Source organism: Strongylocentrotus purpuratus, unplaced genomic scaffold, assembly GCF_000002235.5.
Source record: "Strongylocentrotus purpuratus isolate Spur 01 unplaced genomic scaffold, Spur_5.0 spur5_scaffold_15, whole genome shotgun sequence".
NCBI classification, from domain to species: Eukaryota; Metazoa; Echinodermata; class Echinoidea; order Camarodonta; family Strongylocentrotidae; genus Strongylocentrotus; species Strongylocentrotus purpuratus.
Genome location: NW_022145600.1, coordinates 28,390,874 through 28,462,962, shown reverse-complemented (window position 1 = coordinate 28,462,962; position 72,089 = coordinate 28,390,874). Strand labels below are relative to the sequence as shown.

At 38.0% G+C, this 72,089-nt stretch overlaps 1 long non-coding RNA gene across 1 annotated transcript; it reads right to left on the bottom strand.

The window, feature by feature from the left end:
• Nucleotides 1-41,961: 41,961 nt before the first annotated feature.
• Nucleotides 41,962-52,110, bottom strand: LOC105442313. Its single transcript, XR_972351.2, has 4 exons — nucleotides 51,994-52,110; nucleotides 51,466-51,623; nucleotides 43,155-43,293; nucleotides 41,962-42,803 (listed from the first exon to the last, which is right to left on the bottom strand). It is a non-coding gene; the product is annotated as an uncharacterized LOC105442313 (long non-coding RNA).
• Nucleotides 52,111-72,089: the final 19,979 nt, after the last annotated feature.

The following is a 72,089-nucleotide window of genomic DNA, read 5'->3' as shown; positions in this document are numbered from 1 at the left end:
CACTTTATACAATTGAAAAAATACATAATAAACGATACAGTCTTACAGTAACTTGACAGATGTGAGAAGCAAACATACTCAAGCGTTATTTCCGCATTATTGCACTGCATCATTGTAAATGAAAAGTGTGACTCATTTGGCAGATGTGGTTATCACATCCTGTCACATATTTCGCGTTATTTGCGATATAGTGAGTATATAATATTTGTATGACTTTTTTGACAGGTGACAATATTCTGTGTAGCTATATAACGAAGCAAGTTTCTTTTAAATATAATACATGAACGTAATTATGTAACCGGTAACGTCAAACATGCTTATATGCCAATTAAACACGCGGCGTTACTTCAATTGCATTATTATTTACGCTAATCATACCTACGAAAGTACTTCGTTCATGCGCAAGTAGTTCAACGAAATATATCCACTCTTCATTTGTGGATGAACTCGTCGTACGATGACAGATTCTCACATAACGCGTCGAAGTATGCGCTAGTTCCTTAATCAGAGAATTTTAACAGATGTTGTTTTCGAAAAAGTAACGATCTTTCGGTTCGTATTTTGTTTTATTTGATGACTTTATCGTATTAGATTATTTAGTTTAGTTCTGCGATACCCCTTTTTCATCGGCTTACATGGCCTCCTTTGCGGGAGGGGGGTATGGGGAAGGGCTATTAATATTATTTGCTTGACAGACATTTCAAGACCCCGTGCTTTCTCCCCTTTTAAGCACTTAGGCACCACCCCCGCTTGCATCAAAACGCTGAACTGTATAGATCCACCCTATTGCACCATTTCACGCTTTAATGAAAACTTTTTCTCCTGAAATAATGAAATTAGACAGAATTATTAATGTAGGTTAACTAAACAAAGTAGAAACTAATTTCAATCGATTGACGTGTTCTTTGCAAACATTATTGCAGTCTTTTTACGTCACAATGTTGCTCTCGCATGCCATCAATAAGTTACATGTAATTTCCTGGGACTCTTCTCGTAAAACACTGCTTTAAAATTGAATTGTTTACATTGAACATCTACTTGCAAGCGTCTATGGAAACAGTGAAATATCAAAGTTTGCTTTCATTTCGAATAGCTGAAATTTAATCGTCCGTATTTGTATCAGTTTTTTTAGCATGTCTCCACTAGTTTGGCCAGGAGGGATCAGACCTCCTGAGTGGTCACTGATAGGTGGTATCTTATCAAATCAGCTCTCAATTAACATTACAAAAAGGGGATCATGGGGGACCGACAGGTGCCGCTTGAACATTGTTTGCTATATAGAGGGCGCAAGTAGCTACAAGAAGTAAAGTCCCGCTTAAGCAAGGTGTCGTTTTCTTTAATTTAATCATAATTGGGAGTTCCCTTATCATAGTTAAATTTTAGATTTTAATGTGGTAATGGCAGAGTGGTTTTCACAATGGAAGGAACAGTTCACATTTGATTTCTACGACAAAATGATAGTGATACACCGAGCATATAAAGGAAGATATGAAGGCAAAACTGAAATTGCACTTACCCACGTGATCGATTAAATCCAGACTTGCGGTTCTTTGGAAATACTATTTGCACACAATCCAAGCCTAAATCTTTATCATTTCATCAGAAATATATGTTTTCATTTGAAATGACATGTTAGTGTATTAGAATTATGTTTATTTATTATAAATATCTCATTACTAGATCGCTGTGTGTTTATGTTACGTTACCAATGTTTGGTTTAATACACATGATATCTAGACCAAGCTGTCACAGCTCAATAATGAATGCTCTATTTCATATAGGCCTACGGCATAATATGTCCTGTCAAGTTATGGTCATGACACATCAATGTTTAACCATGCAGAAAAACAAAAACATTTGGAAGTGCCGTGGTATGGTGGTTCATTCTCTTTACTCTCAACCCAGGGGGGTGTTTCACAAAGATCCTAAGTTGAACTTATCTCTAAGTTGGACTTAAAATTTATGGGAAGCCATTAGCATCCTTGAAAACATTTTGTAATTTTTTTTTTAGAAGGCATAAAATGTTGATTCAAATCATTCATATTTTCTATTATCATGGGAGATTTCATGTTCTTGATGTGGAATTGATGAAAAGTCTAAAATACTCCAATTTTTGCTTTTGAATATATTTCATTTTAAGGCTCCAATGGCTGTCCATACTTTTTAAGTCCAACTTAGTGTTAAGTTCTACTTAGGATCTTTGTGAAACACTCCCCAGGTGTCAATAGCTACCTGGCAATTGATGGGGTAATAGCAATTGCAGGTTGAAGGGCCCTTATGAGATCAGCATTGATGCTGATGGGGCTTCGCGGGGTAAACAAAATAATTAGAATTATAATGATAATCACAATAATATTAATAACATAATATCAATTACAATAATAATTCACAAAAATCATACTTTTTATTTTTATCTAATAATGACCAGGATATGAATATTATTAAATACTAATAACTATTATTATCGTGATTAATATCATTGCTAATTTTGTTGTTTTTATTATCCTCTTCATTATAATTTTACCTAGTACGGAATGAGAACACATAGTTTATCTGCACTTTCCCAATGAGATACCCTGACGACCAAACCATTCTGATGCGCGGCTTTTGTTTACTTAAAGAATCCCCATCTTTGTGGACATATCTCCCTTGGAATAACTTATCCGAGTAGTAACTGTCTAAATCTATTCATAAGACGTTCACTCCACCATTTAGTTTCATTCAAGTGTTTATGCCGGCTACACAGAAAGTCCATTAGAATGCACTACCAAGTGTTCGGTATCGTGAGCACCGATATTAAGTTGCCGAAACCCATCTGAGATATTGCCTATGAAAATAATGTCTTCATGAAAAAGTGGAGACTGCGTTCTTTTGTCTGTTTAGGGCTGCTCGTACCTCAAATGCATAACTCTATCTCTGTTTTGAAGGATAGATATTGTTTATTATTTTTGAAATATACCCCTTTGTTTAGCCTTGGTCTGTCAAGGAAATTTTTCGGAGAATGAAAGAAGATGCATGATGAGTTTTATGGAAAGATACATGTGCGTATGCATGGCTCAGAAGTTACTCATGAATGCCGATTTTGTTTTTTGTTAATGTACATATGGTGTAGAATAACAAAATATCTGGGCGGAGTACCATAAAGAGATACAGTTGGCTGTATCCACGCCAAAATGAATCTTTTTTTCCTTCTATCAATGGTATCTTTGCAATCGTTAAAATCATGTCTATCAATGGCTATAATACAAAAAAGAAGTAATTAATTGTTGCAGCAAAGGAGAAAGGGTATTTTTTTACAATTGATTGTAATTCTATTTTACGTTAAGTTCCCCCTGATGTTATCCCATTTTCAAAATAAAACGAGGCATGGATGAAGTGATGGAATTTTTGCTGAAACGATTACACGTTGCCAAATACTATAGCACTTTGACATACATTTCATCTGCGTTATCATGATTACCTTCGCAAATCATGAATAACAAAATCCATTCAGCCAATTAGCAAATGTGCCACTAATACAACACTGTATATTCATTTTTCATGTACATTCTGTAATATCAGAAAATACTACCGTCACTTGGCGTGCCAATCCCTGAGCCAATTCCTGACGCACTCTCACGTCGGCTAATCACGTCTCGTGTGCAAAGGGTATTTACTAAAAACAGGCATCAAACTGACGCAAGGAGAGTTAAATCACATGAAGGATGGAATCCGTTTATAGCTTTCGCTTCTATGCAATAGCCATGCGCTAAGAAGAAGCATGCAATAGTGTTCCATCAAGGTCGCGCCAAAGCCTGCGCCAGTCCCTGACACAGCCCTCCGTGAGCAAATGACGCAATATTCCGTCAGAAAATGACGCAGTATGACGTCAATTAATGCTTCATGCAATCAATACTCTCAGGTTTAGAAGAGGCATGCGATTTTGTTGCATAGGTACCTTAATAAGTATTATTATTTACACTTTATATAAAACCAAATAAAGTACATACAAAGGCAAGACGGACGACGGGAAAATGCACGTACTAAACAAATTCTTTATTTCTTGTAATTGAGAAACTGCTTCTTAGGGTGTTATCCAACAAGCTCGGCGAAGTTTTCTCAGCAAGGCCTCTTCAAGTCAGTGGTGTCTTCCTTTGTATGTGAAACATAATCCAATCAGATAGGTACACATGACGTTTGAAGGGCCGAGCGACGGGTCACCCTAGATATAGAGGAAAGACTGGAGATGTGGTCTACTGAGGATCGATTGCATGCCAGATAAGACATCTGAGATTACTGACCGCACCTCTTTTTAATCCTCACGAAACAAAAGCCCAAACAAGACAACGAAAAAGAACAGAGGGAGAGAGAGAGAGAGATGTATTTTCAGTGAGCCACAACGATCTGGTTCATCGTTGTGTTAAATCCCCGCCTCCTTTTGCGGCAGAAATTTATCCAGGACGTTCTGATTCGATCCGATTCCGCTCTTTACAAGTTAAGTTTATGTTGATAATCTTCTTTTTCTTCTTCTTCTTTCTTTGTTGTCTTCTTCTTGTTCTTGGTCTTCTTATAATGTTTCGTCTCCTCCTCCACCTCCTTCTCCTTCTTCTTCTTCTCTTTTTTCTTTATCTTCTTCTTTTTACTTCTTCTTTTCTAATCCATTTTTTCCTCTCATCATTTTCATATTCTTCTCCTTCTTTTGTCTTCTTCTTTTCCTTCTTTGTCTCCTTCTTCTACTTGACTTAAGTGCACAGGACGGAGTGTCCCCTTGCGCTCCTACGGGTGGTCTGCCTCCATTCAGTTCTGTCCTGGGCTAGGTGTTGGGCAGCCTCCAGGCTTAATCCAGAGTCTTGGCGGATTTGGTCTTTCCACCTCAGGGGAGGACGTCCTGGTGGCCGTGGCACAGTAAAGTCATTGGTGTGGACTTGTATTGGTAAGCGTTCCTGTGGCATACGTACCACATGTCCAAACCATTTCAGGCGGCGGTTGGATATTTCCTCATTTATTGTCTTGGAGATTAGCAATGACTTTCTGATGTCTACGCTTCTAATTTTATCTAGAAGATGGACTCCTGCTATTGTCCGCAGACATCTCATCTCAAAGGACTCCAGTGTATCCCGGTCAGTTTTCCTTAGCGTCTACGTCTCAGACCCGTAGGTGGCTATAGGACGAATGAGGGCATTATAAATCCTGACCTTCAGGGCTCTTGAAATATCTTGGTTGGTCCATATATTGTTTCTCAGTCTGCCGAATGCCCAGGAAGCTAGATTTGTACGTCTCTTGACATCTTTGGTAACCGAGGGGACTACACTACACTTCTACTTATCTTTCTTCTTTTTATCTTCAAAGAATCTCGGACACGGTGCAGATCATCTTGATTTACAAATGGACTTATAGATTTATAAGTGTTTGAAACACTTTTTCTTTGCACCTTCGCGAATCAATTAAGACGATTCTAAGATAAAATGTTGCGCTTAAAAAGATTAATTGACCCTGTTTGTTTCTAGGGCCTAATACACAAAAATGGGGCCTTTCTGATTCTTCTTGTCCGGGGTGGATCCAGGGTATTCTTAAAATGGCAGGATCACTAACAAAATTACAATGCTAAGTTTTTTTTTTAAAGCTTAAAAGGGGTAGTGGCCTGTCATGTCTGTCGTGATCTGACACAGCTTCTTTTCAGCGTTGCCCGTCTCACATTTTTTTCTTCCGACCGCTAGAGTTACGTAACATTTGCTTAACTCGATGTATCACTCCAAATGTTCAGTTGTTTTAAATTACCAGAAGCGGTTCTAGGGGGAGGGGGGGGGGGGGGGCTTATAGGGGTCGGAATCCAAATCTGGATTATATTTGAATTAAATAATTGTTGATATCAATTTCACTATTGAAACTTCTGCTTGCATTTCCCTCGGGTATTGTATGATCCTAAGATAATTAGACCCGAGGAAGCGTTCAGTGTTTAAACAAATTATATGCATATGACCTCCAACTAACGTTGTTCACTGAAGCTGGATATTGTAATTATACTCTTCGTGTTTGATTGGATGGCAAAACTGTAATTGCAAGAAGCAAAATGTTGATTTTCTAGTTGGTAAAATAAAAAGTGCAATATGTCCTTTAAAGTCACTTAAAATCAAAGCTTTCTCGGAATGATACGAGTTAAGCTTTTACAGTACATAAATAAGACTGCAGCTAGTTTTAAGTATTCAAATAAAATGTCTGTGTAGAACTTAGTAAAACTTGTGTTTTTCCCTTTTTCGTATACGCAGGGCCTTAAATTACAAAAACGTATATTACGTATTACAAAACATAGCAATTTTTTTTATAGATAAAATACCTAAATCTATATTTTGTTTGTTTTTTGTTTTGTTTGTTGTTGTTGCGAGTGATCATGAAACGTGGTCTGAGATTAGATGACGATTGTAAAGGATTACTCTTAGCTGAAAATGGAAGGTCACTGTAGTCAACGTTTGTTGATACTGATTTGAATGCCTTATGATTGAAAAGATGGTCATTTCTTTATGATCTCATACAAAGTTTCCGAAAAATTTGACATAAATTACAAAGCTACTTACCATGTTTACGTTGAGACATACACGTATACAATAGGCCATTTTCTTAATGTAACCAAATTTAATGCATAATTCTTTGTGAAGTGTCTCAAAACAAATTATTTCATTAAAGGTAGGCTTTACTACTTCAGCCAAAAGGGATTAGACCACACAGCGAGCCATCGATGTCACTGTGACAGGTGGCTATCTCATTAACTCAGCTCTCATTTAACATTAAAAAAGAGGATCATGGGGGACCAACAGGCACCGATTTGGGAAGTTTTCACTATAGAGGGAGCAAGTAGCTACAAGTAGGACAGTGTGCCTTTCAGAATAATAGAATTTCAATAGTCAGAATGCAAACTACATACATTAGGTGTTGCTAGGTAGGTCAAGCCATAATGTTTGTCCTACCTGGCAACATGAATGTATGCAGTTCGGATTCTGTCTATTGCAGTACTATTATTCTTATCAGGTGAATGAAATACTTTGTTTTGAGGCACTTCACAAAGACGTATGCATTAAATTTGGTTACATCATGAAAATGGCCTATTGTAGCGAGGTGACTGCTGTATTTTTCTTACAGTTTGCAGTTTTTCCAAGCTAATGGAAGTTTTCATACGCTTCTGGGCAGGCTACTTCAATCCGCTGGCAATGACTTTATAGCAAAAGAGGAAAACATTTACTCGTACAAAAGACATTACTAAGCCCTGCCACACAGAAGGTGAAGTAAATTAAAAACAAATATGAGACCCTTGTCATGAATTGTCCAGGGGACCTAGAATCAAAAGACTACGGTTTGTCTATACCCAACGGCGCGTAAGCCATATTCGTATCAAAGTGTCCATGAACGCAGTCATATGAATATTGAGATACAATAGTGATATGATATTTTATTCAAAAGAAGGACGAGTTGAGTAAGGTTATATAGACATAAGTAATGGAATATAATGATCCCATCGACGGACTGGCTGCAAGATAGCTGGAAGGTATTTTAAACATCGATGGTGAAGCGTGGACCTCGTCGGTGAGGGTGGCCTTTGCATCACGGCACCAGATCCATCTATACACAGAGTTTGGCCAACTTGGTTTCACAGGGTCACAACATGGCGTATATTATTTTGTTTTGTGCTTTGTGATTGCCCAACGATGCAATGGTCGTCATATTGCGTCCAACTTGAACTGGGTTGGCCAAACTCTGTGTATAGATGGCTCTGTGTATAGATGCTGGGGTGGGGGTGAGGGGAGGTCATTTGATTTTCTTTTTGCACATTCTCTTCACTCATAGTTTACATCTAAGATTAGACCGTTCAATTGTTCTAAACCTTGTCCCGTATTTAGAGCACAAAGAGGGCTCTCAGGTGAAACTTTTACCATTAGGCCTATAAATAAAGGATTTTGTATTGCCCTTTGCGACCGACCCAAAAAATCTTGAAATCTACGGTCGGCTTTAAAAAAAAAAAAATTTTACATGTTGTTTAGGAAAAAATATTTGATGAATAAAAAAAAACATTAAAAACTGAAGAAAAAAATCAGCCCAAAGAGGGAGAGAACGACCGACCGACCCATTTTTGGCACTTAAAGGGCAATACCACATCTTTTTTGAAAGCCTTATAGGGTTTCTCAATAAGTGAATTCACCAATGACTTTCCTCAATGTCAACGCGCAGTATAGAATTATCAGTCGAGAATGTATAAAGTCATACTCCATATGACGATAGAAATGGGTAAGGGAATAGACTGACAAATGATGGAAAATAATGATCCCATTGAGAGGATGTCTACAGTGTCCCTGTAAGGCATTACGTCTATCCGGGGGAGTATCCCTGGTATATCCGTGGGCGTAGCGTGGATCTAGTAGGTGGGGTAGGCCTCGGTGTCATAGGAAGGGAAAGAGGGGGGGGGGGGGGGGGTAGCTCATATGAGGTGAATAAAATGTGAATGAAAGATAATCTTGACTCTGGTAAAGATGAAAATTCCCATTATTTGTATATCAGTTAGGAGGAATATCATTGAAAATGTTTCAAAATGGAATAAATTGTGAGCTTTTGCATTATTTATGTCGGTTAGAATAATTATTATGGCAAAGGAAAAAAATGTCATGAGAAGAGTATTGCTCTTGAAAGGCGCTCACATTTGAAATTCATTTGTTGAACTAATAATGGATTAAAAATACATGTGAAATTAAGCATGATTGAGCCAATTTCCTTTTGTTTTGATCATTCCAAAACACCATAATATACATCAGTCATGGCCAACGATGGCAGGCCGGCCGCGTTATTTTTTTATGCGGCACAGATTGGGGCATGGCGCGTGTTAAACCTATGGGAAGTACGTTCTTTCCCTTCTGAATAGTGTCTGCACGTACGTGAGACTAGTCATGTTCGCTAGCGCATTAGCGCTGCGAAGAAGTTTGTATATCCATCGCGAACTATGTGTTTAGATAACATTCCTCTTCGTTTAAGTTAGTTAAGTTTTATTGACTAATTATTGTGATGTTCTCCTTATTGACGTGCTGCCTCCTCTTCAGATTTCCAATTTGATTTTAATTGTTGATGTAATGATTTTCCATGCGGTAGTGGATTACATGTAACACTATTAAAAACAGACCTCTACTACTTATACTGTCTAGTACGCACACGACCAGTATTAGTCTGTAAATCAAGACCCCTTTTTAAAAAAAGCCCCAATCTGTGCCGCATAAAAAAATAACGCAGGCCGGCCTTATTAGCTTCAAACCCAGCCGTTGCTTCCTGTTTATTTTACAATGATGATTGTACTTGCAAGTTCATCTTCAACAAGGACATACGTGTATATGAGGGGAAAAGGTGCCGAAGGGAAAGTGGTTTCATTTATTCTCACCTTCCATTTTTCTCTTCCCCTTTCATCCTCCCTATCATCCGTCTTCTTCCTTCTTTTGACAATTTTCGTCATTTGATTGTATTTGTTATGTGTGGGTTTACTCTGTTTTTGTTTGTTTTTTCCTTTTGTTTGTTTCTTTCTATTGTTTTTGTATCCGGTTTTAACTGCATCCCGTTTGAGCAGGACGTAAATGTAACTTTTAAGATCAACTTTCGTAAACTGCTTCTGCTTCGAGAGAAAATGAAGGATGTAGTGGAAGTTTCGATTACATTGCTACAGGTATCAACAGGAAATCCAGTTGGAAAACCTTGACATGAGTAAGTTAACGGGGTATTATTCCCTAATTTAAGAGTATGGTTCCGCTCCCCATCCAGGCCTGATCGTGTAAAGCCAAACATAAGAATCACCTCTGAAAATAGCAAAGACTCCTACAGCCATGGCAAGAGTGCTGTAAACATTTGTTTAAAGGAAATTGAAGTGGGTGTACTTAGGAAGAGATATCTTTCTGTGTTTTCGTTTCGGTTATTTGTTAAGTGAAGTTAACTGAACGCAGATGACCACAAGGGTATTTCTCTCCTTCAATAAAAGTCAGGATGGGGGTTTCCCCATGCCTACACAATGCCGGAAAAACAGCTCAGCTGCTGATTTCCGAATTCTCCTCATTACCATCTCAAAACCTCGTCCCATCTTCTGGGCCTGTTTGAAAGAATAGCCACCCGATTAGCTCGATCCATCAACAAAGACCTATTGGACCAATAACATCTGGTTCTCAACTAAAGAGAGAAAATATCAATCACCGGCAATGTATCAATCCTCTGACAAACAAAATGGGAAAGTCCCCGAGATTTCCCTTAGCACAATGAAGATTCATTCTTTTGAACTTGCGATGATTTTACAAGACTGTATTGCCGTGGGTACACGATATCGTGGTCAAAACAAGAGATGGATATTGTCTGGCTTTAGGGCTATTTTTGAAGAAAAGGTTACGGTCTGGGAAAGTAAAAAAACAACGTGTGACTTTTTTTGTTGTTGTTTATGAAAGACTAATTATCGAATTAATAACCCCTCATATTCGATATAATCATGACAAAAAACAGCTAACGTGTTTGGACCAAACATTTATGCCAAATTTTTGGATTATCCCATATACTCATTTTGTTGTGCATTGCATGCGACTTTCAGAAAGCAAAGTTTCTTATCGTTTTTTGTGATTCCAAAACCTCGCAGTATAGTACAATACTTATGTGCTATACAATCAACACTTTTCAAATTGATTCAAGACGGTTCCTTTCAAGATACAATCGCATGACTAGAACGCGTTATTTTTCACTTTTCCCAGACTTTAGCGTTTGCATTAAAAAACGCCCTAAAGCCATAAAATATCAACTTTTGTTTTGATCCCGATATTGCACACCCACGACAACACAGTCTTGTAAAATCGTCGCAAGTTCAAAAGAATGAATCTTCAAACCAGAGCCTAAATCTGCCTCTGAAGGGAACCAATTACCCCTTAATGATACGAGACATCCAAGATGCATAGAAGATGTCATTATAAACAGGCCCTTACGGTCGGAAGTTAGCCCTGATGGGAGTTCGTTCACGTTCGAATACGTCATGTTTAAAAATTATTTAATATTAAAGGTAAAGACCAGTATTGGAAACGTCCCAATTTCAAAAAATGAAATGGAAGCTCTTATTACCAATCATGTGAGAGAATATGTTTTGACTAATACATGATGATACAATTTTTGCCGGGAACTCGCCTACTAATTGTTATATTTGGTAAATTAGTTTATCTATTTGACTGTGAGAGATAAACGTACGTGTCGCGCACGTGTGTGTAGTCCCATATACATCTTTCTGTGTACAGTGCTTGTAACTTTACGAAGACTGGGCCAAATTTCTTATCATTTTGATGATTCCAGAACCTTGCAGTACACACCAATACTTATATGCTAGATGATCAACCTTTTCTGATCGATTCCACAACGTTTCTTTCACAATCCAATCGCATGACCATGGTCTTTATCTTTAACGTAAACTGAAAACTTGTAATTATGCAAGATTTGTTTAAAGAAGTAGCAATAAAATCTGATGTAGGTATAAAATCACATCCGGGTTGCATCCGTTGCATAAAACTTACCATTGATGGTAACTTCTGTGGAAACCTCAATCGGATCGACTGTTAGGTGATGTTGCCACGTTAATTAATAATGGGGGCAAAGTAACCATCAGTGGTAAGTTTTATGGAACGGGGCCGTGGTATAACTGAATAATTCTAAACAGTAGACAAATGTATTTTTGCGAAGTTTCAGCGACGATCAACTTTGAAGACCACGTTCTCACCATGTAAGTGTGTTCACATCTTCCTTAGATAACCGATGTGTGCATGTACCGACATGTCGAAAAGAAAAAAAATGTGAAAGACATAAACTTTAAAAACTGATACCATAATCTATATACATTATTTCTAGCCCATAGTAAATGAATGTTGATGTTGATAGAATCATGGACCTACTACGAATACATCTGGGAAAAAAAGTCTAACGTAGTATACTGAACTTTGATATTTTTTTTGTGTGATTTTTTTTTGTTGTGATTTTTTTTTTGTGATTTTTTTTTTGTCGGTTGATCAAGAAAAAAATAAAAAAAATAAATATATAACCAAAGCAAGCGCCATACGAGAGCCCGAAAGAGGGGTTGTGGATACTACTCGAGAAGAAAGTACCATTACGTCATATACATTATCACCATCCCTATCATCATCAGCGTCATCCGAATCATCATCTCAATCATCATCATCATCATGAACAGGAACATCATCATCATCGTCATCATCATCATCATCTTCATCATCATCAGTAAAATCTACATCACTATTATTATCATCATCACTATCATCATCATCTCCTTCATCATCATCAAAATCAACATTACCATTATCAACATCATAACCATCATCTTCATCATCAAAATCTACATCACTATTATTATCATCATCTCAATCAGCATCCTCAAAATCTAAATTACCATTATCACCATCATCACCATCATCATCTTCATCATCATCATCGTCACCATCACCATCATCATGAGTCATCACCGCCAACACCATCGCCATCACCACCACACATCTAAGTTCTAAATTGCGAAACCTTTTCGATCACGGGACATTACATGGTTGACAAAAGAAACCGCCCTTCAAAACAAACAGATTAAGGGAGACAAACACATTTCGTATCATATTTCAATAAATATAAGAAAATACTCGTTAAGACGGATGATCCCCTAACGCGGGAGGAATTTGTGAGGGTGTTATTTGAGATTAAGAAGAGGATGCTCAAAACGATTCGTAATCTCTCCTTTTCCATGAAGGCGAGTTGTGATGAATTTGAGGATTATGATATTAAATGTCTGTAGCGACTTTGATCACAAATTGCTTTTTAGAGTCATTGTAGATGTATAAGCTGGCGCCGTGCGAATCCTGAATATCAACTATAAATGTTATCCCTACCTTGGTATGAGATTTCTCTTGAATGCGGAGAATGAAAGAAAAGAGAGTCAGGGTGATAGCTGGCGCATCATTTTATACCACCTGGGACTCAAGGCCGATACTTCCGGGAAGGTTCCGGGGGAAAAAGGAGGATACGACAAAGGAAACAAATCTCACAGTTGTCCAGTAAAACAACGGTTTATCCGAAGCAATTTCATGTCCTCTGATATGAACAATATGAATTATGTTACTTGAATCTATTCAATCGGGTTCTTTCAAGGCAAATTGTGACAAAAATATGCGTCCTGGTGTCTTTTTTATTTGAACTCATTTGCATATTCTGCTAACATTAACCATTGTTTTGTGTTCATTTATTATTCAGTCTTCTTTAAAAATACAGGGTAGCCCCATTCAGTGAAGTAATTTACATATCAACTGAACGAACATGTCCTCCTTATTTACTGACCTCGAAAACATTGAATTGAACATTTGATTTGATCAAATTGGTTATTTACAACAAGATAAAATAAGAAATTTCCTATTTTCTATAGCTGATGATTTTTTTTGCGCATTATAAACTTCATAACATCGAATTCGATAAATGTTCATCTTTTTCAACGGCTTTAAAAACATCTGATTGTACACTTGATTTGTTTTAATTGAATACTTAGAGGCAAATTTATGGGGAAAATTCCATTTCTTTATGCAAGACGCTTACTCACTTCCTTATTTTATATTAAAAACATAAAGTTGAGCATTTGCAAGATTTCATTCGTGTACTTAGCTGCATAGTATGAAAAATATTAATATTAATTTCTTAATACCAATGTTAATTTATATATTATGCACACTTTAATTATGATATTAATCTGAAAATATTGACATTGTGTTCATTGACGTTTAATAAACACAACATTTCTAGCTTTAAAATGCTATCGAATAGTCCTTAGACGAAAATGTATAGGGAAAATATGAATTTTCTCATACGATTTTTTTTTTTTAGATGTAATGCAAATATGGCTACTTTTCAACATTTAGAATTTCCCAAACTTTTAGTATATTGTGCAGAAGATTATTCCGAAGACCATTATCCCACTCCCTAAATCTCTCCCCCACCCCATTTCTCTCCCCGCTCTATATGTCTCTATCAATCTGACTTAAATCAATTATCCTCTCCCTGTCATTCCTATGGTCTAAATTCATTATCAGGATTGATATACTATCTCCCTCAAATACCGCACTTCCGTCACACTCACACTGTTGATGCTGAAACTCTCCATCGTTATTTTTCCTTCACTTCGTTTATATGTCTTTTAAAAAAATCACCAGCACGTATTACTACTTTTACTACTACTACTGCTGCTACTACTACTACTACTATTACTACTACTACTACTACTACTACTACTACTACTACTACTTCTACTACAACTACTACTACTTCTACTACTACTACTTCTACTACTACTACTACTACTACTACTACTTCTACTACAACTACTACTACTACTACTTCTACTACTACTACTGCTGCTGCTACTACTACTATTACTACTACTACTACTACTACTACTACTACTACTTCTACTACAACTACTACTACCACTACTACTACTGCTGCTGCTACTACTACTATTACTACTACTACTACTACTACTACTGCTACTACTACTCCTACTTCTACTACTACCACTCCTACCACTAATAACACTACTACAACTACTAGGTTGCTGCTTTGTAGTGGTAGCAGTTGTCTACAGCTACTACTAAAAAACAGCTACCTTCCTACATCACGATCGCAATTACTCCGTAAAATCAAAGAGCAGTTTGATACTCTATATTGATGATCCCACATTTCAAAACGGTGACGGACGAGGAAATTTAATATATGTCATAATTTGATTTTTCGAAAGTTTTTGAGATCGTCTTCTACAAAGATATACAAAGGGCATTGGAATGAGAATAGACACTAGTAAATGATTAGAGCGAGGAATAGATGTAGACACTGTACGGCCGACGTCGATTTAATCGTTAAACCACAATTCCAACCACTCCTCCTATAATTATGTGGGAAGTGCCGATGGACCCTGAAATTGACAGCGGTCAGCCACACAATTTTGGTCAAACCCCAGACATGCCAACTCCACGGGTCATCTACATGAAGCGTATCAGCATTACCCTGGGGTAAGAAATTGAGGACGAGACACATTACACTTCAGCGTGATAGAAAATCGTTCATATTGTAATTTCCTATTGATTAGGTTAATATTAAAGGTAATTTTTATCGTAATGACTCTTTGAAACAGAGGATTACTAGTATATCAATGAAGTGAGTTGATAGAGAACGTGCAACTCTATATAGGAATCGGTTATGAGCTAAAATACACTCTCCATTTGAAGAAAAAAAACCCGGAGCAAAATGGGTCCCGACCTCTGTGCAAATAAAACAAGTTTGTCATGCTTATGCACACATGGAAACACAAGTATTTTAATTTCCCGTTCCCATCTGAAAAAACCTAAACAAAACGGGAAGTGGATTGAAGAATCTAGTTCAAATCTACCGCTCCCTATTTAAGTAAAATTATAGCACAATTGATAGATGTTTGAAACAAGTCTCCTTTAATTTTATTATCTCTTTCTCTCTCTCTTCATTTAGTATCAAACAAGGAAATAAAGAAGATTGTGAGGACATTTTGAGAAAGCATCCAAACGGAATTAAATTCACCCCTCTCTCTCTCTCTCTCTCTCTCTCTCTCTCTCTATATATATATATATATATATGTATCTTCCCCTCTGTATTTAGATCAAATTTACCCTTCCTTGCATACCACAACCATCATCTGAATGAAACATTTCTTCTTTATTTCTTTCTCTCTATATTTACATCAATCTATCTATATATTTATCTTTTCATTCACTGATAAAGCAGAAAATTACTTCTAACGATTGGAGAGGGTGAGGACATTTTTAAGAGATCACCAACGGAATGAAAGCTCCAGTTCCCTGCAAGCCAAACACCAACTTGGTGTGGCACTTTAGATTAAAGGACCCTACGGGAAACCATTAGTTCAAAGGACTCCCAAAGGCTCGGGGCCATCCTGTCGCCCCCATCTGCAACGCTTCCCATCCCTTTAATGAGAACATCAATTAAGGGAGATGGTATGGGCTGGTATGGATCCATTATCCTAAATGCCCCCATCACCATTTTCGACGAGATGACCTTTCCGAAATTGCTTGAACTCTGGATTTGGGAAAAAGTTAGGAGTCAGGAGGTATAATGCGGTGTCGAGACATGAGGAGTGGAGTGGGAGTATAATCGCCCCCGACAACACACAAAATAAAAATGTACCCCATACCTTTGCCCTTGCAGTCATTTAAGTATTTTTTCAAAGCTGCCTAAAAATGTGGTGTCTCTCTTTGTTATTTTCGTTGTTGTTGTTGTTTTTGTTTTTGTGAGAAGTTCCGGAATTGCCCTCCCTCTCAACTGTAGTTCATGATAATAGTTGATGTAAAGGATATGGTTAGAAGATAATCTAGAGTCTGTATTTTTAGACATACATTTAGAAACAGATTAGTACTACTTCTAGAAGATCGAAGGAAAGCTTTAAATACAGACTCCTTGGAGTTCTTTTCTAGCACTTATCCCATTCCAACACAAGAAACTAGCAAAAGGACAAGATCAAATTTTATAAATGGGAACTAAAGAGGGATATCGCGCTAAAAAGAAGAAGAGTAAAACAAATTTGAATAGGCTGCGTCATTAACTGAACTTATCACCTTGAATTCCAGTTGAGCGTTAGAGCAATTCGAATGACTCTTTCAAAACACCACTTCAGCAAGTTATTGAATTGTAATGAGTCCCATTGAGAGGAGAGAGAAGTAACTTACAAAACAATCACTCCTGAAAATATGCTTTCTGAAGGAGGTCGTATATATTCCCACTTCATATGCCTTTGGGAGCCAATACCCTTCTCCACCCTCTTCCCTTTCCTCTTGCTCTATCACCCTGAGTACTCTAATAAATGACCTTTCTTTTAAAATGGGAGCACCCACATATATTCCTGATGAATTTCTGTAATAGAGGTTAGAGGAAGTGATTGCCCATTGGCAATTGCGGAAGAATGCTATTCCGAAATTGAGGTTGTTTACCAAAAAAGAGAAATTGAGCGATGAATTCCACAAGTACCCTGACGAGTGCAACACGTTGTTGATGCCATTCTGCTGAAAGTGATGAAGGCATGAATTGTCATGTTTTGCTGAAATATTGTGAAACATTTTTGTAGGGTAAATCAATCATAGCAGACATAGTGACGGCACTGTTGTTTTGGTTTGATGGTATTGCCTTTGTAATGATTATATTTTCCAGTCATAGATGTTCACAATTTCAGCGATTGGAAAATATCTTCGAAAGGGACATCATAACAATGATTCAAATGTTTTATACATTAGTAACTGTTCACAAAGGATTTCCGCTGCAATCCATTAGGCCTATACAAAAAATGTTGTATTGCCCTTTGCGACCGACCCACAAATCTTGAAATTTAAGGTCGGCTTAAAAAAAAAAGTCTTTTTTTAAACCGTTTTTTAGATTTTTTTTTTAAAGCATTCGAAACGGAGAAATATATCAGCCGAAGGAGGGAGTAAAAAAAAAAAAAAAAAAAAAAGATTTCAATACAACATCTTCTTGTTTTATATTAAGGCCTTACTGAGAAATCATCGAAAATACCATGTAAAAGATTATACTAAAGATTTTTAAAAGATTTCAGGTACTCCGACATAAATGTATAGTTTTAATTTTAGGAAAAATTAATCGACCGCAGATATCAAGCATACCTTAGTGTCGATGAAACAAAGTGTTATTTTTTATAATTCGGCAAAACGAATTTACCACACGAATGATTATTAACTTTTCGCAATTAACGTACGTACGCGGTGATCAAATTGCACTTTAATTCAATTGATACGTTTTCTAACAAATTCAAATAAAGGTAACCATTGCTATTATATTAATGGAAATCATTGTTCATAACACTTTTTTAAGGATTATATTTAAAAACAACTAACAACTTCCCCTTAGCAAAAAAAACATCAAAGTGTGTTAATGTCTAGACATCATGAACTTGCTCAACATGCGAAAATTGCACAAAATCCCCCTTATGGACGTTTTTGTGTGCATATAATGAGTTAGCACGAAAACAGACTGAAACTTTAATCTTCAATTTACAAAATATTTCGACGCAATCTGGATGTGCGAAGATTTTAAGATCAACAGAGCTCTCTCACCCGTTGATTAATTATGCAATCGATAACCAACCCTCGAGCCAATAATCGATATTGCACATAAGAACATTGGTCGGATTAACGTCACGTGATTCGTATTATGTACAGTACACGCCGAAAATCTCCGCAACACGATTTACACGATTCAAAATTTACACGATTCGACTGCTCGCGGGAATCGTGTAACCATTTAGTTTTACACGATTCGTTTTTTGCCAATGAAGCGAAATTTGAATCGTGTAAACGTGTAATCGTGTAAAATTACACGATTCCTCAATTCAGGTCGAATCGTGTAATCGTGTAATCTGCCCGCCGAAAATCTCCGCAACACGATTACACGATTCAAAATTTACACGATTCGATTGCTCGCTGGAATTGTGTTACAATTTATTTTCAGTGGTGATGGTGAGCAGGTTAAGGACGTCTAGTTCAGTAAAAGCAAGAAGTTACGTCTTGGTTGAACGAGGACAACGTGGACGATACGAGGGGATAGCGAAGATTACGCTTTCTTTCTCTTGTATATATTTTTAATTGCAGTGTCTTGTCTCTAGTTTTATTATAGAATGTTTGAAAGTTAAAAAAATCAGTCCACTTCCCGAAAAGCACTCTCGGATTTAATCCTCGGTGAGAAAAAAGAAAAAAGCGATGAACGACGAAGGAAGGGGGCAATTTTGTTATTCCTAAGTTGTAAATAAGTAAAAATGATTACAAAATGTAAAGGAGGGCTAACATAATTAAGTATGTTGTGATACTCTTACATTACAAGGCTGTACCAATTAGAATTACGGTTCACCAGCTCATTCGTTACTATGAATATCGTTATACTTTTTTTTATTCAATCATTATCCATTTTACAAACCTGGTTTGTAAAAACGCGTCACATGACGCACAAAAAACCAAAGTTTGTCGACAAACCTCCTTTGTGAATTCGGGCCTTAGACTTTGATCACTTATTGCTTTTTTAGCGTTCCTCGATCATTTTCGTAAATTACCTTTTACAACATTGCATTATTCAGCTATATGTATAAAGAGCTACGGTCAAGGCTTAAGGGCACACTTCCTGTCACATACAAAAGAAGCTTACTCTGAATGTGGCCTGCCATTGACCCTCGCCGGGGACAAAGGCCGTTGCCCTAGCTACAGAGATCCTTACATAATACCTATTGTTCAGGGGGTTCCCCTTGAACATAGGATCCCCCTGAACAATAGGTATTACATGTACGTAAGTATGTAAGCCACTGGCTACAGAGTGTAGGGAACAGTTGCAAGCCGAGAATGAATAGAATAAGTGAATGGCCAACTGTCTTTGAGTTACGTTTAGCTAGCGGCACAGTGTCCCCCCCACTTTTTCAAGTTCCCCCAAAGTGCCCCTTTGTATGTAGGAAAAGTACCTATTTTACTTTGACAAGTGTCCCTATTAATTTGTAAAAGTGCCCCTTCCCCTTTTCAACTCTGATAAGTGCTCCTTTTCTTTTGACACACACCCCTTTTCCTTCGACGAGTTCCTATTTTCCTTTACAATAAGTGTCCATTTTCCATTCTCATTAGTGTCCTTTTAATCTCTAGTAAGTATCCCTCTTTAAGTACGAGAAGTGCCCCTCTTCACTTTTGATAAATGCCCCCATCAACTCCGATAAATGCCCCTATTAAAATCTGATCGGTGCCCCTTTTCTTTCAACTAAAGCTTTTTTTTATCTCTCTCTCTCTCTCACTCTCTCTCTTTCTTTTAATATCTTTCCATTCCCCCATATCTTTCTCGCCTCTCTTTCCCTCATTATGTTTCCCTCTTACCTTATTAATTTGTCTCTTTTCCTCTCCGTTTCATAGCCTTCTCATTTCTGTTAATTTTACTAGGTTTCGCCCTTCTTTTTTTTATCACTCTATTTCACTCTTTCTTTTCTTCCGGTCAACTTTTTAGTTTTCCCTAATTTTTTCTCTCTTTTTTTCTGTTTATCTTTATCGTGCCTTTCAACCCTCATTTTCCTTTTATATGTTCCCTTCTCCTCGTAGCTATCTTTTTTCCTTTACTATTTCATCTATCATGTCTTCCTGTTTCTGACGTTTTCCTACCTTGTCTCACGGATTAGTATACGATACATGTTAGTGGAAAGTGCTGAGGTTTATACACGAATATAAAGTACAGTAATTAACTGATGTACACTGAAGGTAAGTTGTGTATAAAGCAATTGGTGTAAGCAGGATAAGATTTAACGATTGTTGCAGCTTGTCGCATCGTTCTACCAATGCCCTTATAACCCTAATAACTATTTACACGATTACACGATTCAGAGCGACATTCTTCAATCGTGTAAATTTACACGATTACACAGTTACACGATTGTTACATCTGGTCGAATCATCCGACCAATGCACTTAACTATTTACACGATTACACGATTCAGAGCGACATTCTTCAATCGTGTAAATTTACACGATTACACAGTTACACGATTCAGGTGAATCGTGTAAACCGTGTAATCCTAAAAATAAATCGTGTAATCGTGTTGCGGAGATTTTCGGCGTGTACTGTATGTTTTGCTTTTGGGCGACACATGGAACTTGGAAATTATTGATTTAGCAGTATAAATCATGAATGAGATCATTCGCGCAAACAATTTTGTTCCTACAATTACCGTAGGGTATGATAAAAATCGATGTGGTTGCACAAATGTTTTTTCAACAAGTTCTGGCGCTACGCCTTCCACCATTCATTTTTGAGGTGAACGACATGAGATGCTGATAGGGTAAGGTGATCACATGATATTGAGAACACATCTATATTGGGCATAGAAATGACGCAACTTTTTGTTAAATCCTGGGAGAAATCCTGAGAACTGCGACATTACAATACAGTCCCGAAACGCGTCGTTAAAACGAGACTTCTTATGATTTAACTACACACTTCTAAAATATGTGCACGCACGAACGCACACACACACACACACACACAAACGCGCACACACATGCACATATCCACATGCGCACGTACCATCAGGCACTAATCGTTTAGAAACTGTACGGAACTGAAAAAAAACTTTTGAGGCAGATGGGCGATACCTCATTCAGATCTTGCCCTATTGTAAACCGCGGGCAGTGAGACGCTGATGTCTGTAGAACTTTGAGAAGTATTAGATAACGATTGATTAAAAAGCTTGATGAGATGCAAACGAAGGAGGAGGCGTGAAAACTCAACAAAGTCACGACGAGCGGCAGTGGCGGATCCAGGGGGGGGGGGGCCGGGGGGCCCGGGCTCCCCCCCCCCCCTTGAGAAAAAAATCATGTAAAATCACGCGATTTTTGGGGGGACTCCAAAAAAAAAAAAAAAAAAGTGTCCGCTTATTCCCCCCCCCCCCCCCACTGAGCGACTTTTCGGCCGGCGCGATTTTCAAATTTTCGGGAGCAAAAAAGGTCCCGATCACGTGATCAGAGAGACTTTATCTCGTCCATCACGGCGTCTATGCTCGTGCACAGTTTCAAAATGCATCGGAGAGTACTCTCTGAGATTTTCTATATTTACAAATTACACTCGGCACAGTGTTTTTTTTTCTTCTTCGGGGGGGGGGGGGGGTGTCTGATATAGTATACTGTATTTTCGTGTCTTCTTTCTGAAAGGGGGTCTAACTGCCATTTCCCGATTGATAATTCAGTAAATATTTATATTTTGATGAGTAGGAGTCACAGCTTTGAGAGGGGTAATTTGCCCGATATGGGGGACCTTTCAAATTCCTATCGGCTCTAAACCTCTAGGATGACACATTGTGTGTGGATGACTAAAATGGAGTTGATCTTAACGTTGAAATTTCGAATTTATTGGCTTAATTGAGTAGGTATTTGGGGATAGGCTCCCATATTTGAATGCCTACGTTGGGCTGAAATGTTATACAGATGCGATGTTGGAAACGTTTTTGGATTCCATACAAATTGCGTGCAGAATACTTAAATCCAAAATAATCCATCACATTTTTATTCGAATACAATTTTCATGCTCTAAATAGAAAGCCATGTATCATTGTTTAAGATTATTAAATGCGCATATGAAAGTACTTAAAAGTACTTCATTAAAACTGCGGGTGCCTGTTCAGATGTGCTACTCTGTCAGCTGTTTTAAAACGTCATAAATTTAGCAAACTGTTCTGCTCACCGATTGATTTATTTCGAATGACAAGCAAATGCACGACCATAAATTGTCGCGGTATAATTTCGATACGGCATTTGTTTATCTTCAAAATGGTCGAGTGGCCCTAAACATGATAATAAACAACGAAAGATTTATGATCTTTATGATCTTACGCCCTATTTTGCAACCCATAAAAACAAGCAAAGATGTTCTTTAAGAATAGATGAATGATAACACCAGTCCCTGGACAATTTCCCATTAACCCGCTGGCTACTAAATTATCTAATTCTCATAGGCTTAACACAGGGACCTCCAGGTTCCAGTAAGCAATGGGTTAACAGATGGTGTCCAGTACCTACGTCATATATGCATGTTTAGAATAGAGGACCAAAACAAACCTGATATTACAGTTATGAATTTTCCCAGGTCATCCAATTTTCAGGAAATAGACATGCTCATATTCTTCCAAGGATTCGCCTGAATCTTACCATGCCTACCAATTATCAGTGTAGTCGCACATGAATAATATATGTGTTAAAGACATATTTATTTAATGAAAAGCATTTTTTGTTTAATGTACCGAAACAATCCTATGATTCTTAGTTAAATTGTTGATTTAAATCCACAAATGCATTGAAGATATATGGATTTACTTATTTAAAAGCAACGATTTTTTTATTGGGGGTATTTTTTCGTTTTCGTTTTTCGGATCATACCTATAAAGATAAAAACGTAGGAATAGTGAGTAAGGTATTGATTAAACAGAACTTTTTTTTCTCTCAACGCAATCGATAAATCACTCAAATATGTGGTACACTGTCTCTTCCTTGAAGTTGATGCAAAACCCAAAGTTCGTGTACATGCAGAACGTCTCAGGTCTGAATGAAAGCCATAATTTTGTTTATACATCCTGGAACGAAACATTATGAGGACGTCACCAACTCAAGAAAATTACAATCAACGGTATGTCACGACGGGCGACCTGAGAAAATATCGTTTCCAAGATGTGTTAATAAATGTCAGTGAGTTTGCCTCAACCGACATGTCATCATCTCGCCATTATTATCGCACATAATCGGACGGTGTTACCACCTTCTGCGTGAATCAATTCAATCAAGTTTTCACCCCTTCCTGGGCTGTAGCCTCTTAGAGGTGGATTTACCAAACGAACTTGAGACATTAAAGGGTGTTACGTGAAGGGTAACGAAAATGCGGTCATGGTGTTTATTGTGTTCCGCAGTCCCGTCGGTCAACGGTTGGAGATGCTGTCAGTCCCGCCGTTGCCCACGTCTCTTGAGCCAGAGCACAATAACTGGTTAGGATTTGCGCTAAACTGCATATAGCAATCTCCAGAGCTCAGGGCACAATGCCGTGTATGTTGAGTGTACATGTATGTCAGTTAAGGATTATGACATTCGGTGTGTTTGCACTGCCTAAAAAGAATTCAAAAATATTATTTGTAAGCTACATGCATTATTTGTTTGTATCTATATATTGCGTCTGCAAGTCGAGTTAAAGAAATAGTCATTCTCTTCTTCTCCCTGCCTATTCCCTCTTCTTTCTTTCTCTTTTTTTTGTTTTAGTCCTTCTTTCTCTTTTCCATAATTTACTTTTCATCTCTGAGCAAGTGACCTATATCATTTTTGAATATATATATTTTTCTCAATGTCACTTTTGACACACACATTTGCCATTGAAATGGGCTTTTTTCTTGAGAAAAGTGCCCTTACATCTTCCAAATCCGGGATCTGCCTCTGTTACTAGCATAACTAGGAAACTGTCTTCCACTTCAAAAGCAACATATGACTACTCATCTTTGACGTCATATATCTCTATAGACGCGGGATTGACCTATTTATCTTCCTAACATACAGGCATGGCAGGATAGTGTCTAGTGACCATGTTTATTGGGTTTAACAAAGGATGATCTGGGTTTTAGATGGCTAAGCCGATCAGAGGCTGCCTGTTGTATAGGGGTTTCCGCTGTTTCCCCTAGTAACATACACCCACGAGGTTACTCATACTATTTACCGTATACCGTAACTCTTGAAAGAGACACCTTTTTTTTAATCGGTTCTCTATTAGAAACATTTATTGGGAATTAATAATCATCCAGCAGTGAACATGAAATTCCACTACTAAGTTTTTGTATCAATTATACGCCGATGTGCAACGCAAATCAATTTCCTGTGCTAAATTGCATAACTCGTGACATCAATATTTGTTATATCAAAAGAAAATATACAGTTCTGAAAGTGTTTGACATGTATAAAAAGCATTTTACATGAATAAAAAATAAAGAAAAGGCAGACAAAAGCGCTAGTGCACCTTACCGCCTAAGGCTCAAAAGAACATTACTGTGTAGCCCCACGTGTGCGTTTGTGCGTCGTATTATCTGCACTTATAACTTCAGGGTTCACTTCCCGTTCCTTTGTTGCTGTTGGGGTTTTTGGCGGGCACAAAACAAGCCACAGCCTGCTTGATTTAGAACACTTTAGAATACTCTATTGACGCTAGTTTTCCCTGTAAATGCAACATCAGTAGCCAGAACTCATGATTATATTTAAAGGGATGATTTAACAATGTTAAATCTGAGATGCACGGCCCTACGTGTTATCAGTGTATGTGATATTGTGTAGTATATTGAAGCCCTGAAAAAATTGCGCTTCAAAATGATCAAGAAGTGCCTTTAACAAATTAAAAACCTTTGAGTGACCGGTTTTACCATACTCTTTTCCCCAATAGACTGTTTGGCAAACGCAAAATTTGATTACGATTTTTAATCATAAATATCTTGATAATCAGACAAGCGATCGGCTTGAAAAAATCATGGAGTTCTTGACTATAAATACCCTAAAGGTTTATAAATATCATTGCAGCATGAGCTAAATCAAGGATTTTTTTAAAGGATCTAAGACAAAGTTATCGGATCCCTTTGAGAAGAAGGAAAATCTGTAACGATGCAGTGAGAACGATTCTTCGTGGCGCCGATGTTGCAGATGACGGATTGGGCAGAGTAGGGAAGAAAAGATTTTCCAGATTACACTGCTTATTTTCGTTGCGAATGAGTCTTCTAACGGTAATGTCCGACTTTCATCAGTCGGTCCGTTGAGTGATGCGATGCAAAAGATGGATTCAGAAGTCACATTCGAGGAAAGACGAAACCCAGGCCAGATCGTTTAAACAAACTAAATATACAAATCGCTAGCACTCACTTTTTGATTATGATCAAAAGATCATACCATAAATTGAAAGCGCATTTTGAGATGCCATGCAAAATGATCTAAACAAACGAATACTCCCACGTCGTCAGAATGACCGGCTGAAATGTCACAGTTCTCTTCACGCATTGTGACCAACTAAACTCAAGCTAATGGTTCGTCAATAACTGGGGCAAGAAAGACACTAGTTGATTTACTTAGATTAAATTTTAAAAAGCTAGAAAGTTAAACTGATATTCTACTGAAATTGACAATAGAAGTTAAGCAGAGGTCTGGGTTTTCTAATTGCTTAACTTGACTTTTAGACTCATATCGAATGTAACTCAGTGAGTAGAATACTGAACATGCAGAAGGTGGAAATAGAGGACAATGACGTATGGCACTGACCTAGCTGAAGGTATTGCTACCGGTTCATGAATGCTGCAGAACAGGACATGAACGTTACGTCATCGAAAGAAGTCAGACGAAACGTACTCCATCTTTTCTACAAGTTCCTTGGTCAAGCTCTATTATGTAGATGACATGGAGAAAAGCAAATCGCAACATAATCAGTAGAGAAAGCAACAAGTGAAAGTATAAAGATTTCCTCAAGAATCTTTGGTCCAGAGGATGGGACTCTTTGGTTCCATATTCTACTAATTCAGTTCAACGAGACCCTAGGTCTAAGATCACAAAGGGAAACGTAGATCTCAATCTAACTTCCTTTGGTGAACTCGATTAGAAGTAGAACAACAGCCTTAACCCAGCGCCATGTTTCAATTTAGTATGTTAGTAGAAGACGGACATTTCAGGTCACTGTTCATGCTCACATCATCTCTAAAAAATAAATCATTTGGGTTTCTGTTGTACGCAAAAAACTAAATGTTGTCTTCTTTCATAAAAATTCGACTTTAAATGACACCCTCTTTCACATTATGATACAATTTAAATGAAATGTTGCCATCAGATTGTTGGCGAGTTTGGGGTTCTCAACACTTAAGGGGGCTTTAAGTACATATACAGTAGAAAAGCGTTGTCAGCTCGACAGCCCGACGTTGCATCTCTCATTCATTTACAACCACCACATACTTGAGCCTTCAAATCTCCGGCAGTGGTTAGACCTAATTAGATTGCAAGCGGCCAAATGAAAATGAGGCGGGAAAAACTGAGAGGAAATTTGGCTGAAGCATAAATGAGGCAAATACCCTTCATCAGCGTCTCTCTCTCTCTCTCTCTCTCTCTGTCTGTCTCTCTCTCTCTCCCTCCCCGTCTTCCCTTTATTCACAACTACCTTAGATAACTGAGGTGGATCTACCCCCTTCTCTTCCACTCTCTCACTCTTTCTCTCTCTCTCTCTCTCTCCCTCTCTCACACACACTTTCTATGTCTATTTTGTTCATATCTACCTTAGATAACTAAAGTGAATCTCTTTATTACCCCCTCTCTGTTTCTCTCTCTCTCTCTCTCCCTCTCGCTCTCTTTCTCTTGCTCTTCGTCACCCCAATCTACCTTTCCCTTTTGTTATCTTATATCCTTCTTTTCTCGCCTTCGCGGGGACTACTTTACGTAGTTTAGCAATGGAAATTGGTATTTCGACGGCACCACAGGCGTTGTTGCTTGTTAAGAAGGCCCGAGTCCTCAAGCTCATTAATTCATTTACGCTTCGCCCTCATCTTATTTTGGCACGATGTTTGTCGGTTTTCCCAACCAGATTTGCAATTGGAATGCGCACCATGCCAAAGGGGTATAGGGTAATTTTATAGGAAACCTTCAAAATTGATCTTAGCGCTTGGTTAAGCACCCGGTCACATTAAATTGTTATGGTAATGCGGCGTTCTCATACCACAAACACTTGAGTTATGAAGTGGATTTTGTTTGTGTTTACGTTGATGCGTTTAATTGCAGTTATGAATTGAAGTTTAGGAAAAAGAAATTTACATGTGAGCGATAACTTTGACCTTCAGAATTCTGCAGGAGATATTGATATAATGTATAGATTTGTCTTTTGAGAACCAGTAGCATGTGTACTCATGTAGTTTCGCGTAGGTCAACGCCCTTCCGGCTGTAATCATATTCCTTAGACGGTTGAAATAAGGCTATGAAAAAGTCTGAACCCTTAAAAAAAAATTGCTTGCCACACGAAGTTGAGAAATTGGATATTGTGTAAGAAATATAATTTTGGAAAACAACTAACGCTCTCCCTGACGATAGCCCAGTCAACTTCGAACGTAGCATTACGTTTGGATATATCAGTATCAAGAAACAATTGATAAAGTTATGAAAAACACTTGAAATCGGATGATAATTACGTAAAAAAGTGGACTAACGCTTTCCCTGACGATAGCGTAGTAGTCAACTTCGGACGTAGCATTACGTATGGATCCGTTAGTATGAAGATAACAATATGTTAATGATGTTATGAAAACACTTGAAATCACTTGAAACACTTTGAACGTAGTATTAAGTCTGAATCCATCAGTATCAAGATACAATATAATGATAAAGTTATGACAATCACTTGAAATCGGATGATCATTACGTAACAAAATGGGAAATATATGGAAGGTAAAGCGCGGAACAATTCGTCTCATCCACAGTAAACAAGGCTACGGTTTTCCATCTAAAATATCTGATCTATCTCAACCTACTTAATCTATCATACGAATTAAGTATCATTGAGACGTGCTCATACTACATTTATAGTATACGATTTCTAACTTATTATGTCTGTCTGTATTTTTTGTAAAATGTGGAACAAATAAATTCGAAACTTGAAAGCTTGAAAACACGTTAATTACCGTTGCATTTTTTTCAATTACAGTATGGTAGTGTAGAATAGAAAGAGCGATACAAACAGGGGCGGATACCGGATTTTGTAAAGGGCCACGGGCGCCGGTACAATTTTTAGGAAATATCTGACACGAAGGAAAACGAAGAAATTATGTTTTTCTGCGGCTCTGTTTACTCACGAAATTTTTAACAATAAAATAAGGCATTCTTTCGTGTGCTATTTGGACTAAACAGTTCTAAAGGGGGCACATTCGAGGAGTTTCCTTCATAATGTGTGTCGATTGGATTCGTAAAAAGTCAGGCAATCCAATTCAATCCACTCGGCTGTGCCCCCTGGATCCAATGAAAAAGAGTATTCATTCACTATGCGACCTTGATTTGGAACAAAACCTGAAAACAACTGGAAAACAAACACTGCACCTGCTGCGTGCCGTGTAAATGTCAGCCTTTCGGGGTTCTCTTTTTTAATTTCTTTCCATCCATTCTGACACTTGAAGGTTTTACTTTGTCACAAACACGATGTACCTGATTCAGTCGTTGCGATTCAGTCCTTTCTATCCTGTTCTCGTTTCCATCATTCCATTTCTTCAAATAATGAAGCATAATATAAGTGTTGCTTAAAGCATAGTAGGTCCAAGTTTTAATCGGGGAAACCCCGAAACCACATACTTTAGATTAAAAAGTCCGTATAGTATCGATTTACACAACTTTCAGAGTTCCCTGAAGTATTTGTGTGACCACAGTCCATATGTTATATCCCTGAAGGTACATTTATCTTGTTTATATGGGTCACTTGAATCGAAACAGGAAGTTCTGTCTGGTTTTTATTTTAAATTTTAAATCCCTATAGGAATAAGTAGGGTTGCATGTTTTCAGCAGACGATATAATAATTATTAAGTTCTTTTACATCTTTTTGTCTCACTCTTCCGCATCCCTCACACGGTACCTTTAATATTATCAAATAAAAGAGAGAGAAAAATCCGGAGGGAAGGAACGAATAAAGAAAGGAAAAAAAAGTAGGGTTAAAAGGTAGACACATATCTGTCGTGTCAGCCGAAGAACAAAATGTCAGTATTAAAATCATACTCATGATCTAATGTAGTTTTTAAATAAAGGGTGGAATTTTACTGTCAGTTGACACATATCATATCATAAGCTTAACAGCTTAATAACGTTCTGTCAATGAACTAATGAAAACAAGGAAGTACAACTTCAGTTTATTTCCACCTGACTTTCACTGAATTAATGATAGATAACCTTGCCCTCGCCTGAAACAGCCTTCTGTGTTCTCGTGTATCAATTTCTTAACATCACAGTATTAACAAGTAGTTTTTGTTTTTACCTCACTACCGTTTAAGGGCATATGCATCGAGGGGAAAGCGAGGTGATTAACTAATGTAATCAATCTTCATTTCCACATCGCCTTTTTACATCCAAATTACAAAAGAATAGCGCTTCAAAGTCAGGCTTAAAGTTGACTAATGGTCATGCGAATTAATAATGAAAGAAAGAGTTAAGAATTTATTATGAAATGACGCATGCAAAAAGGTTGTTTATTGTGGGTGTTGGACTTATCAACATAATAAATATGACATTAAAGTAATTCAATCTACAAAACACGTAATGGATCATGCGAATTAATAATGAAAGAAAGAGTTAAGAATTCAATAGGAAATGACGCATGCAATAAGGTTGTGTTGAGTGGGTGTTGGAACTATTAACATAATAAATATGACATTAAAGTAATTCAATCTACAAACATGTAATGGTCATGCGAATTAATAATGAAAGAAAGAGTTAAGAATTTATTAGGAAATGACGCATGGAATAAGGTTGTGTAACGTGGGTGTTGGAACTATTAACATAATAAATATGACATTAAAGTAATTCAATCTACAAAACATGTAATGGTCATGCGAATTAATAATGAAAGAAAGAGTTAAGAGTTTATTACGAAATGGCGCATGAACTATGTGTATCGTGGGTGTTGGGAATATTAACATATAAAATATGACATTAAAATAATTCAATCTACAAACCAATCGTTACGATTAAAATCAACTTAAGGGCAGTTGTATGTCCTTCAGAAATCACGTTCGGATTACGTTAGACAGCATTGTGATGTTCGCACATGGCAATAATGACGCACAAGGCTAATGAGATTGCATGGAATGGATTTTTCGAAAGCAGTTGATATCGTGTTCATCCCCATTCCCCTCCCCACAACCCCCCCCCCCCAAACAACACTATATTCTGAATAATGCATTGAAGAAATCCCTTACAATTGATACTGCTGCTATGAAAGTTTTGTCCAAAAAGCAGTGAAAGGAATAAGAAAGCTTAAAAAAGATATTGTATACTTTTACCATATTTCGGCTAATGAGAGGCGCACGACATTGCTTGCGAAAGTGACGCAGCCGTAAGGATTTTCTTTACATGGTAGTCATGACCATTATATTGTATCAGTGACATTTTTCAAAGGTATGACACCTTGAACTTAACAAATAATTATATTATTGCCTGAATTATTTGTGTTTGTAATTGATTGACTTTCCGAGGCGTATCACAGACATGAAACTTTTGTTCCTGTTGTTTATGTTTTTGTTCTCCGTTTCTTTTATATATTAAACGGTGGGGATGTTTTATGTATTTTGTACTATGATCATTTAATAATATTATTGAACTGGAGACAATTTTACGTCAAATTACAATTAAATTCAAATACAATTCCATCGAATCCTTAGCAAACTGTACAAAGCACTGTATAAAGACAACAAATATTTCGTCAAACATATTGACTATATTGAGGGGTAGTTGCAATAAGGGTTCTGTTAGGTATAGTGATATAAGGTTAGGAGTTGGTCCATGGATGAAGTTCGGAATAAGGTTATTGTAGGGCCTTGAACTCGGAGCGATTGTTGGACACGTGGACGGACTCTTAGTAATGATGAATTCTATTCGACCAGCACGTGACAAAAGATACGTGCGATATTATTACCTGCAGGCGTTAATAGTCTTAAATTGACATATCAATTACGCGACACACGTACCATCCGATACAGATTCTAGTATTACGCCGGGTCACTAAAGGTCAGTGAGTATGTACATCGGAATTGTTTTGACAGGTTAATGGGCCGAGTGTATTCACAAGACACTAATGCACTGTCAAAACACAAATAAATATAGTTGTCTATGCCGGAATATGATGTTAGTTGGATAAATATTTGGTAATGATAAGCTATTAATACTGGCGGCAGCGGCAGGATTGACGCAGGCACATCGTTGGATGCATGGTTTTATAACGTTCGTTGCATTATTACTTGCTGTAATCAAATCCGTGAACGTAATTAGAACAGACTGTTTGCACTGCTCGTTTAGCATTAACTGCTTGTAAAATCAATGTCACCTTCCTTTCATTGACGCATGCGTACGTCAGTAAACTGACGCATCGTATGCATCGGGAATCACATTCACCGGCTTTCATTTTATTTATTCAAAAACATGAATATTACATGATGCTTTCATTACGTCCTTGATAGTGGGATTCGGTGCTATCAGGAAAACGAAATTGTACGCTTTTTTGTAAATTATCTAGGTTAAATGACTACTTATCACGTGTATATGATTATTATGGTCTCAGGGTTGGTGTAGGGAAAATTACATCAAAATTATGGTTTGTCTAATAATAATAAGTAATAACAAACGTTAGATTTATATTGCGCACATATATTCCAGGGGATGCTCAGGGCGCCTACAAAGTATTAGTAATGCACTGGCTCTAGCCTAGCTGCCTCAAGTCGCTAAAAAGCATGCAATGAATAAATCCCAAACAGTACCCATTTAATAGTTTATTTCCACCCGGGTGGAAAGTGGCAAATGTAGATTCATGTTTGGCCATTGGACATTAGTCCCGCGGCAGGACTCGAACCGCAAACCATGTGATCCAGAGTCCAGCGACGTATCTACCAGGCCACGACACCTCTAGAACCCTACCATCATCGCTATGTTATATTTCCTTCAAATCAATAGCTCCCTATCTAGGTGGAATTATCAAAATTATCAGGTGACAGGATTAAGTGTACCGTTGCTCTTGTCCGCATAAAATGATCAAATCGATGGTGACTCGTTCAGAAAGGGGTCACTGACCGGTAAGGTCAGTCCGCAATGATTAGTCTGGGAACTCATGCGCCTCAGGGTGCTTCTTCGTTAGGCATGGCCTGAGGGCGTAACGAGATTTCAATCTCACTCCTTGACATGCATTAATCTTTGACGTGCTGGTGATCACGTTTTCACACGAATGCGTTTTGGTTGACAACATATGGGGTTTCAGTGGCGTAGCTTGATTAAAGGTACTATGTCCCATTTGCAGGCCAAAAAAATGAAAAAGTTAAATTCCAACTGCATTTGATAGATAATACTAATTTAGAACTTCCCTAAAAAAGATGGGACTTGAAAATGTCTTCAAGTGGGAAAATAACGACTATTAGTTGTCAAATTGACTTTAGGGCTATAGAGCCCAAAAGTAATAGTCTTGATTTTCAGACAATTGTACCAAATGGTCATACGTGTTATGCTGCGCAAAGATTCAATTAGTTTAAACTTGGCCATCACAAGAAGTGGGTTATTGATGTAGACAAATGCTCATGTACCCTTTACAACTCTTTTCATGCATGTTATTACCAAAGAAGAAAAAAAAGCCAGTCAGTCACTCAATAGTGTCTGACAGTGAAGTCTAGCAAGTAAACGGGGTTCCTTGCATAATTTGAATATGAGGACACTGCTAACGTTTAAATTTCACAGATAGGACATACATGACATATTCATAATTCCTGCAAAGTTCGACAGAATTTGAGGTTGGTTGCAAAAGGGACATAATACCTTTAAAGGGGGACAGACTTAACACAGGCAGAGTCAGCGCCAGCATCATAAGGGGGTCATCAAAGTCACTGGGTGAATGCCATGTAAATTAACGATGCAAATGAACAAGGCCACTGATTAGGCGGAGGGATATGCGAGAGGTGTGCGAGTGGGTGTGCGAGAGCGTGCTATTATACTCTGCTCACGTTTCGTTCCATCTCTCTATCCTATTCCCTATCTCTCTCTCTCTCTCTCTCTCTGTCCCCCTCTCTTTCTCTCTCTCTCTCTCTTTCTCTCTTTCTTTTTTCCCTCTACCATGCAACATTTTTGTGGGGCCCCACGCCCTCTACAACTACGTTATTGTGCATTCTGAAGGGACCGGTTAAGGTTATTCCAGCTACGATTTTTCCGATTCAATAGAAAAGGTTACTCCTTAAAAAGTATCCTCGATGTTTGCAAAATATTGGCCCTTCATATCAGGTGTGCCCGTTATGCCACGTTTGCCTCATTCATGAAAGTTATAGGCTCCCCTTTTACATATAATGGCACGTTACCCCACCCACAACAAAAATGTACTTATGTACGATATCATTCTCAAATGACGCGTCAAACACGGCGCCATCCGTTAACGCTTTCATACAAATTACGCTCTGTGATTCTTAATGGAATTAGGCTGATGAATATCCATCTATTCACTTGAAGACCGTTCATTATTAATCAAGGATGACTAAAAAAAAATTCTACTTTTAATGGGGACGGTTCATAGAGTATTTCCATTCGTCCCTTATGTGTCTCACCGACTCCTCCCTTCCTTGCGATGCCCCTCAATTCTCATAACCTCTTGCGGCTCATGTATGCATTTAAAGATTTCCTGTCTAGTAATTCAATACTAATGTTGAGCCATTACGCCGATGGAATTGCAGATAGGGACTAAATTGAGCTGTCAGACATGGTGAATATTCATTTGACTCCATCTCCCAATCGTCTCCACCGTTGTCAGTTATTTTTTCAGTATCTCATCGTCTCCCGCTCTGCGCCATATCCGCATTCCAATGAGGATAATGTTGACACCACTTTGCATACGATCAGCCAAAACATACCGCATCAACGAATTTGTGCTGGCATTTTTAGGATAAAAGACCCACTTGTAAATATTTAAGATATTCTTCAGCAAGGACAAGTATAAAAATAGCGTAACAGTGTTACAAAGAAGGTGTCAACTTTGTCGAGTTTTGGTTAACAGAGCAAGATAATCAATAAGTCAGTGAATAGATGAATTCCACTAAAAGTAGAATAATAAATCGTCGTCATGGGGAATGTTAGCAACCAAGGGAATAGTTGGCATCCAACGAACAGATATATCATGGCCCTGGTTGCACAAGCATTTACGATCGATCCTAAGCTAGCATGTTCTACCGTCGGTCGCCGCTTTAGCTCTAGGTCCATTTTCTTTCAGGTTACGACTACAGTCATGGGTGTCGATCCCGGGGGGGGGGGGGGATGGGGGGGATATATCCCCCCAATATTTCAGGGGGATGGCCTGTACAGTCATCCCCCCAATAATTCACCCTAAAAAAAAAAAAAAAATAAGAGAAAAATTAATGATGAGAGCCCGATGAGCGTAGTTAATGGTTATTACTCGCAAGATGACCATCAATATTCACATTTTGCTATCTCATTTTCATTTTCAAAAGTAGCAATCTGCAATGCACATCAGATAATCCTGGACAGTGTAAACGTAGATGAACTCTGTGACGAATTCGTGATGAGATCGGAGACATGGAGAAAGATTTTCGGACATTAGTGTGACTTATAAGATAGTTCACTAGTTGTTATGTTGTTTCCGTTCACCCTTTTTTAAATTCACGTCATTGTATCTTTATTTGTGTTTTTTGCACTCATTTTATTTTCTGATGTTTCCTAAAACATTTTTCATTTTTGGAGAAAGATTATTATGTCACAACTTATTTTCATTTCATTGAAAAGCCGTTGAGGCCTATGTCACTGGTGTACTAGTGGGGAGGGGCTCGTGGCGCTAGCCCCCCCCCCCCCAATAAAATCCAACCATGACTTATTTTCAATTTCATACAAGTGATTTATAAATAGTAATATACAATTCCTTTCCAGAACCTATTGCGACGAGCACTGCCGGGAGATAACGTGCTACCCACCACTCGGGCTGTGCATGCAAAGATTTGCGAACGAACGTTCCATACGTACATCATGTGGGGAAACTGAATTCAGACAAGGATGAATATAGAGAACAGTACAACGAATCGTCTTCTTTCTCTAATAATTTAGTGAAACGGCAAAGCTTCCGCACGGATTGGGGGGCAACCGAATTCAGACAAGGATTAAGAGTTATAATTAATTGAAACGTCAAAGTACACGATACGACAAATCTTCTTCTTTTTCTAAAAATTTAATGAAACGTGAAAGCTTCCGCGCTACGCGCGGGATGGGGGAAACTGAATTCAGATAAGGACACGATACAACGAATCGTCTTCCTTCTCTAATAATTTAATGAAACGGTAAAGCTTCTGCGCTTAGCGCTGGATTGGCGAAAATTAATACATACAAGGATTAAGAGTAATAATTTATTGAAACGTCAAAGCTTCCGCGCTTCGCACGGGAGGGGGAAAACTGAATTTAGAAAGGATTAAGAGTCGAGAATGGTACATCGCATCGTATTCTTTCTTTAATAATCTAACGAAACGTCAGAGCTTCCGCGCTATGCGCGGAGGAGGGGAACTTGATTCAAACATTAAGGATTAAGAGTCGAGAATGCTACATTGAATCGTCTTCTTTCTTTAATAATCTAATGAAACGTCAGAGCTTCCGCGCTACGCGCGGAGAAAGGGGAACTTTATTCAAACAAGGATTAAGAGTCGAGAATGGTCCAACGAATTGCCTTCTTTCTCTAATAATTTAATGAAACGTCTCCCCCCCCCCCTGCACCCAACCCCCTAGGTCTGTAAGTAGCTATGTAAGTAGCTGTTAGTGATTCGCACGCTCTACGTGCTCACTACCGCCCCCTAAAATGAAATCCTGGCTACGCGCTTGGGGAGGGGGTGCAACCTGCCACACGCTTCTACCTCTTGGTTGCTTTGATCCATTGCCGACAATATTTTGGCACCTATCATCCCCCCAACCACGGATACAAATCGACACCCTTGACTACAGTCTCTATTCTCTTTGGAAGGGAAGTCGCCAGATCATTATAAATGCGTGAGTGGGTGCCAACTGTGCGTGTGTGTTGGTATCCGTGTGTATGTGGAGGGGATGTTTGTGACTTACATGTTATCCAAAAACAGAAGTAAAAGAAGAAAAAAATCTCTGTCATTTGTTATTTATCGACAAGTATTACAAAACATTTTGAAGGACAAAAAAAAAGAGAAGCGGCAGATCACGTTCGTAACTCTTGGTGCAATGCCTACTCTAAATATACTTGTAGATCATGTAGTATATAGAAATAAATCACTTGCTAAAATGGCTGGTGGTAAAACAATGCGAATTGTCGGAGCTCACGAACGATCGTAACTCTTGGATATTGTTGGAAGTATACCATGTATACAGTCTGCATGTATATCGATTAACATTGCATAAGTAACTGGACCTGCGACTGCTGGAAGTAGCTTTACAGTCTGATACACAAACAGGTCTATCGTAAGCTGAGCTTTCTCCTCTAGTCTGTAGGCATAGGCTCTAATGTTGCATTTGACGAAAGTGCCCGGCCCCCCCCCCCACTCAGTGTTATTTAGGGTACGCGTATGCTTGTTCCCTCTTTTCAAAAGCACCCCCTATCTGAGGACTGCCAACATTTCCGAACCCCCCTTTCGCGGGCTTTTCGCGGGCTTTTCCTGCCTTGGAGACCCCCTAAATACGGAAAAATGCTCAATGTACCCCCCTAAATTCGGAATAATTTCTCAGGAGTCCAAAAAGATCAGAGAGAAAAGAAAAAAAAACAACCTTTTTTAAAGAAATCTCCGAGTGAAAGTCAAATACACCCCCTGTTTTTTACAATTCTCGGGCCGGACTTTGTCGCACGAAAAGTACCCCTTTACCGGACATTTTAGCAACACGCATGTGGTCATTCCGCCCCCGGAGTGGGGAGGGGGGGGGGGGGGCGGGCGGGCGGGCGAAAATGCCTTTAAAGCTAATCTTGAGCTCTGGTATGGGCATAGTATATGAAGAGAATATGGCTATAATTCATTCTGGATTGTTTATGCTCCAGTAGATTAATTGTTTTAACCAGTAAAATAAAAACAACCTGCTGGAAATTATCTTTAATAAAAACTACAACTCTCATTCGCAAATCAGTAATTACCTGTGTAAAAGCACATGGTGTCGGGCCTACTTTATTTGATCTCCTTATATTTCTACGCTAATTACTCAGCCCCTATATATTTTCTACCAGAATCGTTTAGCACATGACATCTTTTTGTAATCTTGAACATTCAGTGTATCGGTTTTGTTGTATTCTGTGAGAATTGATTTCCTATCATTACCAGAACTCGAGCTTATCTTTAAGTCTTGGGCAGAGCCTGATTCTGTCACAGAGGCAGGCATAATAGTACAGCCTATGGATATAGCATTATGGGGTTACAGTAGACCGTACAGCGTGGATACCTACATGTTTCACAAAGACTAACATCGACTTAAGTTTGACTTGAACTACGGCAGGCTGTTCATGCCAATAATTCCTCTAACCATTCCTCGCATTGGCTTCTCAATGGACGTACAAATCGTGGTTCACAAATCTACACAATCTATCTTTTTTGATAATTCATTATTGAAGAAGAAATGATTCATTATTGATTATTATCTAAAGATCATATTTGCGAGACCAATGGTGAGAGCAACCAGTGGCATGAACAGCCTGTCATAGTTAAAGCCCCCCCCCCCCCCCCAAAAAAAAAAAAAAAAAAATTAAAAAAATCGCGCTTCAAAATGATCAGGAAGTGCCTCAAAAAAGTAAAAGCCTTTGAGTGACCGGTTTTTACCATACTCGTTTTACCCAATAGACTGTAGTGTTATGAAAACCGTTTGGCAAACGGCTTTCAAAATTTGTAATTTCAATCATAAATATCTTGATCAGACAGGCGATCGGCTTGTAAAAGTCAACATGGGGTTCCTGACTGACCTGATTATCATTGCAGCATGAGCTAAATCCAGGATTTTGTTTCAGAATCTAAGACAAAGTTACCGGATCCCTTTAAGTCGAGCTTATTCTTTATGAAACACCCCCCTGGCACTCTGTTACGCTCTATGACTGACAAGTGTTTGTGCTTGCAAACTACTTTCAACTGCATGAAGGAACGATTCAATTTTCTCCTCGAGACAAAGATCAACGCAACTTGGCGCCTTCTGAAAAGAAGAGCGTGACGGGGTAATTGTACATACTTGCAATGAAGCCAGCGAACCTTCATGGTCTTTTGTATACTCATTTTCGTTTAATGTAATTCTTGATGTTTAAAAAACGAACAAATAATAAAAAAAGATGTAAACAAGTTTTCGAATCGAACTCTTGGGAATCAGCTCTTCGAGGTTTCAAACAGTTTCATCTCGACATAACAGAACAGAATTCTCTTTTCTGACTAATACCAGAGAACAATTCCATACATCGACGACGAACTCAAGAGTCAAGACAAGATAATATACCAGTTTTTGTTTTCGGTGGTATTATATATCCCTTGAATCAACGTTTTATTCATATTTCAAAAGGAATATTTAGGAGCTACCAGAGAATTATCAATTCAACAAAAGGGAGTGTCAGTTTCACGATTCTTTTGAAGCCTAGCGTAACATGGTAGATCAAAGTTTTTTCAATGTTGTTTCAACCAACTATTGGTCTCTTTCGAACAAAGATACAAGTATGGAGAAAACGGCGAAAAGGGTTGTGCAGTGACAGTGGTGTAGATTTGGGTCCAACAATTTAGAAAGGGGACATGCGGGGCGGTGGGGGGGGGGGGGGGGGGAATGATTGTTGTATTTGGTAAAGAGAACAAGGTCACGGAATAGTAAAAGAGTCCATGGTCGTGCACGAAGTATGGGGAGTGTGTGGGAGGGGTCGTATCATTGTGTTGCTTTTCCCTCTCCGCATGTTTTCCTCTCTTTCCCTTTTATTTTTTGTTATTGCTTGTTTCGCGCTCTTCGGGGATCAGAGGGAGTGAACATGTAGCCTTTGCCACACCTGGACTCCAAAACTCACACTCTGCCCGAAGCCCTGAATGTTGAATTTTTAATCGCAATGTGCTCCCGAATCTCGGTTATGCCTTTCAGGAAGTACCGAGGCCTTTCCTTTTTCTTCTGCTTTCCATTCCTTTCATTTGTTTTACTAACACGGTTGCGTTGTTATGAAGGGGGTACAAGTGTTGTTCTATGGATGTTAGATGAGGCAGCGAAAGGATATAGAATTTCGACGATAAATCCCTTCCGGTAATGGTATCAAATATGATATGGCGACGGGGCCACACGTGACAAAAGGAGGGCCCGAATCATGAAAGCAGTGATGTATCAATCAAAATAAGTCAGCCCGCCTCACTCTAGATTGGGATTGAGAAATAAGAGCTTTTTCTATTCAGCCGTTGATGGATCTCAAAACAGTGAAATGATTATTATTTGGAGTGGCTAAGATGCATCAACAGTATACCTCTCTGTCTGACTCACTCTTTTTTTCTCTCTCTCTCTTTCCCCGTCTAAACTTTATTCACATCTATCTCAGTTAACTGAGATGGATCTATCCCCTTCTCTTCCACTCTCTCTCACTTTTTTTCTTCTCTCTCTCTCACTTTCTTCGTCTTACATTTATTCATATCTACCTTAAATAGCCAAGGCGAACCTCGTTATCCCCTACCCTCTCTCTCTCTCTCTCCCTCCTTCTCTCTATCTTTCACTTTCTACGTCTTGGATAACCGATGTTAATCTCTCTATTCCCCCCTCTCTCTCTCTCTCTCTCTTTCACTCACACACTTTATACGTCTTTCATTTATTCATATCTACCTTGGATAACCAAGGTGAATCTTTTTAAACCCCCCCCTCTCTCTCTCTCTCTCTCTCTCCCCCTCTTTCTCTCTATCTTTCACTTTCTACGTCTTTCATTTATTCATATCTACCTCAGATAACCAAGGTAAATCTCTTTATACCCCTGCTCTCTATCTCATTCCCTCTCTCTCTCTCTCTCCCTCTTTTCTCTCTCTCTCTCTCTCTCTCCCTCTCTATCTCTCTGTCTTTCACTGTTTACGTCTTAGATGTATTACCTAAGATAGCCAAGGCGAATCTCTTTATCCTCCCCTCTCTCTCTCTCTCCCTCTCTCTCTCTCTCACACACACACACACACACACACACACACTTTGTACGTCTAAGATGTGTTCACATCTAACGAAGATAACCAAAGTGAATCTATATATCCCCCTCTCTCCCACTCTCTCTCTATTTTTCCTTTTTTACTTCTTTCATTTATTCATATGTACCTTAGATAGCCAAGGTAAATCTCTCCACCCATTCCCTCACTCTCTCTATCTTTCTCCTCTCTCCGTATCTTGCTCTCTTCGTTTCTCTCTTCATGTCTCTTTTTTGTTTTTTTCCTCCATCTTTTTGTCTTCTCTTTTTATCTCTCTGTCTTTATTTCATCCACTTCCTCATAGTCCCCTTCTTCCATCTTTAAAATCTACTTCTCCTTGCCATTCTCCGTGTTTCCCCCTCCTTCTCTTCCCTCTCTTTTCCTTATGTTTGATTCAGATTTCGTCATTGATTCATTTTCTCTAATATGTTCCAATTGTCTGCTTTGTCATATGAAAGGAAACTGATACATATAACATCATTGACCATTACAACCACGAGAAAAAAAAGAAGAAAAAAAAAAGAAGCTGAAAATTGATATGTCGCCAAAATATTGGCGATAATCCAGAAGGATTTATATGGGATTAATCCTGGAGACACCAAGGTTCGGCAAGAAGGAGGGTGAGCTATTTTTAGCCTGTTGGATTAATCACTTAACGGTGGGTAATAAAGAAAGTCAAAGAGTGTGAATTGAAAATACCGAGAGGTTGAGGCAGGATAGAGACATTTCTAAAAGAATCACATTTAGATTTTAGAGTTTCCCTCAAAAGATAGGGAGAAAAATCAACAAAAAAAAAACACAAAAAATGACGGGGGACTGCATAAGATTGACGGAATACATAACGATGTACTCTTTTTGAATGCCGATTCATTTTTAGCAGCTATTCAACAAAATTTGAACTACAATTCATGTTACCTAAGATGCCAACTAATTGCAATTTTCGAATGACTTTAGAAAAAAGGGGAAATTAAATTTCCGAGAATCTATCCATTTAAACAGAATATCGTATCCTTCGTATCAGTTTTTTTGTTGAAACCCCCAAGAAGATATTTTGACAGTGTTTTAATGATCAAGAGGATTTCAATGTTGCTTATTATTCAATTTCAACAGAATGACTAAACACTGTATGTATTATGTTTTCATTTACTACAAGTGTAACGTACGTATATAGCTTTGTTAATAATTTTGATAAGTTTGCAACTACTTGAGACATCTTTTTGTAAATTATAATTCAGTGTCCAACTTGATATTGATGCCATCTAGATGCAGCCCCTTTTTCGTCATCTACAGAACCAGAACTAGAATTCTTTGTTTACAACCACAACAATAAATACAATGTGGTATTGGAGAGGAGGCGAATCCCTTTGTTCGAAAGGTGGGTACCCGTGAGACAAGATTTGCATTCTATTATGACGTAGATCATCGCGGGGGGTAACAAATCCCTTTTCCAGCAAATACCGCAAGCGCAGATGACGCAACAAAGGTTGGTATCCAGGTCTTTTCTTTATGATGTGAGAGATTATATTCCTAATTCGTATTTACTCATTGCCTACTGTGAATGGATGGGCCTTGTATCATTTATATGTGAATAACATACTTTAGTAGTCTATGTATTAATCAAATAGGAATTATCAGAAGTTATATATTATTAAAACGCTAGACAATTATCATCCCTTTTTTAAAGAACTCAAATTGCAGGTTTAGACAACAACAAAATGATCATAAAAAGCCTTAAGATATGTTTAAAGTAAAACGCTTAAAACCATAAACAGCTGCATCTACCATGACAACTACAAAACGGGACATCAAGCAATTTTTGTCGGTAGAAGTTATCGTAATTAATGAAGGTATATCAAATTCAACTTCAACAATATACCAAAGCCAAAGGTTTTGCTCTTTCAAACTCGGGTTTATAAGACGCGAGATGGCTTAAATACGCGTTTAGTATCATACGAATCAAAATACGAACACTAGTCGAATCGGATTGGTGTATGATCGGCAAAAAGGAATTCCTGGCCTGATTTTTTGCTGGATCTTCAAACTGGCAGATTGTCGTAACTCGTAGGCAGTATTAAGGGAGCTCGAGGTGGGGGGGGGGGGGGGCAACATGATGCTGGCCGTATAAATCTGCTCACTTTAGATTTTCCCATCTTGCGCTTAGATGCTTCCCTTTCAAGCCCATGAGGTTTGGGCAGAGTATCCCTTGCTTACATCTGGCCCGGCTGCTGTCCATCCGATATTTTGGGCAGCCATGACACTGTTTTACGACGTTGCCCTGGAACCACCTGCGTATCTGAAGGGGTGCAGGAAGGGGGTGTGTATGCCCAGATTTATCTTAAACGATAAAAATAATTGGTAATTGATTTCTTCTTTTTTTCTTCAATATAATGAAGAACTTATTCAAGTTATTCCAAAACAGACGATCAACGCGTGCTCTTTAAAGCTCATAGACCATTGTAGACTCAAGATAATGTGTAATACAAACTCTCAATCGAAACGAAGTGGGGCCATATTTAATGTTGACTTGTTTTGCTCTCTTGCATAAAGCTAGAAGCAATTCATCTATAAAATATTAAAATTAAAAGCAGAGCTTATAAATGATTTAGGGATGAATTAATGTGACATGTATCACCGGTACCCACAAAGGAGGCCCCGGAATGGTGATGTCCTTACTGTAGTGCTTACCTCTAATTTTCGCCCCTGCCGCTTGAACGGAAGGCCTGTGTACGCCACCACGTGGAACACTCGACGATATCATTTCTCTCTTGGCAGCACACTAGATACTGATACATCGGCAGATGATTGAACACATTGCAGGAGAGGCCTGCAAATAAGATTGAGAGACGAAAGGGAAGTTGAGAATGGGATGACGAGCTATCTGGAATGTGGGTAGTCTATCTTGCTCTGGTTTAGGTGCATGCTGGTATAGTGTTGGTATTAATGAAGAAACTGAAGAGGAAAACGAATAAAGAAAGGACATGAAAACAGACGCAAAGAGCTGACCACTGATGGGAAAGTTTGATAGAGATCGAAAATAAGTAAATGGGGGGGGGGGGGGGTGAAGAAAGTTCGATGAAGAAAATCAAGTAAGAAACATGAACAAATTCAAACATTCTTCTTTTAAAAGAATTGTTATGATCAACATGAAACTGATAACTTTGATGATGATGATGATGATGATGATGATGATTGAGATGACAATGGTTCTGAGGGCGGTGATGGTTATAAGAAGGATAATTATAATGATAGTAATAATATCACATTGTACAAATAAAGTATTTATCAAACAAAGCTTACTGTTTAATCATATACTAGATGGCCGAGTTTAAAAATCTCGTTATTAGGTAACACGACCTAAATTTTGGCAAAGACGAGGAGGCTTATATGTGGAAATACAGTACACCCCTATAGTATAGCCATGAAGATGAGATGATATCTCATGTTCTGCGACAAAATAGCCAGACGTAATGGATGTTGTATACGCTTCGCAATGGGATCAACGGCGGGATCAACTCTTAAAAGCTTGTGACAGTTCACTTTCAGTCGATCCATAATCTTAACGTCTTTTAGGGCCTACCCTGACAAAGTGACATGTATAGAATTACCGATAAATCTGTATGGAGGATTTGTTACTTTAATGTGCCTGCAAATCTAGTCATAGTACACCACAAATGTATTTTTAAAGAAGCATGAATACAATCATGATGTGATGATAAAGGTGTTATGTCCGTTCTCCACGGTGCGGTTATTGCCTGCGCCAATTTAACGTTTTGAGGACAACTAGGTCATGGGCCAATAATCGGGTAATTCAACGCAATGTTTGCACTGTTCATTTCACATTCGCATATCCTTCTCACATGGCGAAATAAAGCGCACCAGTCGCTGACGCAGTCCTGCGTCAGGCCATTGGCGTTAAAAGACTCGGTGAACGGGAGGGGGTACATATATGGAGGGGGCACAGATAGGGAGGGGATATGACACGAAAAATCACAGAGTCATATAGTTACACTCCCCCCCCCCCCCTCCCTCCTACACAGACACGAGTTGGGTTTCGAGATACAGATATATTTACTCTATACTTGGATCGAAAGAGTGTGTGAGCGAGAGAGAGAGAGAGAGAGAGAGAGAGGGAAAGATAGAAAGAGAGAGAGAAGAGAGAGAGAGAGAGAGAGAGAGAGAGAGAGAGAGAAAGAATTACAATTCAGCGGCGTACGTAAGACAAGATAATCATACGTGGTGAAATATGGAAGGCAGGCGTCACTTTCGTAATGAAATGACCACTGTAACGGACAAAACCATAAAACCTGATCCGCCAGCATGGCTAGGTTACAATTTACGGGACATGTCTTACGTTTCATTATAATGAATGACTGCTGTGACCAAGCAAGTCATCAAAATGTTCGAAGATGCTGCAATATTCTCAGGTTTCATCAACTCCCAGAGGAGACTCCTTTTCACGAGTCCTCAGAATAGAACGAATTTCCTTTGCACACGCCCTCAATCACTGAAATTAAGTATCTTCATATTGTGATCAATATTTCTTTCCCGCAAGTGTTCAGATAACTTGAGACAGAAGTATGACGCTTTAAAAGATATTTCTTTTATTTAGACTCATCCATTGATGGTGCAACTTATTGTTTTGAAAGCACTCGATGTAACTATCCGCTTGTTGTATAAAGAAATAATTTCCACTTTTGTATCGAGGGAGTTTGAACAAAATAACCTATTCATGCTTGACGTCAGAGGGCAAATGCTACAGTACTCACCCACAGCCCTTCCGACACCCTCTGAAATCTGGTTTCGCCGCTAAAAACTGATAGTCATGTGCGGTTTTTCTTGGTATTTTGTACACCCTTTTTTATAATTCTACCTACCGTCTTACTATGCTAGTCTCTAGTGCCTGGGAATTACTGCCAGATACACGTATATTTAAAGATTTCGAATCGATTTTACTCGAGACCTTCCTGCTAGGTTCCTGAAATGTGGGGAAAGTATTGTCAGTCGGTGAGATGGCGCTATACGACTTTAAATGCATGACATTCACAGACCTCCCTTGTACTGCTGTTAAAATGAAGAAATAAAGCCATGTTGTGATGTTTAAATACTTGAGAAATACGGTTGAATTGTTAAAAATAATACTTTCACTTTTAATTAAATCGAAAGACGCATTAGAAATTCTGAATTTCATCATTGTGCCTACATTGATATATATTGCCACCAAGTTCACAGAAGATCGAATGTTATCTTTTAAAAACCATGCCTTACTCTAATTATCACGTTTTAAAAAAAGGAACTTTAAATGGAAACGTTGGTACCAATATATTGTACTGATATATTTCTATATGGTAGAGCTTTCGTGATGTTTTCTCATCAATGCATCATTTAGTGCTCGTGAGCGGTCGTCCATGCATTATATCCATTTCATTTACTACGCTTTCGTATACACCAGTTTTACTTTGTAAATTGAAAAGAAAATGCCGTAGAAAGAAGGGTAAGGTGTGGAAGGGGATGCACCCTCTCATCTTCATTTTTTACCTTGCCCCTCCCTTCTTTTTCTTCTTTACCCCTCTTTTTGCCTTTCTTAGGGAAGGAATTCCCGTTGCCGCCAATTCCACATAACTACATTACTGCATGAGTATATCAATTTCGAATGGCACACATACATTCCAATTCACCATCCTTGCTATAGATAAACATGATAACATGATGGGCAAATCTGTCCGTGCGCGATGTTGTCGAAATATCCTTCTTGGCTGTCCAAATCAATTAAACTAGAACACCATTAAAAGTTAACCAGATCGGAAAAATCGACAAATTCATTAAATGAGTAGTACATTTCTATTAGGAAAAGTTTTGACTACCGGATAAATGGTTGTCTGTTCCACTTTCTTAACCAATGTTACGAGGAAATCCTTCAGTAAAGTCACTTTGAAGCTCATCGCAAAAATGGCTTTTAATGTAATTTAAAACAAAAGAGAACAAGAACTAGAATCCATCGCCCTAGATAACAAAATATAGGTCAATGAAACGGGATCGGAACCCTTGCAGACTACATTCCCTATTAAATCGTATTGACAGCATCGTTCCTCCTCTTTCCGGATTTCCCTTTTCATTTAAACAATTTGCACGCGCTCGCAGACGATATCATCTGCGCCTGGGATCCTGCGAGATTTATCTGTTGTGATATGTGTATGTCACTCAAAAATTCTCCCGCCAAATTCACTTTGAGGTTCCTAAGTGAATCTATTGTCGTATTGTTGATAAGGGTATCCGGTGTATTCTTACGCTACAAACTGGGTTAGATGCATTTGTACAACAACTAAAAGGGGTTGTAGGTGGTGTTTGGGTGTAATTGTGCACCACTTAACTTGTTGTTTGACGCAACCTAAGATTGGTATTATAACGTTAGAGTTTGTTTTGCAGGGGCGAAAGACAAACATTTTCGTGGGTTATACAAAGCTTTTACGTCAGGTTCTAATGTCAAACATAGAATTCGATGCCTTTAACTGTATTCTATGTAAATGTGTCCTGTTAAGGGTATTTTTAAACCCAAAATCTATCGCAGACAAATATTTTGAAGCTATTCAAATGATGTCAAATATGCGCAAACATGTATTTTTTCTAAATGCGCCAGTCCTCAGTCATAACATATACGTTTTCGCGCCCGTTGGCCTACGAAAATCAAAACATATTTTGTTTTATACTATTTGTTCTATTCATTCTATGTATCCTGTTTGGGGTATTTTTAAACGAATGTATTGCCGACAAATATTTTGATGCTATTAAAATGATGTTAAATATGCGCAAACCTTGTATTCTTTCTAAATGCGCCAGTCCTCAGTCATAACATATACGTTTTTTGCGCCTGTTGGCCTACGAAAATCAAAATCGACTTTGATTTATTCTATTTGTTCTATTTATTGTATGTATCCTGTGAGGGGTATTTCTAAACATATGTATTGCAGACAAATATTTTGATGCTACTCAAATGATGTTAAATATACACAAACATGTATTATTTCTATTATACGCCATTCATCACTTATTACATATACGTTTCCGCGCCTGTTGACCTTCGAAAATCAAAATCAATTTTGATTTATTCATTTTATAATGGATGACCCAGGGGCGGATCCAGCCGGCGACAAGAGGGGGCCCCAAACCTTGAGAACAAAATTTAGCGCCGACTCAGCCGGCCGGTGAATAAGCGGGGGGGGGGGGGGGGGGGGGGGGGGGGGGGGGGGGGGGGGCACATTTTTTTTTTGGGGGGGGACCCAATTCGTGAGAAAATATTTAGCAGCGATACATCCACCCTGTGAATACGCAAGGGGGGAGGGTGATGGAAAAGAGAACCACTAATTTTTAAAAAAAATTTATAGATTTTTTTTGGGGGGCCAGCTTTTGTTTTTTGTTTAAAAAAGGTTAAATTTACGTTATTATCCTATTTTTTTTAAAACAGTTTTTTGGGCTGGGGGGGGGGGGGGGGGGCAGGCCAGAAAAATCGCCACGTAGATCCGCGCCTGGGATGACCTGCCATGACGAGAGATTAATAATTGCACAAATGCTGGTACAGTAGCGCTCGAATATCCATATCATTTTTTTCTTTTTTTTCTTTTGGGATGTCTAAAATCTAAAAACATAACATATTTTGTATTCGATTCATTTTGATTATCACAATGACACCATAGTGCTCATACCTTCAATTCAAGTGTGAAAAAAAAGAAAAACAAAATCACAATGAAAATACAAATTTAAAGTACACGTGCTCAACGTTCAAAATAGTGTCTAATCAAAAGAAGCATGTATCAGCCCACGTATTTGTTAGTACATACTTATTAATCGTCTGAAATTTAAGGGAGTTTTCTCTTCTCACTACTCCTTCCCCCTTTAGAGGGGCGAAGGGAGATAGGGGCTCGATATTGAGAGGTAAAAATGCCAGAGGTAACTCTGGCATTTTTCGTTTTCACATTCTTGCCTAACACCGGCTCACCAAACTGGGATTCAAACAACGACAGCAACTTTGACATCACCAATAACATCATCAACAACGACTGCAATTACAACAGCAAGAAGAAGAACAACAATAACAACCGGAATAACAAAAGCAGAACCCCATAACTTCAACGAAGTAAAACATATTGCGTCCATGTATCTAGCCTCTTTAACAAGCAAACCTAATAGTCTACAAAACGTCTTATTCATTCTTGGCACAACTAATATTACCTAAACGCATGATAATCCAGGGTGTATAATTGGGGTTGCTGTACAATATCTACTCAATTCAAAAGGCCAGTGTCCTCTGAATTAACCAACCCCACCCTCTCCGTTTCCCCCACCCATTTGACGCGGTTGCACGGCTGCACGTCACTATATGATTCAAGTTTGATTACCATGTTACATGGTAGTCTTTGATTAGGTTGATTCCCTAGTCGGTGATGGAGTGAATATTGTATCATCCAATCTTGTTAAAATGTGGGTCGGTTTGCCAATGAATTTTTTCGACGAGCGCTCTTCCCGATTCATCAAAGCCCGCCCGAGACGACAGAGAGCGGCAGGATGCAATTCCGTAAATCATTTGTACGTTACAAAGGCAACATGATACGCTAAAGCTTCCGTGCTCTCTATCTATCTCTCTCTCTCTCTCTCTCTGTTCCCTCTCTCTCTCTCTCTCTCTCTCCCATCTCTTTCCCTTCTCTCACCCTCTCTCCACCTCTCTCTCCCCTCTCTCCCTCTCTTCCTCACTCTTTACCCCTCCTTCTCTGTATATGTACATGCACATCTTTCTTTCGCTCTTTATCTGTGTATGTCTCTCCATCTCTCTGCTCCCCTCCCTCTATTTATAATAATAATAAATAATATTTAATTCTTATAGCGCTTAATACAAATGTGTCAAAGCGCTTTACAAATATACTATTTTCCTCTTTCATTTTGTGTAGATCTCCTATAATTTCCTTTTAGTCTCGGCTTTATTTTGCTTTTCATCACTTTTGTTGTTATCAGCTAGTGATATATAAAAAATAGTCGAAGCAACTGGCAAGAATTCAAACAAACAAAAAAGAAAACCGAAAATGAAACAAAATAAAAGCCCCCCCCCCCCCCCAAGAAAAGAAAAATCTGGAGACACGATCGCTAATCAACAAAGTTCTGAATCAGATTGATGTCAACAAGACGAACTGCTATATCTCTACCTCGTTACTTTCTGATATCAAATAGAAACACAATAAAAAAAAAACTATAAAAAAAAAATAACAAAGACATTAATACCCAGATGGTGCATTTTTCTCATGTCATTAAAACCTGTATGATCCTAACGTGAAATATTGTTTTTATACAGGAAGAATAGGTGATATTTTTTTTCAAAGTATTTTAGTTAATTGATGCTTAGTTTCAAATCATATGAAACTTCGCCGGAGACAGAACATCTCTCATTCTCTCTCTCTCTCTCTCTCTCATTCTCTCTCTCATTCTCTCTCTCTCTCTCTCTCTCTCTCCCTCTCTCTCTCTCTCTCTCATTCTTTCCTTTACGGCACATGATCTGTCACTCTCCTAGAATCTGTCAGGTTTGTCCACACTCCTCAAGCTTCTCATTTACCCTCTCAGCACTGTCAACTTTTTTCCCCTTCCAAATTAAAAGATGAAGAGCAAACGTCACAGCAAACAACTTGTCACCTCACTCCTTTAAATGTCAGGTGATTGCTTTTAAATCACATGTCCCTTCTCTATTACTTTCGGATTGGAAGACCTTGAATAACAGATTGAAATATTGCATCGTTGTCCGTGGCCCTCAAAAATACACGTCCTTCGTATCATTTTTATCCCTTAAGAAAGATGATTACAGGTCTGGGATGACAAGTGGCATTGGTATAAAAGCGAGACAGGAAATAATTCATGGATTTATCTTGTTTAAAAACCTTCGTTGGGTCGAGGAAGTCATTACATAGCGCAAGGGACCCGTTTCACAAAGCCTTTTTCCAATGACAAATGTCAAATATTAGTGACAAATCTGCTGATAACCAATCAGAAGCAAGGATTTCAGCAGCTGATAACAACAACTGTCATTTGTCACTGATGACCAGTTTTGTGAAACATCCCCAGAATTCCTATCCGTTTAGCAGCTGTCTTTGCCTGAGGTTAACAATTTGATGAAGGCACTATTAAAGATCACCTGTAGCTTTTGAGACAGCATTTGTCAAAAGAGAAACTACTTGTGAAAGTCAAAGATAAGAGATAGTCATTATTAAGTATTCATAAAAGCGTTCTTGAACTATACTCCAAGTTTAAGGTGGTAAATTTAACTCTGAAATCGAAAAATGTTAGCTTCCTCACCGCGTAAAAATGAACTGAATCGAGTATGGATACTGAACAATATATGTGAACAAACAAATGCCATGGAATCTTTGAAGGCTTGCATAATAAGAGTAGATTTGAGCGAGGTTTGCGTTTACACCACGTATTCTGTCGACAGGCTTGCTTGGCCCCGAGATAGAGCATGAGTGGGCACTTTTCAGGGCCAACTCCTGCCGAATGAATACGTGTTGTAATTGCAAACCTCGCTCAAAACGAATGCCATGTGAACATTTTATTCGCTGTCATGACACTACTCAATTTATTATGTGGTCTGTCATCGACAGAGCTGCTATTAATTTCGTCAGAATTTTCTTTCTCTATTTCCTTATTTATTATTTCTATGATTTTTTTAAAAATCAATAATTATGATACTCCCACTCACTTCAGGATACCGTGCTTTCAATTAGAAAAACATGCCAGGTCGAACAAAATTGTTAATAAAAACCTAGTTTGATAAACAGTTCAACTTTAAGAACAATTAAAGAATTATATTACAAAAAAAAAATTAAATTATGAAGTGCTTTGAATAATTTGTTACAACTTGTTTTCAAACCAATGAACAAAACACGGTTTAATTACTAATAATGAAAAGTTCAAAACAAAACTACAAAATCACAACCAAAATTTAAATAGTTTTTTAAAAAATCACCTCAATTTTCGTTGAGACGGACCTGTGCAGACCTCCCTTCTGTTTGGTTACAGCTGTCACCAGAACTGCCACCCCAGGACACTTCCATCGTTGCATAGTGTCGGCAATCCGATGGTGTGATCAGCATATCCTTGCTGCCCCAACGTTATCTGACAAACCTGCAAAACACCATTAAAGTACATCATGCATACCATTCGAAAAATACAAAAACTTTTACACTTCAAAAGCAAAGTGAATGAATATACATTTCAATCATAATGAAGTGCCAAGATTCAATTAAAACACACATCGTAAATAACGAAAAACACCAATATTGACAACTTGAATTACAATGAATACTTTACAATACACTAAAATCTTAATATGATTATAATGTGTATGAATAAATATCTTTTTAATATTTCATGAAATCTTCACGATTAAAAAAAGCATCCTTTACAATTCAACATCACTGACTTTTAAAGACCTTTCGTCACAATTTTTACAACATATTTTTACCACAACATTTTACAACAGCAAAATACAAACCTCGATGTCGTTTCCTTCCACCGTCAAACGTCTTTTCTTGCACTGGCCGTGGCCTCTGACACGGACACACTTTCCGGTCTGATGAAAGTGTCCACCAACTCCTTATTAACGTGGAAGTCTACCACCTCTGAAAAGACATGAAAATACAATTTATATCAATAAAATACAATTTATAACTATTTAAAAGATATTTAAACATTGTGATACACAGCCACCTCCCCACAGCAATACCATTATAAACCATTACAATAAGGACTCCACGTACAAACAAATCATTCGTCTAAATATAAATACCACCCTAACATGGAATTGCAAATGAATAAAGCCATAGTTCCAATAACTTCACTTCAAATGTAACTGTAATACATTAGCAACACCTAACCACTTTCAGTTCTCAACTTCCAACCCGCCATCACAAACATTTGAAATATTTGAATTTATAATGATGACGTGCATCAGGTACATTATAGTCTCTCATGCAACCCCAAAAAAACTAGTACGAGTATAAATTACATAACATTAATGTTAACCAACTTTAAACAACTTTATTAGTAGTAATTCTGTCACTTTTGTTTCTTTCTTTTTATTTAGAATCTTCCCCATCTATAATAAGTTGTAAATTTGTTATTAATTGTATCGTAAGTATACAAATCTCCTGTAAATATTGTAATTTTATTTTATCTGTTCAAATAACAAAATTCAATGCATCGTTCCACATTGTATCCCTTTCTCTCCTCTCTCTTGCTCTGTTTTCCATCTCCTCTCTTGGTCTGCGCCTCTCATTGTAGCTTGCTCTGTCTCTGCATCTCTCTCTCTCTCTCTCTCTCTCTCTCTCTCTACTATTTCACCCTCTCCCTCATTCTGTTCACAAATCATCACAATTTCTCATCAATTACAAAAAGTAAATTTCTCTATATCTGCATAAAGCCTACAAAATAACATTTTCTTATTAAAATCCTTCATCAATTCGTTACAGAATCCAAAACCAATTACTTTGCTAACCTTCAAATCACTCAATGGTCTGTCTCCAGAATATCTCTCTGATCTTGTATTAAAATTTGTTCCATCGAAGTCCTTGCGTTCTGTATCTCAAAACCTCCTCGTATTATTTATTTCACGATCTTCAAAAAGTCAAAAGAGGACGCTTAACAAAAGTACCTCCATAAATGGACACCAAAAAGTTCCAAACTTTCACCTACAATAGCGTTGCTGAACAATCTCAGGCTGGGGCCACCTTTGCTGGCTGCCTGGGTCATGATTCTTTGGTCGTGTAGTTTGTCGTTGATGACTGAGCTGAGGAGAGATGCCTTTTCTTTTTCTATTCCCCTGGTTACAATAGAAGAGCTTTCAGTTGTGTCATAGTGATCCAGCAGAAGAATACAACCCGGTGAATAAACAATTAACATTGTTGAAGGCAGACACAATAGAGATCAAGGGTGATCATGATGAGCTCCAGTGAATATCAAAAAGCTGTGATCCTCATGAAAGGCTGCTTGTTGGAGCCACCTTCGCTTTTCACCAAGCATATAGGTCGGACTGAAGTAACAAATAAGTAGTTTTCGCTTGGATTTTGAGGTAGAAAAGTTGGATTTTACTCACTTATCCTCAGTTGACAAACTTTCAAACTGCTCCTGGTTGCAGATGAAGGTACCCCACAAGTATCAAATTGCTATACTCAAGATTGTAATGTGGTAAATTTAATCAAGAATTCCCTGACTTTTTGGACTTGCAATGTTTTTAAAATGTATACATTCTGGATTATTAGTCGAATGTTTTATGCTCTTGCATTTATACACGTTTTTTCTCGATGCATACCATGTCATGTATTACTGTTGTATGGCAACTACAAAGCCTTTCACATACCATGCTTGTTGTATTACATTCTTTCAACATGCCATGCTTGTACTTTTCTTAGGCTGCTGTAAATAACTGCATTCACTACAGATGTACATTTACATTTTTAATAACCTGCTCTTGTGAAATTTTGTAATTCGTTTATTTATATCTGTATTGCCTCTCATCTGCGTATTGCATACACAGCTTCAATTCTGGCAGGGGAGTATTTTGTAGCGACTCATTCATTCGCAATACTTTTACTACATATCACGTCGGGGTCACCAATAAAGAGTTATGTTGTGTGATCAGTGAATACGCTTTTACAATATTCATTCACAATACCTCAAATACTCATATCTCTAAATCACCAATCAGTCTAATGCGTTAGCATACAGGGAATGTGAAAGAAAGTCCCTGGCTTCTAGTCTAAAAAGACCACTCGACGCTTCAGATTCGACTTCATTCACAAAACATCCCTTCACCAAAGTTCATTCTAACGCACTTTCTATCACTTCTATCACATTCCCGAACAGTAATGACGACCACTCGATGATACCTTCCGTAACTACAACTTCTCCACAACCATCATTTCAACGGTCGAATATTTAGACGAGATTTGGGCGAAATCACAAACTTACTAGAAAAATCTATTAAAAAGCAAAAAATCACTAAGCATGACAATACGCACGGAACACACAACGTTCACTACTAGAATATCACACATGCATTTGTCAGACCATATGTATATTACCCCTGTGAAAGGTACATAGCATCTTTTACAATTGCAGGTGTTTGAAATTCCTCAACATGTCAGTTTTGTATAGGAGCTAGGGCTTACCAGTTCTGTCCAGCTCATATAAGGCGGTGTCACACAGAGGCCAAAATTCCGGATTCTAGTTATCCTCTTAATTGCTGTCTGTCATCAATTATCCCATTAAAAATCCTCTAACGAAGCAAGAACATTCTCCCTTGAAAGGGTTTTTCAAGGAATTTTTAAAGGGATTTTTCTGTGTGACACCACCTATTGTCATTTCTATTACCATTTCCGGTAGCCTGACTAGTCTTAGCTGTGTATCCCCGTCTCTCTCCCTCTCCTCTCCTATCTCGTTTCCCTATCGTTCATCCCCATACCCTCTAACTTGTCTCATATCTATATTCGACTATTTAAAAACATATTATGTATTAGGTATAATTGTTTAATGATGTTATTTATTATGAATATTCATTTTTGTTAAATACCAGTGGAAGCAAATTGCCATTGTTATTTCAATATGGACCAATAAAATAATTTGAACACATCAGTCAGACGCTTTTTTCATATCTCTGAAAGGAGACGGAGAATCAAGTAAAAATAGGCCCTTAACCCAATGGATATGAATTACGTCACGGCAATGTTGGGACGAAAGATGATTTCGAGGACTTTTCTGAAATCTTGATTCTACGTTCAAGTCTTCTTCGAGCTCTCTCTCTCTCTCTCTCTCTCTCTCTCAATTACTTTCGCTTGATTTTCTCCCAGCTTCAAATATGATGTGGCTGAAAAATTTCTCTACACGGAAGGCCACAAGTCATTCCCTTTTTTCAAAAGTAGTCATCTAGTTACCTGCTAAAAAGAAAGAACTTGGCAAGTCTTCTCTTCACTTCCCAGAGTCAGTTTATTTAATGGAGGACTCCAATGTTGATCTTCAACAGTTCATATTCAAGGTGCCTGTCTGAGGTAATCAAGTACTCGTGTATATGATAATCACAGATATAAGTCGATCTGCTATTGAAAGGCCACTGGCATCGGAAGGAGGGGGAGGGGGCTAGTCTGTATCAGTTTATACTTGATGAAAATGCGGTTCATTCTCTCTTTCTATTTCTTTCTCCTCTCAATCTCTCTCTCTCTCTCTCTCTCTTTCTCTCTCTCCCCCTCTCTCTCTCTCTCTCTCTCTCTTCTTGCTTTTGGTCTCTTCGATGGGGGTTTCCGGCGGCCCTGTAGCTAGTCCATTGAACATGAAAACTAGTCATTCAAATACCAAACCAGTACATGAAAAAAGTTTGGCAAGTTTTATTTTCTATTTGCATAGCCTCCTGCCACCTCTACTTAAAAGTGCTACAAAGGACTCAAGAACAAAGCATATTTGCCATCAACTTCATTTTTTTAATATGGCGATAGTACTGACCTCTGGGAGAAGTCGATGCCTATTGATTTCCGCAGTAAAATCAAATAAAGGGAAAGAATTGAATGGAATTGTATAGGAATGTCATAGAACTTTGGTTAACTGATACAGTAATTATTTTACAATTTTGATCTTTTAAAATTATAACAGCAATATCATTTCCTTCCGACAAAAGCAATCATAATCATAATCTTTTATTACATAATCATATGCAATATGAGTTAAATAATGGGAAATTCAAGTAAATTTAAAAAAAAAATGGGTTTAAAAAGTGAGTCTAACTATGGGATCAAGAAAATGAAAATAATGCAAGTAGAAATAGAAACATCCAACTTAAACCACTTTTGTACTCTCTAATAGCTTTTGAGACACTTTCCTCCGGGAAATCCCCTACCCAACCATAACTCACTTAAAACTGATTCACGTTCATGACAAAGTAGTCGACAAACTTCAAACTTAAATCGCGTGAGCGCTACCGCGGGACCCACTGAACTACTTAGCATGCGCAGTACATCGGTCACGTGATTCGTTATGTCGAACACTCGATACGTGAGAAGAAGCGGAGAGCAAGCTTCCGTCTTACTAATGGATGAAAGTGGGCGAAAGTTCCGCTTCTTTCTCTCCTCTTTCCCTTTAGAATCTTTGAATGATGTGCCGCACATTTCTTCTGGAAAGTGGCCAACATGACCGAAAGCATCGTTTTTAAAAAGTGACTAGACAGTATCACCTACTTAACAATGTACTTTAGTGTTTTATAACAGGGTCTGTTTATAAATCAGTGCGTTATTACGATGATTAAATTGGTGCCATATTACAATGTTTAAAGCTGTAATTGAAAGTAATGATGGGCAACATTTTCGCTCTGAGTTAATAGGTACCATGTACAATAGGAATTTCGGAGCCTATAAATACGTCGACCGAATGTTGTCCTCATGCTACGGGTTCGATAATATGCCACTGCACTAAACGTCCTTTGGCTTTGGCAATACATTATACTACTTTTGACACATTACTCTCCTACCGCTGAAGTTAGAGGGTAGAAATTCCTTCAATAATTGAGTGCCATGTCATGGAAGCTCGACTCAGCCCGGTGCTGTAAAGCATTTTGCATCCTCAGGGGAGAAAAAGCGCTTTAGAAATCGAACAATTGAATAGCGAATGGCTGTCATCTGCAAAACGTGACATCATAAATTAAAGAGTGCGACGTAATTTAAAAAAAAATTAAACTATAATTAAAAAATAAACGTACAAAAACCCAACAAATAAACGAGAATTTCTTTGGTAATTGCTTTTTTTTTGTTTTTGTCGAAATGATTAAATGTTTCACGAAACTTCCACCATTTTCACTAGCTTTACCGATATGATGCTTGTGTTCGGATTTAAATGCATGAAATATCAGGCTATTTTAGACGGATTTATGGTTTTTCCATTGAAAATGCAAAATTTACTGGGACATCAAATAGACGCCGCCGAATAGTTTTTAATTTTATTTTCAATCTGCATGATTATAGCTGGTAAATAGCAGATTGAAATCTTATGATTAATCAATACTATTATATAAGCCTTCAGTTGATTGATAAACAATTGAATTTGGGCTGAAACAGATTATAATGCATGTAATACTTCTTTGCTCGCATTCTCGTTTGTTTTGTTTTGTATGTTTCGTTTCAAAGCCCCCCCCCTAAATTGTTCCTCTAGAACAGTTCCTAGCTGTGTCTATTCGAAATAGATTTTCCAATAAATATTTGATCAGGTATGACGGCCGACATTATCCTGGGGAATGTTTGGGAAGAGCTATAGAGTCGTCTGTTTTTCCCCTATCATTTAACATGCCTCTATTAATATTGGAAATGGTATAAAAATCTAAAAGTAAACGTTGGTCGATTAAAGCCTTTGCTTGCTTCTTCATATAATCTCTGTGAATCAAAATAGTGCGATAAAGCACCACCCCCTAAAAAACAGAGATGATAATAAAGGATAAGAGAAAAAGAATACATTGGAATAAAGCAATCTCTAGGCATTTTTAAATTTTCTGTGTTCTTTACTTTCTATAAGCAAATGCCATTAGTTATTCATTATAGTTGAATGAACTTAATATTGGATCGGAACATTTAAAAATTCTGAAATTATTTTCAGGAGGTTTATCAAATGTTACTTCCATAATGGCGGTGACAAGATAAGTGGAGAAGGAGATATGACTGCAAAGATCAAATTGAATTTTCCTTTCCATTTTGGGCGTCACGTCGACTCTGAAAACGTGTCAAATTTCATTGAAGAATGTCAAATGGAATACATTGATGCGCCGTCGTTTCAAACTGAAGAAGGACTGTCCCGTCACCCCAAAGAAGACGATTTTCAGAAACGAAACAAAATTTGCTGAATGTTTGCTAAACATGCCGGTATTTGAAATTTCCATTGAATATGGGGAGATCAATTCATCAACAAATAATCTATTCTCAAATTGCCGGCTTCTTAATTTTATTTGATAGGTTTTTGTTTTAAGTAACATAATTTAGTTGTACTCTCTTCATAGAGCAAACGCCTCTGTTTCATGTTGATATGTTACCAAGCTATTCGTTTGTCTAATATGGATAAAGACGACAAGAAGATGAGCAGATGTGGTCGCCAATCGCCAGCAGCTGACGGTGGCATCCAGGTAACAGGTATAGGTAGTTTGTCAATGTCTGTTAATTTCTATCACACTTTCACTTTCTCCCATTTTGTACGTGCCCCCTCCCCTCCTTCTCTCTCTCTCTTTCTCTCTCTCTCTCTCTCTCTCTCCCCTCCTTCCCTCCTCCCTCTGTCTCTCCACCCCCTCTCTCGCCCTGTCTCTCTCTCTATCTCTCTCTCTCTCTCTCTATCTCTCTCTCTATCTCTCTCTATCTCTCTCTCTTTCTCTCTCTCTCGGGTGCGTGCTCTTTTCTGCAAACATCTACACACATTTTTTATTATATGCCTGTATAACATTGCTTTAAAAAAATCTTATTATTGGAAGGATGATATTTCGTTTGTCGGCGCTTTTCATCCAGACCTTTCTCAAAACACGTAGTATTGTTTTGTTTAACCTATTTCTAATAGGCTTTGACGTATTTCTATGGAATGGAAGATTATATTCTAACCAAGCAAAATGATGTCTTCTTCTTTATTTTTTTCGTTTTTGCCTCACATTCTATTGTTTCTTCTCTTAGATCTATAAATCTGAAAATGAACATTCTTGTATAAAAGGTTTTTTCTAAAGTTCTGTTATCCTGACTGTTTAGTTTTATTGCACGTTGTAGCATCGTCGGTAAAAGACAATTAAATGAATTCTTTGTTTCATGTTGCTGAAAATGGGATCACTTCCAATAATCGATATAGGCAATTCATCGTACCCTACTCCTAATGATGGTGTTCGCCTCTCTTTCCCTGGGGCTTTGTCCGCATCCCTGACCATGAAAACGGAATGAGGAGAAGTAGCCGTCGAGGGAACAGGAAAAATAACCAAGCAAGACTTAAATTGAATTCAAGTGTGGAGTATGTGGCGGTGTTTTGCAAACCAAATTCAAGATGAGTGCCTATCCGTGACTTCATCACCTACTTGACCTTTTGCCTGGACGAATTCCATGTCTGCCAAATCATCATCATTACGGTGTTTCTTGCCAGTAATCATGTCGTGCGTGTCCGTCATTTAAGAGGTACAAGGGGCCTGGGAATGGGATGGAGGGGTAACGCTCAGGGGAGTGGGGAGACGTTTGGCGTAACGTTGAGGTATATTGGATAATTTTGTAATATGTTCTTTTTTGTCCCCTTCCAGTTCCTAGGTATATCGTCATCATCTCATCACCGTATCGGTATCTCCGTCACGATTGTCGTAATCATGGCGTGCATGTCGCTCGTTTAAGAGGTACAAGGGGCCTGGGATAACGGGGTAAGGCTCAGGGGAGTGGGCAAAAGTTTGACGTAACGTTGAGACTTGAGGTAGGATAAGTTTGTAAGATGTACATTTTTGCCCCCTTTCCGTTCCAAGGTACTGTATATCGTCATCATCGCATCACCATATCGTTATCTCCGTCACGATGGTCGTAATCATGCCGTGCGTGTCCGTCGTTTAAGAGGTACAAGGGGCCTGGGATGGAGGGATAACGCTCAGGGGAGTGGGGACAAGTTTGACGAAACGTTGAGGTAGGATAGGTTTGGAAGGTGTTCATTTTTGCCCCCATCAAGTTCCTCGGCATGTCGTTATCATTGCATCACCGTATCGTTACCGACGTCACGATCATCGTCATACTCTTCCTTATCGAAGTCATTACTTTCATCATCCTTATCGTCATCATGACTATCGTCTCCCTCTTCGTAATCGTCATCACCACCTATTATTATCATCATCATCATCATCGTCATCATCATCATCATAATCATCAACACCCTCATCTTTAGAATCATCACCTTCATCATCATCATCATCTTTCTGAAGCCAACGTTTTCCACCAGCAGCTTCTCATTTATAAATTGTGTCTAACATACATAGGTTCTCTTTCATGCTTTCGTGTTTAGTTTGTGTTTGCTTAATTTCTTGTCATCTTTGGTTTTAGATCGCAGTAACAAGATACTCCCCTAGTCATCCTTCTTCTCCTTGTCTTCCTCCTCATCCTCCTCATCCTCCTAATTATCATCATCATCCTCATCATCATCATCTTCATCATCATCCTCATCATCATCATCATCATCATCATCATCATCATCATCATCATCATCATTATCATCATCATCATCATCATCAGCGCTATCAACGTATCATAATCATCATGATCACCATCACCATCCCCATCGCCATCATCGTCTCCACCTTCATCATCGTTTCATCAGCATCATCAAAATGATCATTAACATCATGATCAATGACAACAACAGTAAAACAATAACAAAAAGAGATGATAAAAAATGGTATTTGCAATAACCGTAATAACTGACAACTCCATCGTTTGTCGCTGTTATCCACTACTTGATTACGCACAAGTGCTCAAGGCTGCTAAAGGCAATTACGAAAGACCATTAGTGCCACGAAGAAAAAAAAACACACTTTCTACTAATCTGTTTAAACAGATTACGATATTTCTTCTAATCTGTTTAAACAGATTATAATCTGTTTAAACAGATTACGGTATTTCTACTAATCTGTTTAAACAGATTACGGTATTTCTACTAATCTGTTTAAACAGATTACGATATTTCTTCTAATCTGTTTAAACAGATTATAATCTGTTTAAACAGATTACGGTATTTCTACTAATCTGTTTAAACAGATTACGGTATTTCTACTAATCTGTTTAAACAGATTACAGTACTTCAACTAATCTGTTTAAACAGATTATAATCTGTTTAAACAGATTACGGTATTTCTACTAATCTGTTATAACAGATTACGATATTTCTTCTAATCTGTACGGTATTTCCACTAATCTGTTATAACAGATTACGATATTTCTTCTAATCTGTTTAAACAGATTATAATCTGTTTAAACAGATTACGGTATTTCCACTAATCTGTTATAACAGATTACGATATTTCTTCTAATCTGTTTAAACAGATTACATTACTTCAACTAATCTGTTTAAACAGATTACGGATCCTACTTTTGTCACTTCCCCTGGCCTGCGCTGCGCGTTTTAGTGGCTGTGATGACGTCACCCGCACAGAATGATTTTAGCTGGCGAGAGGGAGGAGTTTGTCGGTGAGTAATTTATGCTTGAATTTCTTGAATTCATTTTTATTTCAAAAGAAATCCTAATATTTTGAGTGATCCAAACCTACTAGTATTTCTAAGGTTTTGAGAAGTTAATTAGGCAAATCAAGCCGAAAAATAATGACGATGGAAAATGTATTGAATTTGAAAGTTTGCCTAATTAACTTTGCGGGTGACGTCATCACAGCCACTAAAACGCGCAGCGCAGGCCAGGGGAAGTGACAAAAGTAGGATCCGTAATCTGTTTAAACAGATTAGTTGAAGTAATGTAATCTGTTTAAACAGATTAGAAGAAATATCGTAATCTGTTATAACAGATTAGAAGAAATATCGTAATCTGTTATAACAGATTAGTGGAAATACCGTAATCTGTTTAAACAGATTATAATCTGTTTAAACAGATTAGAAGAAATATCGTAATCTGTTATAACAGATTAGTAGAAATACCGTAATCTGTTTAAACAGATTATAATCTGTTTAAACAGATTAGTTGAAGTACTGTAATCTGTTTAAACAGATTAGTAGAAATACCGTAATCTGTTTAAACAGATTAGTAGAAATACCGTAATCTGTTTAAACAGATTATAATCTGTTTAAACAGATTAGAAGAAATATCGTAATCTGTTTAAACAGATTAGTAGAAATACCGTAATCTGTTTAAACAGATTAGTAGAAATACCGTAATCTGTTTAAACAGATTATAATCTGTTTAAACAGATTAGAAGAAATATCGTAATCTGTTTAAACAGATTAGTAGAAAGTGTGTTTTTTTTTCTTCGTGGCACTAATGGTCTTTCGTAAATGGTCTTTCGTACAATCCATTATTTATTCCGAAGTGTTAGCAAGGCTACCGATGCCGACGCTACCCATTCACCGTGTTCATAATCAATCTCATCAACCTTACAAATCATTATTTTTTTTCATCATCATAATTATCGGGAGCATCATTTTCAATTCTTTTATATTTCATCTCAGTCTTACACATACAGGGATATATACAAGGTGAAACTAGTGGCAGATCCGAGGAATTTTGAAGAGGGGGGGGGGGGGGTCAAACTTGCCCTTTATTTTACACCATTAAAATGAATCTTACATATTTGGGAAGCAGTCAATTTAAGTACATTTATCCCCCTTCCTTATCTTTCTCCTCTTCCTATCTCTCTCTCTCTCTCTCTCTCTCTCTTTCTCTCTCTCTGTGTCTGTCGTCCCTTTTTAAAACCTATACTCCCCCCGCCCCCTCCGCCGCTTGGTGAAGCAACCCTATTTTCAGTCCTTAAGTATAGCGATCAGGAGTGATGCGCTCAGGCGAAGAAGTCGTAGGTGTACGAAGAGTGATTACGGTATATCGCATGTCCTAATCATCGTCTAGACGATCTTTAACGACGGCAAGGCTGCGATCTTACGAAAGCCAAATAGATTACCCTTAATGCATACATTTCAGGGATGGTTTCAAGGGATTTTGTGATGATAATTTGCCTCATCCAAAGCCTTGTTTATCATTGTATCTGGATCTGTCGAGAGCATGGACATGATGGAGGGGATTGATGTAAATTGCCGACTAGATTGCGAACAGAAAGGATAAATAATTCCAACCTCAGACCAACTGAAAAGAAAGTCGTTAAATTATGAGATAAGACAGTGACATTACGCTTCAGCCTATATAAAGTCCCCCTGAGTACAGTGATTACGAAATTTAAAAGTTATTTCACTTTAGTCTGATTTTATGCAACCATTATGCTTCTTGGATTTGGCTTTAAAGCTTATCTGCCATAGTTTACAGGAGGAATTAGAGCGCCCTGCAAGGTCACAGGACAGGTGGCTATCTCATCAACTCAGCTCTCAGTTAACATAAGAAAAAGAGGATCATGGGGGACCAATGGTCACCGATTAGGCATTGTTTGTTATATAGAGGGCGCAAATAGCTACAAGTAGTGCAGTGGGCCTTTAATACATCAAGACTAAAACTGGATTGAAGGAAATGAAAATGGTTGTCATAATTTTTAGTCACAAGTATTATGGAGCCATGGGCCAATTTAAAGTACCCATGGGTACAGTGATTACGACATTTCAAAGTTATTTCACTTTTGTCTGATTTTATGCAACCATTATGCCTCTTGGATTTAGCTTCAATACGTCACGACTATAACTGGAATGAGGGAAAAGGAATTTCGTTTCATAATTTTAGTCACAAGTATTATGGAGCCATGGAGCCAATTTAAAGTGCCCACGTGTATAGGGATTACAACATTTAAACAATATTTCACTTTTGTCAGATTGTATACAACCATTTACGAGGCTGCTTCTTGGATTTGGCTTTAAAGGAATCGTTTAACAATGTTAAATCTGAGATGCAAGGCCCTACGTGTTATCAGTGTCTATGATATGGTGTAATATTTAAGCCCTACACAAATTGCGCTTCAAAATGATCATAAAGTGCCTCAAAAAATTAAAAATCTTTGAGTGACCGGTTTTTACCATACTCGTTCTCCCCAATTGACTGTAGTGTTATGAAAACCGTTAGAAAAACGCAAAATTTGATTTCGATTTCCAATCATAAATATCTTGATATTCAGACAGGCGATCTGCTTGTAAAAGTCATGGGGTTCCTGACTGACCTAAAGGTTTATAAATATCATTGCAGCATGAGCTAAATCCAGGAATTTGTTTTAGAATCTGAGACAAAGTTACACAATCCCTTTAATACATCACGACTTTAATTGGATTGAAGGAAATGGAATTGTTTTTCATAATTTTTAGGCACTTGTATTATGGAGCCATTGTAGTAAACCATAACAAGCTTCGCACCTCTCTGTTAAGGGATTTACCTAGTAATTTGCCAAATGGATTTCTCAGCTTGCATGATGATTATTTTATTTTCTTAATGATACTGCCATGAATACTCTAGTGCACGATAATGTAATTTGAACACTTGCCTGCACATGATATGCCATTTCACCATCTACCATTGATGAACTCATATCCATTCATTTCCATTCATTGAGCTTCTTAATCAATGCATCTCTTTTGAACTGCGATGTGATCCCGCGAAACCGCCCACCAACACTGCAATGGGGTGCCTCTGTAGAGCACGGGGCAGGCTTTCACGAAACTGTCATAAGTACCAAGTTCGCGGAGAACCCATTGAATACGTGTATTAACTTTAACACGGGTTTCAACGGGATGTCGGTGAACTTGAACTTATGACGGTCTCGTGAAACGCCGCCCAGAGCAACAAAGGTGACCGCTCCCTAATATTACTCTGGATATTAACGCAAAGCTCAAACGCCATCACTTTGAAGCACCTCTTTTATAATTTCGTCACGTGAGACCTTTCAAGCCACCGCCATCATCATCCCGTCATATCCTGCGAGGCTCTCCCGGTCGATCAATTTCTCCGATCGGTTTCACTCACAGGGCGGATTGAATATCTTATCTTCCCCTGTTGAATATTTTATTTTAAATCTCAGCCCGTATGCTCAAATCAAGGGCTCCCAAACAAATAAAGGATAAGGATACCTTAAAGGCATCGTTTAACAATGTTAAATCTGAGATGCATGGCCCTACATGTACGTGTTGTCAGTGTCTATGATATAGTGTAATATTGAAACCCTAAACAAATTGCGCTTCAAAATGATCATGAAGTACCTAAAAAAAGCAAAAATCTTTGAGTGACCGGTTTTACCATACTCATTTTCCCCAGTAGACTGTAGTGTTATAACAACCGTTAGTAAAAACGAATTCTGACATTTCTAATTCCGATCATAGATATCTTGGTAATCAGACAGGCGATTGGCTTGTAAAAGTCACGGGATTCATGAATGATCTAAAGGTTTATAATTATGATTGCAGCATGAGCTAAATCCAGGATTTTTTTTTAGAATTTGAGGCAAAGTTACCCAATTCATCTATAAAACGTCGAAATAGACAGGTCTGTGTTTTTTAGTTGATTCCACCAAGTTGTTAAGAATTTGTTGTTTAAAGCGTGTATTAACGCAGGATTGAAGTACGGGAAAGGGAAAGGGGTGGCGGGTGGCATCCAAACAACGCCAATTTCTTTAGCCTAGTCTATTGACTCAAATTTGTCCTTCATAAAAAGTTGTCTTACATAGATATGAACTACGTATGGATTCAAGTTAAGCACGGATGGGCAGTTATATTGAACATTAATGTGTGTAAGTAATACTTCAGGGGCCCTTTCACGTTTTCTAAAATGGGACACTATGCCAAAAACAAATTCACCGGCAAAACCAAACAAACAATAAGAAAAGAAAAAAATAGAATATCACGAATTCATCCAATAAAACAAAACATAATACTAATCATGAAGACAAAAATAAAAGATATTAAAAGGGTAATCACGTTTTCACATTTACAAAAGCCTTTCTGGTCAGCAAAGCAGAAGGGGCTCATTGTGGGTCTTTTATTGTAAATATTCAATCGGTTGTAAAAAGGGGTACCTCTAAATCCGCCGGTGGTGTATAGTTGATTGAACTTAGAATGAACATGGTTTAAACTTGTGAGGCATCTCAACCTGGGAGTCATCGGCACTTTTCACGGAACATTAATCAATGTCAACGAGGCTAGACTTTCCCCTCAATTAACCGGTTTGATGCCAGATTATAGTTCAAAGGGTCTTCATCCTACTCCCAAGACAAGCCCCAGTGACGTATCCAGCAGTAGAACGAGCCGGCGAACGCTAACCTCTTTTTAAATAACAAATAATAATTCAAAAAAACTAAATGAAAGTATAAAAAGCAGTGGTATTTCTGTATCGATCTCTGGATACGCCGGTGTTTTCTAGGACAGCATCTTGGCTATAATAATAGGATAGGACTATAAACGCTTTTAGAGCAGTTATACTGATTTACCCGCTTGGTGTTTAAAAATACATGAGCACTGTTTAAAAAAATTATCGAATTATACAGTATACACAATAAATGTCTGGCCTACTAGCACAGCAGTTAAGGCATGAAACATGTATCCTTTGATCTTTTCATCAAAGGACAGATAGCCACTCCTGGCGTACATGTTTTGCTCTGATTCTGCAGATCTGCTAGTTGCAGCGACCAAACATGCAAGTAGTGAAATATCATCTTCATTGTCTGCGTCATGATTTCACGAATCGTCTGTACTTCCAAGGCCAAAAACTGAAGTTGTTGCAATTGTTACATTTACATGTCACAAGTTACAACATTTACATAAAAACAAATATCTTTCTTTCCGAGATTATTTGGTTTCATGACCATTTCCCCCTAGACGATAATTCCTTTCTTCATGACGTAGACACAACTTTAACAAACAAATAACAATTGTATCTTTTCATCGATTTTCAAGTATTCACCCTGCGGCGATTCTCTGCTGAGTCCCTAATATGCCTAATAATACAGCAACATGCAATATCCTTACTTATCAACACAAGGCTCATTTTCAGTCGGGATAAAAACCAATCATCCTTGTGTAGTTTTGATCTTTAAAAGTGCGCGTCACCGCAGACGATTTTGTCGTTTGGAATGGCGCGGGAAGATTTGTTTAGATAATTGGGCGTGACGAGTGAGCGCGGGCCTATTTACCGCGCAGAATTTATAAACAAATTGTCAATATGAAAATGGAGCCCGGACGCCGGACTCTAATGCCCGTACATTTCACAAATTGCCTATGAAAATCTGTGATTGTAAATTTGTGGAGTGATATGATTCTATCTGTCAATTTCTAGGGCATCCTTGAGTCAGGGAATGGATGGGAAATGATTACGGTTACGTTCCATTAAAGATTTTAATGCTGCTCTTTGTTCTTTTTGTATAGGTCAGGGTACACGATTGAGAAAAAAAAACTGGAAAAAAAATAGCAAGAAGTTATCAGGAATTATTGGTCTTATCTATGGGGGAGATTTTTTTCTTCATCCAAATGGCAAGAAATTTACGTAGGCTTGATCTAAACATCTAAACATCTAGAAAAAAAAAATCTAGGAAAACCAAACATCTCGGTGGATGGAGAGAGAGAGAGAGAGAGAGAGAGAGAAGAGGGAGAAAGAGAGAGAGAGAGAGAGAGAGAGAGAGAGAAGAGAAAGAGAGAGAGATAGGGGGGGGGAGATAGAGAGGCAGCTGATTCTCATTTTCTGATTGCGCCGAAAAACCAATAGAAAAATATAATGATTTACTCATAGTTCAATAAGCTTTGGTTTACCATCGAACTTGACAAAACATTGATTTCTCTCAGCTAATATCTTTATGTCACCAAACGCTTTCTGATCCTACACGAGAACATAAAAATCAAAGTGGAAAGCGGAGAGTCAAGTTGTTTATATTACCAATAAAACATTAATCGCTTTACGTTTCTTCTCTTATACCGCTAAGAAAATATACATTTTTTACGTTTCCACATCTTCCCTCCTGCCCGCCGCCCCCACCCATATCTTTCTCTCTTTCTTTCTTTCTCTCTCTCTCTCTCTCTCTTCCTTTCTCCCTCTCTATTATTCCCTCTCTTTATTCCCCTCCCTATTGGTTATCCACATTCTCTCTAAACATGCTAAATAAACTTGTCAATACATTTTTTTCTTCCTATTTGTCTCTTCTTCTCGTTCTCAATTTATATCTTTCTCCGGCTACATTTATATGAATTCTTCTATTTTCCCTGTATTTCACTTTTTTCTATATCTCTTTGTTTCCAGAGTCTCGCTCTGACTCATCAGTTTCCCAATGCCAGTCTCGTGAATATTACATTATCTTCCAACCTCACTGAGTGGCAATATATTCCTCCATTCAACCACAGCTTTTCATTTTAATGTTTGAGAGGTTTTATTCTGACTGAAGTGCTCACTTGTTTGGCTACTGACCCAACTCTCAAAATAGTGTTCAAGTAACTAACATTACACATTCATGTTAAAAAATATCAACAACAGCTTGCCGGGAAAAATATTAGAGAAGATTTTTAAAGAGCAAGTTGAGACCTGGTTATGGGATTGCATTGTGAAGAATAATGACTAGAAGGTATTGGTCAATAATAATAATATAAAAATATGAGGTTTCAGAATTATCAAAGCGATAACGAATTCACCTAATCTTGCTGGAAATGTTATGCAGTGAAAACATTGCTAACAGATATATGGGACAAAAAGTATTGGATGCAAAGTAATAACCTTTTTATATTTCTATCTGGAATATTAGGGCGTTTCTTTACAAATCATGTGTTATCGTCACAATGATATTTTTCCACATGGAACAGTATTAGACTATTCTACTTTTTACAATGTAACAATATATATATTCTTTTGCTTGTTCTTGTTTGTTTCGGGTTTGGTCATAGGTTTGATTGACTTTTTATTTGTCTTGTGCAGTAGTAGGTCTTCAATTTTTGAAGATCTATGTCATTTCTTTACAGGAGAAGATTTTATTTAACAAACAAGATAAATTGTTTGCGCACATTGCATTCTCGATGAGGAATTTCAACTCAGTAAACATTTTGTTTAATGCCACTAGCAATATACAGCGAAAGTCGTTCATTGCAGCTACTCTGTTATTCTACTGTCAGGGCTTATAGATTTATGAATTAATACATGAGGTAATAAAATCCTAAATGATAAGTGGTTTATATGGTCATTATGTAATCAATACTAAATTATTTTCACGCCCCATTCATGATACCAATCAATCATTAGGAAATTTGAATCGCGGACAGCGTAATGGCATATCGGAAGTGCAGGCGGTATCGACTGATGAGTTTTCCTTTTTCTTCTATTATCTTCTCTTTAACTCCACCGTACCCACGACGACGCTAACCTCAAATGAATTTCACAAATGGTGGAAATTGAGCAGCAAAGACATGTGATAGTGGGGACTTAATGGCCTTGGTTTTCACACATCTCCTAATTCCACTCGGGATTACCTGCCCACAAGTGTATGAATTATACAACGCCTTGTAGGTGAGCTTCACATTCATCAGGAAAAGGGAAGGATAGGAAAATATTCCTTTAAAGAATCAAAGCGGTTTTTTTTGCTCCTTCTTTGAAAATGGAATCTCTCTTTTTAAGTGCGAAAGCGAGGTAACTATAGTGTGTTCACATATTCCAAGCACAATAACGTATTCCAACTCTTATTTCGATCACACTGATATGAGTAAGCACAGCGACTTTTGTTTGTCTCCACAATTTATAATAATAAAACATGATTACTCACTTTGATTACTACTGTGTCAACAGTGCGAACGCGAGGTAACTATAGTGTGTTTACATATTCCAAGCACAATAACGTGTTCCAACTCTCATTTTTGATCACCACGATACGAGTAAGCGCTGCGATTTTTCTTTGTGTTCACAGTGTATCACAATAAAACACACATCGTGTTCACATTATCAAGGCAATAAAAGCATTAATGTAATATTCAACCACACGGTGATTCTCTGTTACCACAGGATGAAAACGAGATCACGCAGTGTATATTTATTTTTTCAACAAAGTAACTTGAAAGTGTGGTAAATTAATTTTTGGTTACACTATGAGCACAGTGTGAATATAATTTTAGAAAAGTGCGTTCACCTTCCCAACACAATGAAAGTGTTCCGACTCGTTATGTAATTACGCACTCAGTAAAAGTTGTAAGCATCTTCAGTGGCCACAGTCATGACAGTTTACCACACTATATCACACACCCTGTTCACATTGTTATCACAATCAAAGCGTTCTTTAAAACTTGTAATCACTTAATATGATGAGTGAAACCGTGATTCTGTAGCTAAATCGTGAGAAAAAAAGACAACAACAACAACGGAGAAAAGAAAAGAACGAACAGTGTGATTACATTATTTAAAAAAAGAACTAAATTTATTTCTTAGTCTGGTTACTTTGTGAAAACAATGTAAACAGAGCGATTTCATATGTATTTTCTTTTCTTCATTACTTTAGCTTTATTGGGCACAATATGAAGACTGTGATAGCACAACTTCTGATCACACTTAAAAAAAAGACACTGCCAAAGCGTTTTAATCACCCTACGGTCACACTGAAAAGACTGACAGCTTTGATGCTGTACGCGACAACGCGCCCACCAGTCTCATTATTAACATGGCTCCTATATTACAACCCTCAAGGTCTAGGTGGCGGCCTTTCCATTCTGGCTGCTGCCTGAACCAACGGCTGCAGACAATGATCAGGCTGCGTGCGTGCCACTGAGGACGCCTTCGTTCATTAAACGGAGCTCAACTAATGCTTCTTGATGCTTCCATTACCCTAGATGCAACTTCAACTCAAGTCTACGGCCTTAATGCAAGATGATCTTAATTAAGATGTCCACTCCATCATCATTTGGGTCTCAGAGGACACTCTAATCGCAATGTTGTCGGTGGCTGATTCATCCAACCTTGCTTTGTTGACGTTAGCCGCACAAAATGGTGTCATCTTGAAGAGTTTTCTTGCAATCGGCTGGGATATCGAGGCTCTGTTTTAATGGCCATTTCACAGTGCCAATGTTCCTTAATCACACCGGTCAAATGTGCTGGATAGCAGCATACCACCTTTCTCAAGGCTACAATCTTCTCAAGCAATTTAAAAGTTCCCTGCTTTATATGCTTCGAATACGTTAGGGGTATAAAATGGTAAAGGTCGTTTTCTTGATGTCGGCATTTTTTCAAAACGAGGGGAATCCAACATTGTCAAAATAAAAAGAGAGCGAGACGGGGGTGTGATGATAAACGATCCACCATCATTAATTCTTAGTTTATACGCGTACGCTCGGTTGCCAATTATTGACAACAAAAACAGCTTCGACCATCGACAACCAATTTGCAAGAATGTTATCTTATAGTGGGCGATAAGTTTTTTCTTCTTCGTTGAAAAGCTATTCGAACCAAATCTTGTGATTACGATAGAGTGGACGGACCTTTTTCAATATCAAACAAATAAAATTCGTGACGCAGTAGAAGCAGCAAATATAATTTTTCAGACTTTCTAAAATTAATAATTCCTTGCTTGTTTTTGGTTCCGGCGAACGCTTGGAGATTCATCGACGACTGATCGTTTATCATTCGTCGATCAGCTACCAACCAAATATCGCCCGTTAATTTACGGTAATAGACGGCAAAATTTCTCTCTGCAATCTGTGGACAATAACTCCCGACCAATGGGTGTAGGGAATCGACGACCGGTCGTAGCTCTAGCATTAGGGACTTTTAGAGACACGACGACAACGTGGACTGCTACGTGTGACGACGTCCGGTGCCTTAAAAGGACGTCACACGACGTCACACGTAGCAGTCCAAGCAAATCTAAAAGTCCCTAATGTATAATGTGAAGACTGTAAAGAGGTTTAATAACGTTTTCTGTTTGCAAGCTAGGGGCTGCAATTTTTACACTGTTTGGTTCGGCATATGAATCATTAAGTCAATTCA